Source organism: Xenopus laevis, chromosome 4S (genome assembly GCF_017654675.1).
Source record: "Xenopus laevis strain J_2021 chromosome 4S, Xenopus_laevis_v10.1, whole genome shotgun sequence".
In the NCBI taxonomy this organism is placed as follows: Eukaryota; Metazoa; Chordata; class Amphibia; order Anura; family Pipidae; genus Xenopus; species Xenopus laevis.
Genome location: NC_054378.1, coordinates 108126551 through 108198639, shown reverse-complemented (window position 1 = coordinate 108198639; position 72089 = coordinate 108126551). Strand labels below are relative to the sequence as shown.

The 72089-nt window shown below is 38.7% G+C and overlaps 1 long non-coding RNA gene across 2 annotated transcripts; it reads left to right on the top strand.

Annotated features, from left to right (window-relative positions):
* The first annotated feature begins 44298 nt into the window (after nucleotides 1–44298).
* LOC121393361 lies at nucleotides 44299–63609 on the top strand. 2 transcript variants are annotated; one of them, XR_005961020.1, is made up of 5 exons: nucleotides 44299–44740; nucleotides 53139–53302; nucleotides 58452–58510; nucleotides 62076–62153; nucleotides 63572–63609. It is a non-coding gene; the product is annotated as an uncharacterized LOC121393361 (long non-coding RNA). The 2 variants fall into 2 exon arrangements; XR_005961019.1 differs by lacking the exon at nucleotides 53139–53302.
* Nucleotides 63610–72089: the final 8480 nt, after the last annotated feature.

The window sequence follows — 72089 nt, the reverse complement described above, 5'->3', positions numbered from 1 at the left end:
ACCACTTTTAGGCTCACTCTACATCAAATGGGTTCTCCAACAGCTTATTTCATCTGGAGGAGAAAAAACTGTCACTTTCCAAGAATTTAAACAGGATTTGCGGGACATCACAATATACTGTCAGTTCTCAGTTCAAAAATGTTCTAGTATACACTTTCTGGCAGTTCTTATTGAAATCAATAGGATGTAGCAGAGGCAGTGCGAGACATTCCTCCATCACTTGAAATATACTGTCGGAGAACCTCCCTGTATGATCTAAGTCTTTGATTTATATTATTTCTCCTATTTCAATATGTCTGATCTAATTGTCACACTGATGCATAACTCTGCTGCATACATGTCTTATAAATATACATGAAATCCAGGATATAGCTGAATCTAGAAAGATTTGCTAAATTCAAACCATTAATATAAAGCTTAATACAACATTACTTTAAACCACTGGACAACAGAGAGCAGCACATCTTTATTTGGGAATGGGGCAGTTTATATAATTGTGTTCACATTAACATATACAAATGAAGGTTTGGATGCAGATGGGTAGTCAAATAAATGTGAGGGGGATTTTGGATTCAGGCTAATCCAAAATTTTGAATTTAATGCATTACAAATGCTTAATGTTATATTTGGCTCATAAAATGAAAATGCAAATGGTGTCCAAATAGTTCTTATGTGATCAGATGATGTTTGAATCATTTTCAGAAGCCTCTTAAATCATGAGCTTTTGATGATTTTGTGACAAAAAAAATGAACAAATAGTAGTTAACCCTTAACAAATAACCATTAACCCTGTTTACTCAGGGTCATCTTTGACCAGTCCCTACTCTAATCATATTAATAATACTGCCAAAACTTGTCACTTCTTGCTCCACAATATAGCCAAGATACGCCCATTTCTTTCACAAACAAAAGCCAAAACACCAATCCATGGCCTTATATTATCTCATTTGGACTATTGCAATCTCCTACTAACTGGTCTTCCTGACTCCCATCACGCCCCCCTCCAATCAATCTTAAACTCTGCTACCAGGATCCTCCTGCTCTCTCCTAAAAGGGAACCTGTCCACCCACAAATAAAATCCCTAGAATGGCTGCCTGTTAAGCACAGAATAGCATCTAAAAACCATTCAAAGCCCTTCACTCTGCTCCTCACTACATTTCTCCTCTTGTTTCGCTATACGTTCCTGCTCATCTTCTCCGCTCTTCTCAGAGCCACTTTCTCTTCTCACCATCCACATCCACTGCCACCTCTACTCTGAAACTTTTCAATATTGCTGCTCCTTACCTCTGTAATTCCATCCCTAAATTCCTCCGTAAAAATCCTCTCTCAATCTCTTCAAGAAAAAACTAAGGAGTTTATTTAAGTTCGAATGTCAAAAACTCTAAAACTTTTAGGTTTTTTACTATAAAATGTAAATTTTTACTGAAAAAAAACCTTGCATTTTTCGTGATTTATTATACCTCGAGAATGGAAAAAGTTCCCAATGTGTCTCTTACCATATAGCACTTAAACGCTTTGTTCTGATATGAGCTCTGTGAATATTCATTGTGTGATTTGTCTTCCCCTTTTATATATATTGTACTTTTATGCATTGTACAGCGCTGCGGCTCCTTAACAGCGATTTACAAATAAAGTTATACATACATATATACATATATACTGGAGCCTTCCATTCAGACTTGACTATCTGTTAACTATTTCCCCCCATAACAAACATTAGTGGTCACCTGACCTCAGTAGGGCCAACTCAACACTCCAACTCTTCTACCCCAGGGAGAAAGTATCCTGGCATGTGGGATCCATCCCATCATGTATATTACATATTACAAGAAGGGGATATACTGTATAATTATAGGATGTATATCCGCAACCTACACATCGACGTGGGCACATATTAAACACAAATGTAGCTTATTATTAACTGGCTACCACTCTGTGGCTTTTAAGCATTCAAGGAATGAAGTGAAAAAAGGTTTCTGGGAATACTTCTGAGCAAGCAGTGTATATTTAGATGAGATGTTGCTAATATATGGAATGTCAAATGATTATACAATATATTTCTTATGTTCTACAATTATGAAATAACTCAATAGAGTTTGCTCTTCTGTTCTCATCATACTCTAGAAGTACTAAAAACATAGAGTTATACCTGTAAATTGTCAAGCTAGGAACAGGTCAGTTATATTTAATCATTAACAGCTCGAGAATAAGTTCAGCGCTTTAATACATGTACTTAGAAAGTTTAAATGCTTAAAACAAGACCTTAAATAATTATCTTGCAAAGAGCATGGCCACATAGTCTTCTATCACTATGTTGTCTCTATCTATAGACACTTCTCCTTATCTCTAGATCCCAAGGTAGTCACTCAAGTCATTTGTTAATTAAGTCAAACTCCAGGCTCTGAAAACCAATTAGAAACAAGGTATGATAGTGATTACAATGATTTTTAGAATATAGAGGATAAGGAAGAGAAAGTGAAACAGAACTACCCAGAAGGCAGTAGGGAGAACTCCTTTGCAGAAGACAAATCAGTAGTGACAGCACAAATGAAAGTGTGATTTATACTAAGAAGAATGGTATGAGAAAAAGGACAGAACTTTGTGCCTGCAAACTTTTAATCTGGTTTTGATCATGAAATTGATAAGGATAGATTTGCCAGTGTGCTTTCCGTCTGATCACAGCTGTGGAAATGCCATCTCTTCTCGTTAGATATCAAAGCTTCACCCAAGGAGGCCCTTTGATCCCGAGTTTATTAATTCTGCCATGAAAGCATTCCTCCAGGTAATGTCATAAAGAGAAAGGGTTAACTAAAGAGAAAAACTAGTATGAATTAAATCAAGCTAAGAATACTTCTATGACAGGCTACAGTGGCGTAACTAGATATAGTAATGCTGCACCTCACAGCAAACATGTTTTTAAGGGTCCCCAAAACATAGGGAAGATGACCTGTTAACTGACATTAATTAGAGTACCACTTTGCCCTCTACACTCCTGCTCCAACCTGAAGCCTCGGGGTCTTCTGCTCCTTTTGCTACACTCACACAGGCTTGCAAAGAGGCTAGGATTGTACTGATAGACCATAACTAATACAACCCTGAGCTTTTCACTTAAACAACAGATGAAAATACTCAAAAATAACTGTGTTTCAAATGAAGCTGAAAGCTAAACTGGATTTGAGAGACCAAATACCTTCATAGGCACCTGTAATATATATAATTCCAACAATATAAAACCAGAACTTCACAGAAGTCCTTGGCAGAGCTATTACAGCAGCAAGTGACTCCCTGTATGGCCATACCTGTATACTGACCAGTTGTTGACCAGTTGCTACAAACCTGTGTGAATGATCACAGAGAGTTTCCACAGATTTGAACACACACTCCTTTCTCTGTAAGTGAGTTTTGCCATTTGGTAATGGGGACGAAGTTGCTTTCCAAGATAAAATATTTATTGAGGTGGTGTGAAACACACAGATGTATGCAGGGAACGGGGTACTTCACTTTGATTTCATTATTGACCATGCATAAAAAATTCCTGCTCTTTCCAAAATATTCCTAGAAAAATCGTATTTTTATGAATGTAATTTCTATGCATAGTCTCAAAAAAGATTCTGTACTAAAGTGCCATATTAGACCAACAGATGCTATATCACATTTTTCTTCCTTTTGGCTCTTGGGTACTCTTCCTATCTCAAAAATCTGTCCCGCTGAGTGTGGGTACTTATACTGAGAGTTTATTGCAGTGTGACAGCTGCCATTCATATGGATCAAAGCAAACATGCAGGGATAGGCAGGCAAGATACAGTATGTTCTGTGCAAGCAATATGTTTTTCTGTCTTACTTTACTGTCTGTTTATAAGTATGTGCAAAATAAACCCGGCTCATGCACAGTGTCAGCGTTCGAATTGTTTATTTATAAGGCTTTGTAGTTGTGAATATAGTAACAGATATGGTAAAATCTTACTGAAAATTGAACAATATCAATGACATTTTCCCATTCATTCTCTATTAAATAATAAAAATTCAAGTGTCTGAGCTGGTGAATAAATTTGATTAATATTCTGGTTGAAGTTTTTTTTTTTTTAAACCAGGCAAAGTGATTAAAAACTTTGGAAACAATGGAAATCATTTTAAAGTCTGACCATTTTTCAACAAAGTTTAATTTATAAAACAATTAAAATACTTATTGTATTTATTGCTCATTCTTATTCAATAGTTTTTGACCTTCAGTCCTTATTATAGGAGGGCTATTTATTAATATTTAAATTCAAGGTTTTTTTTTAAACACAATCAAGATTACATTTCGTTGAGTTTTTTCCCCAAAATGTCGATACTTGATGGATAGCATATTTATGAAACAACCTTAAAACTGTAATCACCTTAAATCAACAAAACAAAATTGACAGCAAAATTGTTCCATTTATGTTGAAAAAGTTTCATTAAAAATATAAAGTACAAAAAAAAAGCTTTTAATTCACCTCCAATTGACTTCTGCAGAAGCTCTTCAGGTTTTTATTTCAGATTTTTTTTTAAATTTAAATGTTAATACATTTTAGGGGGTTATTTATTAAAGTCTGATTTATGAAAGTCATGATTTATTAAATCCCGATGCTGCAAAAAGTCCAAATAAAAAAGTACTCAAACCGGCCAAGGTCATGTAGAAGTTAAAGGCAGATTTCCCATTTACAGTTGGAAGATACCCTGATCTACAATGGGTTTCGCACAATAATACGATTAATTTGAGGTTTTCAGATGATAATCCATAAAAATCTGAGTTCTCGTACATCAAAAAAAAAAAAAAAACTGTACAATTTGTATATTTTCACGATCTTAAGTCTTTTCCCACACCAGATTTTTTTGAGTTGATTTATTGATACATACGGTAAAAATGTGGATGGGAGTTGGGTCAAAGTGGTCTTAAGAAAATAGTGAAAATTTTTCGGATTTTAGTAAATAACCCCCTTAAAATAAAATTGTCCCATTTTATTATACACACACAAGCCTGGATTTGTGGGAAGGTCACAAATGCCTGGATCTAGGACAACAAGATTTTAGGGGGCAACATGCCGTGAAGCTGCATCCCAATTTTTTCTCTAATCACTTGGGACCTGAAGAAGAATTGACAGCTCCTGCATGCCAAATCCCCAGGCAGGTGCGTCCTCTTACCTGTAAGCACACCAGCTGGCTGGTCCATTTGGCTCCTCCATTTTGCACATGTGCATTACATCAGGTGAAACGTTTCGTTGTGATGTTACGTAGTGCTTGGTGACATCACCAGCGTGTGCAGTGCGTGCATTAGTGTAAATATTATACATTATTTGGTTATTTGCCCTCTATCCCGTCACACATGTCCCTTTTTGGTTGGTTCTCCATCCTTTAAACCCCCCCTCTCTCACTTTCCTTTGCCCAAGCTGGCTTCTGATCCTCAGAACCTGCTCAAGCCGGTGTCTTGGTTGCTATATCGGTTTTTGACTCCCTGCCTGGTTACTGACTCTGATCCTTGCTGCACGTCCTGACCTTGGCCTGTTCTTGTTTATGTCTCCCCCACTCCTTGTCTGTACTGCTTTTTTCCTGAAGTGTGCAGGTGCCCTGTCTGCTCCACCGCAGAAAGTTTTGGGGCCCCAAAAGGGGCATTGGTGAAGACCAGGGTCGGCAGGATTCCCCTGTTACATGGAAGGGTTTCTCCAACTGACTTCCATGGCTCTTCTCTTAACAGACCATTACAACATGTTTGTGCACAAAGAGAGGAGTGGTCTGGACTAGGGGCGCCCAAATCATAAGTCAGGGCCTGTTTATACATCTTGATTTGATTCTCAAGTTTGAAAGCCTAATTCAAAAAAAATATACATCATATTATTTATTATTTATTAATTTTATTATACAACTATGTGGAAAAACAGACCATATTCTATAATAACCCAAATTAATTGGGAGTTGAAAGTATTAAAGCATCTGCAAAACAAAGCAAAATATACTTCCCCTTGACTTAAAATTTTGCAGCATGTTAAGCTGTTACTGTGGTGTAACACCTTTTTAGCCACCCCCCTATGCCAAAGGTTGTATATCACATTTTTCTTGCCAATGCAGGTCCTGAGTCCCCTTTGCTAAGTGAAAGAGTACTTGGGATTACCTCTCATGGCAGTGCCTCCACCTAATGGGATCTGGGAATGCACCTGCAGGTGGCCCCATTTGGAAAACATTGAACAAACAAAGTACTGTGTAACAAATAACTTTATGTAAGAGAAAGGCAAAGTAAAATACATTTACATATTAATCGACCCACTACCCTGGGAATGTATGCAGTCCAAATCCTGGACCTCCGTACCGGGAAAGTCCCACAACTCCTTAAGCAGACAAAGAGTCTTATTCCCTTTTCCCAAAAGAAGCACAATTGTCCCCAGGTAGCACTTTCTGCCCCAAATACCTTTCCCAATGGACAAGATATTGGCTCCCACGTGGCAGGCACACAAAAAGCCTGTTTCACAAACAGGAGATATGCTGGATCCTTATTCTTTTTCTACCCTCCCTCAGGCACAACTCACCCAGGGATTCACTCAGATGGGTAGGCTCCTCCAGAGCTGGAACAGGCATCCACAGAGATGAAGTCCTAAGAAGCTCGAGGCTCTCCTAGCCGAGCACCCAACTTGCTTTAAACCTTCCGGGTATTGCTCCCAGCATTGTTCATAGCGCGAGCACGATAACCCCTCATAACCAGCTCCCAACACTGTCTATAGCGCAAGCACGTAGAATTCCTCCTCTGCAGAACTACAGCTCCCAGCACTCTCCATAACACCAACAGGATAGAAATCCAGATTTTGAAATCAGGAGCTTCATACCCTCCTGGTCTAGCTCCCAGGCTTGGGGCTGCCGCAGATAAGGAAGCAGAGCTGACCGGCACTCAAACGGATCCACAGGACCAGAGATATTCAGTTAAAAAATATATTTATTAGTAGAAAAATTAAAAATATATCTGCATCTCTATCCACCCCTTGGGTTAAAAAAAATATTTTTTAACTGAATATCTTTGGTCCTGTGGATACATAGTAACATAGTAACATAGTAAGTAAGGTTGAAAAAAGACACATGTCCATCGAGTTCAACCTTTCTTTTTTTTTTTTTTTTTATTAACTACCTATCTGCCAGTTGATCCAGAGGAAGGCAAAAAAACCCATCTGAAGCCTATCCAATTTGCCTTAGAGGGGGAAAAATTCCTTCCTGACTCCAAAATGGCAATCGGACTAGTCCCTGGATCAACTTGGACTATGAGCTATTTCCCATAACCCTGTATTCCCTTACTTGCTAAAAAGCCATCCAACCCCTTCTTAAAGCTATCTAATGTATCAGCCAGTACAACTGATTCAGGGAGAGAATTCCACATCTTCACAGCTCTCACTGTAAAAAACCCCTTCCGAATATTTAGGCGGAACCTCTTTTCTTCTAATCGGAATGGGTGACCTCGTGTCAGCTGGAAAGACCTACTGGTAAATAAATCATTAGAGAGATTGTTATATGATCCCTTTATATATTTATACATAGTCATCATACCACCCCTTAAGCACCTCTTCTCCAGCGTGAACATCCCCAATTTGGCCAGTCTTTCCTCATAGCTAAGATTTTCAATACCTTTTACCAGCTTAGTTGCCCTTCTCTGTACCCTCTCTAATACAATAATGTCCTGTTTGAGTGATGGAGACCAAAACTGTACGGCATATTCTAGATGGGGCCTTACAAGTGCTCTATACAGTGGAAGAATGACCCCCTCCTCCCGTGACTCTATGCCCCTTTTAATACAGCTCAAGACCTTATTTGCCCTTGATGCTGCTGACTGGCATTGCTTGCTACAGCCAAGTTTATCATCTACAAGGACTCCAAGGTCCTTTTCCATAATGGATTTGCCTAGTGCAGTCCCATTAAGGGTATAAGTGGCTTGGATATTTTTACATCCCAGGTGCATGACTTTACATTTATCAACATTGAATCTCATTTGCCACTTAGCTGCCCAGATTGCCAGTTTGTCAAGATCCTGTTGCAAGGATGCCACATCCTGGATGGAATGAATTGGGCTGGATAATTTTGTGTCATCTGCAAACACTGATACATTACTTACAACACCCTCCCCTAAGTCATTAATGAACAAGTTAAATAAAAGTGGACCCAATACTGAGCCCTGGGGGACCCCACTAAGAACCTTACTCCAAGTAGAGAATGTCCCATTAACAACCACCCTCTGTACCCGATCCTGTAGCCAGTTTCCTATCCATGTGCAAACGACTTCATTAAGCCCAACAGACCTTAGTTTAGAAAGCAGTCGTTTGTGGGGCACAGTATCAAACGCTTTGGCAAAATCCAAATAGATCACATCTACTGCCCCCCCACTATCCAGAATCTTACTTACCACATCATAAAATGCAATCAAATTCGTCTGACATGACCTATCCTTCATAAAGCCATGCTGATTGTTGCTCATAATGCCATTCATTAGGACAAAATTTTGAATGTGATCCCTTAACAAGCCTTCAAATAATTTGCCCACCACAGATGTCAAGCTTACTGGCCTATAATTGCCAGGCTGAGATCGTAATCCCTTTTTAAATATTGGAATAACATCAGCTTTTCTCCAATCCATAGGCCCCATACCAGATGACAGTGAATCTGAGAAAATCAGAAATAAGGGCTGGTCTAAAACTGAACTAAGCTCTCTTAGAACCCGGGGGTGTATGCCATCAGTCCCTGGAGCCTTGTTTACATTAATTTGTATTAAAGCTTTTTGAATCATATCCTGAGTCAGCCACTGACTAGATTGAGCTGAACCATTCGTGCAGTTATTAAGTGAGCCTGTGAACCCAGACTCCTCTATTGTATACACTGAAGAAAAGAACTGATTTAACACATTTGCCTTATCTGTATCTGCTACAACCATACTGGTACCATTATTTAATGGAGCAACACTCTCAACCTGCATCTTTTTACTATTAATATATTTAAAAAACTTTTTAGGGTTAGTTTTCACCTCCACCGCAATTAACTCTTCATTTCTTTTCTTAGCCTTCCGGATTGCTGATTTACAACATTTATTACAGTGTTTATATTCATTAAATGCAGCTTCTGTCCCTACAGATTTGTAGTTTTTAAATGCCTTTCTCTTCTTTCCCATTAACATCTTTACCTCTGTATTAAGCCACACAGGATGATTCTTAGAGCTTCTACGTTTAGTCCTTAAGGGAATAAATTGAGAACAGTAATGATTTAATATCATTTTAAAGGACAACCATTTCTGTTCTGTGTTTTTAGCTGAAAACCTAATGCCCCAATCAATGCTCTGTAGGGCAGCCCTCAAGGCACTAAAATTAGCTTTGGCAAAATTCATGGTTTTTGTTGCCCCAGTATATTTTTGTTTTTTGCACCAGACATTAAAGGATATAACATTATGGTCACTATTACCCAGGGGTTCAATGACTTGCACATTTGCTATAAGTTCTGGGTCATTTGAGATCACTAAATCAAGAATAGCATTTTTTCTGGTAGGCTCCTCAACAACCTGTGCTAAAAAATTGTCGTGCAATAAGTTTATAAACTTGTTCCCATTAACTGATCTAGCAGTACCGTTGCTCCAGTCAATATCTGGGCAATTAAAATCCCCCATTATCATTACTTTACCTAAACTAGCAGCCTTTTCTATTTGCATTAGGAGCTTTGTCTCTTCCTCCTCACTTACATTAGGGGGTCTATAGCATACTCCTACAATTAATTTGCTGGATTCTTTACAATTGGTGAAGAACTCCACCCATACGACTTCTGGCCCCTCATTTTCTAACACAACCTCCTCCTTTATATGAGCTTTTAAATCCTGCCTAACATACAGACATACCCCTCCTCCTTTTCTATTGCCTCTGTCCCTCCGAAACAAAGTATAGCCACTGATATTTACTGCCCAGTCATGCGACTCATTCAGCCATGTTTCCGCCACACCAATCACATCATATTTTCCTTCCATCACCAGCAGCTCCAGCTCTCCCATTTTACCAGTCAGACTGCTTGCATTTGTAAACATACATTTAATTCTGGCACCATATTGAACATATGACATGTGGTCCTCCCTATCCTTAACAGTATCCCTAGCCAAATCTCCTCCCCCATTTTCCCTTTCTTTGCCCACTATCTCATCTAACCTGTCTACCACTGAATCTTTTACTGAACCCTCCCCCCCCACACCTGGATCCGTTTGAGTGCCGGTCAGCTCTGCTTCCTTATCTTCTGCTGTACCGCTCCCTAAAGCTGGGGGTCTGGTGCACCCGGACCACTTTCACTGTATGGTGAGTTACTTTACATTTAATTCTGGAGCACCTTGTCCTCCTCTAAACATTGGGGCTGCCGCACCCCAGCCTCAGAGGCCTCCTGCCTCTACATCTTGGCGGCCAGATTCTTACTCCCACTCTGAAGTAAAATCAGCAAATCCACACATGAGCACATGGCATCTCCTATTTTTAGAAAAGTGGTGCAGCAGCGACACCTTGTGACACCCTCCGGTATCTGCTAGCATGCTGCACAAGGACAAGGCTCAGCCCCTCCCAAGAGACCCTGTAGCTGCACAAACAGGGGATTTCCCACCATGTGGTTCAGATTTTCAGGAACAGAGAGGAATTAACCCTCTGTATCCCTACATTTGCTATGTTGATCAGTTATGTAAGGTTATGCATCACTTTGGTGTATGATTTGACCATATTCAACCATACGACAACCATATGTAACATACTTGCATAATATAAATATAGGCAGATGCTAAACTGAAAACATATAATAAAACAATACATTGGACATAACCCTTGGTAATAAAAAATCCCTTACACAAAATTATCACATGAATCAAAATTCAACACGGTTTTCTTCTGATTCATGTAGTCTCGGAATGGAAGAAGAGCTGAATTACTGTATCTAGCTGCAAATGCTGATTTGTGTTCAACATAACATTTCATAGCTCCCTGCCAAGATTCATTTGCAATATCCCCATATATTTCATGAAATGCCCTTCAGAATTATTGTGAGCACTTTGTGGCAATAAATACAAATGACAAATCTTTTGGTATACCATAAACTAACTTGACTTGCAAAGTCACAAATGTAATCAATACATAAGTGCATTTATAAGTGACTCATTTTAGTATTTGATTTTGAAAACAAAAGCGCAAATTGAATCATGTCTAGAAACCAACTGAACTCTTTTTGATGTTTAGTTAGCTCCCAAGGATGCAGAATGTGTTTTTATGATGAAAAGGTCACCTGTAATGTACTTGTATTTCTTGTAATACTTTTGAATATGAGCTCATTTGAAACTCCAAATAATTGCAGTTTAACTTGATCACTGTTTTTTAAAAAAATCATGAAGTTAATTTATACACTAATATATTTAGGAGTAGTGGAAAAGGAGATTGTAAATGAGTGGTTCAAATGGTGTACCAGACCACTGCTAGACACCACCGTAGCTGCCTATATTTAGAACATACTATGAATGTAACATTATAATTTGAGGCTTGTTATATGTTATTATGGAAATTACACAGAAGTCAGTATTGTATATACTAGGGATGCACAGAATCCACTATTTTGGATTCGGCCAAACCTCTGAATCCTTCGCAAAAGATTCGGCTGAACACCAAACCTAATCCTAATTTGCATATGCAAATTAGGTGTGGGAATGGGAAAATATGTCACATGATTTACCTCCCTGCCCCTAATTTGCATATTCAAATTAGGATTGGATTTGGTTCGGCCGGCAGAAGGATTTGGCCGAATCCCAAACCGAATCCTGGATTCGGTGCATCCCTAGTATATATAGGGTATAGGGAATAGTACTAGTACCCAGGAAAGGTAGCTTTTTGGAAAGCTTTATATACTGTTTTTTGTCTATAACCTCTCTCAAGGAATCTCCTCTGCATGTCCAGTGCCTGCTCCCCAAAGGCTGTCTCTGTCAAGCAGTTCCTGTGAAGTCTCAGGAACTGTCCCACAGGGATCCCCTCAATTAGTCTCCTAGGGTGACAAGAAGAAGCGTATTACCTCTACACGGTTTACTATAGATTTTAGTTCATATTACATCTCCTACCACTAGAAGCTCCACATGCAGGAATTCAATCTTTTTAAACTAAACTGACTAGTAAATCTTAAATTTAAGTCATTCACAATGATATTCTGCACAAAACTTTCAAAATCCTTCTGAATGCCCTGCCAAATTCAAAGCAGGTCATCGATAAATTGCAGATAAAGTACTAAATGTGTCCTTAGTTCTACAGGGCAACAAAGTCCATATTGGAGATGGGAAGGTTATTGTTTTTATAAAAAAATACATCTGTGTGAGGTTTTAACATACTAAAGTTGACTGTATTGTACTGCACTATGCTGACTATATTGATTGTAATATTTATTGGTACAGAACATACTATGAATGTAACTCTATAATTTGAGGTTTGTTATATATCATTATGGATTACACAGAAGTCAGTATTGTATATACAGGGTATAGGGAATTATACTTATACCCTGGAAAGGCATAATTTAAATGGTAGAAAGAGGTTGGGCCAACCTCACGGATTGGTTTTAAGCAGGAGTGAGTGGGATCACTCTGGTTACAAATTCTGTGATAAATGTTATGCTGACAAAGGCACCTATGATTAAGTACCGGAATGGTACGAAACACGCAAGGTGGGTCATACGGGGTCAGTATGTACTATTTTTAATATGCTAAATTAATAAAAACGTGGACTTTATATTAATTATGAGTTATGGGATATATATGTCTTGGATCTATCGCTATTTAATGGTGCCCTGGGAACTGGGACAAGTTTCTGAAACTCTATTGCCCTGTACAGAATGGCAATATAGACCCCCCTACTATATTTATTATTTCTGTATTTTAACAATCACCTAGTCTAATCCTAATCTGATCATACCCTGATCATAATCTGAATCAGATTAATCCTAATCTGCTCATCCCCATGCTAATTTTTCTCTGCAGGGCAGTAGGCACCCAATTGGAACCACGGCAGAAAGTACCAGGGCCCCAAAATATCCTACTTCACAGGAAGGTTCAGATTTCACTGCCTATTTGATGAGTATTTGCTCAACAAATTTGCTCACCAGCTTCCTTGTGGGTAAGGAAAGGTCAAATCAAATGTATCTTTCACAGATACAGATGAGAAACTGCCCTTGACTTCTACATGAACTTGACAGGTTTTAAGTGGAGAAGTATTGAATTAAAACTGTTTCCCAGGGGCTAGGTGTGATAAATATCACATTCAAATACAAATTAGATTTGGTGGTTTTAAATTAGAAATGGAGAGTTTTGACCAAAAAGGCAATTTGAGAATACAAATGTACCTTTTGAATCATAGTAAATCTACCCACAGTACCTAAACTTGAATGTATATGTATTTTGTATTTATTGTTTATTTTATTATTATATTGACCCTTGTTTGTTTTATTATTGCATTGTCCTGCTGTTCAGAACTGATGTACAGGTAGCATTCATTCATTACAGTAGTAAATTCAATCCCGATTCATTTTGCTTATGCTGAACTAAAGGTTGTATTTCCCCCTCTAAGAAGGTAAATCTTACAAATAATATATATAGACATGCAGAAAGATGAAAAGGTTGAGAGAGCTAAGCCCATGAGAGCTGACAACTGAAAGAAAGATAGAAATAGAGAAACAAACACAAGGTGGAATGTTGGGTGCACACTTGTCAATGTGAAGTGAACTATAAAGGACTTTATAGGAAGAAAGGACAGATCTCTAAGAGGGTTTCTGTGCTGAAGTCATCGCAAAGTTCACTCTCTTAGGGATAAAAAATTATGCCATTTGGGCTGTTGGGCACAAAAATAAAAACCAGTGAGACCTTCTGTAAATAAATGCACTGAAGTGGTTTTTTAAAAAAAATGTAATCACATTGCAAATAATTGCTGTGATGATTCTTGGTGTCAGTCAACATGCACATGCTGTGAATTCATAATCCTGTGAACTTGTGACACTCTCAGAGAGAGAGGCAGCAAAATGCCTAATTCATGGAACAAACAGCTTCTTACCAGCAGCAAAAGCAAAAGGCTGCCATACACCCATAAATATTTTACACGTCTCCTGAGAGTCAAGGACAAGAAGAAAGGAGAAACATTAAGTGTTGAAGTGTAAAGTCGTGCTATGGTTATATCACACTGACCATGTACTCCTGTAGACCTCTATAAATAAAAATCTCATAATATAAAGGGAGGCTGGTTTAAGTGTAGGGAAAACAAAATATTTGCCTTGTCCCCAGCATCAGAAGGACCACTAGAGCAAAATGCGGATGATAATGCATGCATGTTTTTAGTATAAACATTATGGATGGCCTTGAATCCCTTCAGAGGTCCTGAATCCCTGCAAATCCCTACAACTCCCCGCATTCCCCAGACAGAAAAAAAGCTGTATTTTCCTCCAGCCGTAGTTTGTGGGAAGGTCATATAAGGCGAAACACCTATAAAAAATTCTATGTTTATGTAGGGAATAATGGACTCCCCTTTGTAAACTATAAGGATATTATAAGTCACAGAGGCGTTCTGTGATCCTAAAAAAGGCTCCAGGACAAAGGCCAAGTGCTTTTACAGGTCATGGTGACGTCTTATATCTTCATATTTTACAACAGGGGGTATATAATTTTTAATAATACACAAATGAGCCATGTGACAGAATTACATCATTAAGAACCAATTGCATCAATAAGAACCAATAGCATCAATAAGCTCTGTTTGTAAGCATATCATTTATAGGATATTTGTTGTTGTGTGTTATACGTACTGTATATAATCTACAGTTTGGTCATTTTCCTATGGGACCAAACTGTGAATTATATCCTTATAATACACAAAAGCCATGAATATCCTGTAAATTATATCCTTATAAACGGTGAGTAGTGATGTCATCAGTTATAAACGGTGAGTAGTGATGTCATTTCTGTCACATGACTCACTAAAATTTGTGTATTATAATAAATAAAGTACCCCCAGTTGTAAAATATGAGGATATTAGAAGTTACCTCGGAGTTCCATGACCTGTATAAAAACACTCGGCCTTCGGCCTCGTGTTTTTATATGGTCATGAAACTCCTCGGTAACTAATAATATCCTTATATTTTACAAGAGGGGGTACTTTATTCACTATATAAATGTTGCATTCCTACGTCAATACGTGTCATTTTTTAGCTAGAGAGAGCACTTGGCGCTGCTGCTCTCTTCCTCCACTGTGACCCCAATCTGTATGATTCCCTGGCCCCGCTCTTCCTCAACATGGCGCGCTCCTCCTGTCTCACTGTCTATCAGCTATGGCCTCTTTACATCAGTGTCAGGTCCCACTCTACTGACAACCCCCCCCCCCCCCCGGTGTTTGCTCAGTCTGGCTCCCCTAGCATGATGCTTCTTTGGTCTCCCTCCCCTTCGCATAGTGGCTCTCCGTCTCACTCCCCCTCCCTTCCACCCACCGATTTAACTTTCACTTCCTGCTCCTCCCTGTCTGCTCCTTTAGCTCCCCCACTCAACAATGTCATTCCGGTCTCCCTCACACAGTCAATCTCCGGTTTTGTTCTGCCTTCAACCATCACTCTCTGTTACTGTCACCTTCCTTTCTTCACCTTCCCCCCATCTCAGCTTTCTTTAACCTGCAACTGATGATGTCACGCAAGCAGACCCGGATTTGTGGAAAGGCCACCTAGGCCCGGGCCTAGGGCGGCAGGATTTTAGGGGGGTGGCATGCTGCCCAACCTCACACACATTAGTTCAAAAACACCGGGGATGCGCTGGAGATACAATCATTTTTTTAATTTTTGATGCGCCAATCAACATTGCTCCAGTCCAGATGATGAAAATTTGCTCAAATAAAGGGGAGGGGACAGGGGCGACGAACGGCAATGGGCCTAGAGGCAACCACTATGTAAATCTGGCCCTGCACGCAAGGCAGGCAACAAGGCAAAATGAAAATAGCACATGGAATTCAAAAACAGGTATTTTTATCCCCAAAAAAGTAACTACAGGGAAAAAATTTAATTGGAGGGGGGATATTAGTAGTCACAGAGGAGTTATGTGACCTGTATATGGTCACATAACTCCTCAATGACTAATAATATCTTTATAAATTACAGTAGGGGTAAATAATCCACTAAATAATATACAACAGCCATGAATGTCCTGTAAATGATATGGGGTTCTTTATTCACTATATAAACTAAAGGCCAAAACTATGTAGATATCCCTTCTAATTATTGGACTTTATGCAATTTATGCAACACCCATTATTGCCCTTACCTTACATTACATCATACATTGACACTCTTGAAAATACTTTTGAGGATACCCTTTCCTGTTTCAGCAGGGTAATGCCCCCTGCACATATTACTATTTTTGTTTTAAGAATAAGATGTTGATAAGGCAGGTGTCCACATATTTTTGGCTATGTATATAAAAATAGGCAATGTTTTGCAAATGGGCTTCTCACTTTCTCTGACTTAGTGCTATTTAGTTTAAGAACATCTGTTCCTCTGTTACTAACAGGTAGATGTTCCATCTGTCAACCTCTTCATCTAGGAAACACCAGCAACTGGTCTCTGTGATATATAGAGTTCTACATGGCACTTAATGGAGGCGCTTGACTTGCAACTTTCACAAAACTAAAGGATTCATCTGAAATATTTAACATGGCATTATAAAAGGACAGCTACAGTGAGTGATTTTTTTCATTAGTGTTTTTCTCTTTACAAACATAATTACATACAGTAAACATTCCATAATTATTTGCTAGTATACTTGTGGGGGATTATTTTAAGAGCGGTTAGCAGGATAAAAAGATACTGACAATTCTCAAGTTAGAGCTTACATATTATTTGTTTTGTGGCAATGCTTAAGAATTCATAGGACTCATAGGCCTCTAGAAAATGAGAATGAATATCTTTTAAGTTTGCACCTAGATGCGAGGAATGTATGTATTTGACTGTAATGTTTTGATAAACCTAAGTTTAATTCCATTTGTGCATGAAATTCATAAGACACCTTATAGCTCTGTAATAAAGTAATACTTTTTCCCAAACACCTATTTGTGGAGTACCTGCTTTATTTAATTTGAGAATTTTTAGGGGGTTATTTCTTAAAGTCCGATTATTCTGGTTTGACTTTTAAAGGAGAAAAACACAATTTCCTTCATAGAAAAAGAAACTCTCATTTTTTGAGATTTAATAAACTCCGATGGTGTTAAAAGTTTGAATAAAAAAGTACTCCAACTCAGACCTGTCGAGTTCATGTAGAAATCAATGGCAGATGTCTCGTTGATATACTGATCTGTGCTGGGTGTCATTCTATAATCTGAATATTTTGTGGTTTTCGGGCATCAAATCTGAAAAATTTCAGGCGTCAAATCCGAAAGTTGCAGTTTTCGTCAGCAAATCTGAAAAAATTGAACAATTCTGATATTTTTCACATTTTTTTCAAGTTTTTTCACACACAAGAAATTTTGGGAAACATTTATTGATAAATGGGGGGAAAATCAGTGCAGATTTGTTCGGAATAGTTTTCAGGAAATAGTGAGAACTTTTCGGATTTTTATAAATAACCCCCTAAATGTTGTAATGACCCTAATGTATTCCAAAAATTGCATACAATGTACGGTTTCATGCCACCCAGTATGTCATTGGAAGTTAAGGGTCCAACATTAAAATCATTATTGAGGAACCACCCCATGCCCAAAACTGTTTTACACAAACATATATCAATCACAGGGTCTCATTATTACCTGATGCCAAGTTATTTTCTCTCTCAGCTCAAGCAAATTCCATGTTACCAGCCAGCTGAAAGAAGAACAGCCAAGGATCAAATAAAAAGAGTAAACATATAACAAGTTTACGTTCAATAAACGACAAGTAAAGCAGGCATTAAATACAATTCATAAACATAAAAACCCACACCTGAAAAATATATGCTCTCCCAATAAATAATGATGCTATGTTCCCGTTCAAAAATCATTATAAAAGACAATGGACAGGGCAGTTGTCAGGTGAAGGCAATATTACATTCTCTAAGTACCGTGTCGCTGTCATAGCTCACTGGGAAAACTGTATTAGCTCAATAAATAAGAAAGCCCCACTATTACGATGCACATTAATAAAAGACTTTAGTGTTGCACAGTATATTAAGAGATCAATATCCAAAACACAATGGAATAAACCCCATACACACTACTGTTTAGGCTTCTCAACAGATAGATGAAAAATAAATGGAGCACTATAAATACAGATATATTACATCTGGTCACAAATGATAAAAAGATATGGCTCTATATTGAACAAATTGAGGCAACCAAACCATCAAGTATAACAATTCTACAACAAATTTAAGGAATTCTTAATGGCCTTTAGCTTTGACTTTAATGCATTAAAATCCATCAGAATGCATAAGCCCTAAAATGCTTAGTTGTACAAGTTTAGGATCTGTAATCCGAAAACCCATTATCCAGAAAGCTCTGAATTACGGAAAGGCCGTCTCCCATAGACTCCATTTTATCCAAATAATCAACATTTTTCAAAGTGATTTCATTTTTCTTTGTAATAATAAAACAGTACCTTGTACTTGATCCCAACTAAAATATAATTAATCGTTATTGGAAGCAGAACCAGCCTATTGGGTTTATTTAATTATTACATGATTTTCAGGTATACTAAAAGTATATAGAATTTATAGAAAGATCTGTTATCCGGAAAACCCCAGCTCCCAATCATTCTGGATAAAAGTTCCCATACCTGTACCATGAAGCAATTCAGTTCCTTGATTATATTTATGGGTTTTTGTCTTTTAAACACATATCCCAATTACATTATTATAAGTTGATCTTATATTATAAGTAAGCAAGATAGCAGGAGAAGAACAATAAGCACAAAGGTTCACTAAAAGCAAAGGGATCGACAATCGAGACAACAGGCCCAGTGGCTGCTCTGGGGCCAGTAATTATGGTAAGAATTCACTTTAGAGAAAGGCTTCTGGCCAGAAGATGCCCTTAAAGTTCAGGTTAAATATTTTACGTTTTCAATGATGGTTAGATAGTTTTTATATTAGTGATTCCTTATTAAGTGCTACCAGGTTCTATAGACCTGCAAAACAAGGCTTGTATAGGACGTGATTGTAATTGCAAAAACTGTAGCAATGCAGGTTGGATATTCTGGATCAATGCAAGTTTAGAGACCTCAACTACCTACATTGCCCTAAGTCTCAGACTTCAGCTCAACCATGAGTTGAGTATTTGGTTTCCAGTAATAGCCAGACACAAGACAGACAGGAAAAAAAGTAATGTATTCACATATTAGTAAGGTACATACAGCCTGTGTACTCTAATAAAATGTGCCTAAATTACTACACCTGTCCATGTGCTTTCTCTATTTCCAAATGAAATTGACCCTAGTGTAAATGCAATTGGGACTTTAAACTATAGGTCCTCTTGGGGCAGGGACAGATGTAAATTATAATATTCTTTTTAATGAATGCAATAAAGTTGTAATAATTTTAGTCATTCCAGTTCCTTCTGTGCAAGCCTAAAGTTTGGAGCAGCATTAAACACAGAGGACATACTCTGCAATGTGACCTTAAATGATGGGTTCCCGGTGGCTGCACCCTAACCAAAGTATACCTTAAATCAATGGCATCTCCACACTGAGGTGTCTGTTGAGTGCAGGGTAAGGGGCATTGGCATATGGATAACTGATTCCTTTGTTGATCAGCCTTACATTGATATTATTGATTGGTTTACCTTGGTCTGGGGCTTCAGTACATGGGCCTCTTACCCTGCAGGGTGAGTTTATTGTGGACAAACTATAGATTTATATAAATGAAGTCTGAGTTGTCAATCACCCGTATGATTATATGAGCTTTTGAATGGGTACTGTCACTAAATAGAGTATTTAGACAGATATATATATTTATAATTAGAGCCTCTTATATTGTCTTTCTATATTTGCTGGCAGTTTACAGAAGCATAATTTTAAAACATGAATATAATTTTAAATTTACAACCAAAATGATCCTTCTCCAGTGGTTGAACTTGGAGGAGATGCAGCAAAATGCCCTTAACCTACTGATTTGTACATTATTCTAACATAGTTATAGTGTAATTATATCATTATTTCATTTATGATGATGAAATACAATTATTTCCTTTTTTTATTGGTCACTCTCTTGTGCTCTTGTAATGATTTCTTCCGGGAGAGCACTTTTTGCCTTGGTTATTGAAAAGAGGTCTTTTGCATTTTTAAATATCTTTCCTTAATGGATGAGTATTTTCTATTATATGTAATGGCTGTTTTACAAGCCTTACGGAAAATGCATTTATTTTACATGGACCCTTTCCTGGGATTGCTCAAGTCATTGGTCCACAAAGCAACTTTTCCATTCCATATAAATGAATAACTTATGGTAGGATATTGGAGCAGGGGCTTTTAAACGATATTTCCTGAAATACTGGAGCCACTTCTAGTAAACATTGCTTCTGGTTGTTATTTAACCACCCCTTTTTCCAGAGCCCCGGACCATTGAGTTTTGTGCCAGTTCTTAGCCATAACTCATACAGTTAGTAACAGCAAATGCGGAACATGTGTAGAATTAAAACTTTTCCATTCTTAATTTAACATGAATTGCTGTAATGTACAAGGAAACTGAACAGCTGTATAAAGGACAAGGAAACACCAGTTGGGATGGGGTGTCAATATGTTAAGTACCACCCACTAAATTTAAAGGATTTGTTCCTCAGGTTAGTGCTCATTTTAGGAAGGAATCGCTGAGAAAATATTACTCTATTGGACATACATGAGTATTTGAACATTTTAAATCTCTATTTTTCTCACAAATGTTTAAAAACTATGTTTTTAATTTCTTTAAAACACTAAAGACTCCATATTTATTAAGTGTAAACACCATAGAAATGTGTAATACAAATAATCTCCAAGTAAAAGCTGGCAAGGTCCTATGAAAATCAATGGGAGCTGCAATGATCCTATTAGACCAATCAATTTGGACTTTTAGAGGTTTTCTAATTTTTTTTCAGCAGTAATTGTTTGAAAAAATCAAATTTTTAGAGGTTTCGGTGCATCTTTAAGTATTTCTTCTCCCTTGATATTCTAATAACATTTGTGACATTTGTGGTTTTTGAGAAAATGAGTTTAATTGTGTTCAAAATGCTCAATTCAATTAAAATTCAACCTCTAATGAATGGCCTTCCCTTTGTCACGGTCGGCACCCAACACCAGAACAAATGCCAAGCACCCTGGTCTCAGCTCGTGCTTCACCTGTAGTGTGACCACCTTTGGCCTCGGGAGGAGCCCTCAGCTACTTGGATGCCACCAGGACTTAAACGAGAGGTTCAAGGCTAGAGGTTCTGGATAGGCAGAGTGGCACGACTGTTAGCTAGAGTCTTTAGGCCGAAGGTCGCGGTACAAGACGTTAGACAAAAGAGTGGTCAGATCAGGCCGGATCGGGGCAGGCAGAGAACAAACGTAGTCAGGCAGGCAAGGGTCAAACCAGGAAGTCAATCAGAGGGTTAAGGCAGAATCGGCGTTGGATAACAGGCAAGGGGTCAGGATACAGAAAGTAGAATCATCAAGAACAGGCAGGGGTCACAACAGGTAATCAAAACAGGTTTTCTGGAACAGAAATAGCAACAGCTAAGCACCAGGAGCAAATCCTATCACGGGCACTGAAAATTACAAACTGTGAGTGCGCCTACAACCCGGAAGGAGCGCGCCGCGCATGCCCTAGGAGAGGACAGACACGGAGGATCGCTGACACGGCGGGCGTTCCCGCTGACCCCCTTGACCCACTGCACCACCAGGGAGGTGAGCCCTCACACCCCATCTGAAGAGACACACCTGGGAAAGGTAAGTATGATGGTTCTGGGTCAAAGTATTGACCAGCTAGAAGAAAAACAAATTCTCATGGGCTGTTTTTGATGAAAACTGCCTCCCCAAATCAACACCAATGAATTTCCCTACAAATGTACATGAATTTGACACTGGATTTTTCTTGCCATGTGTTCTGGCCTTATTATACATGAAACTACCATTCTGGGATGTACAGTATGAAATTGGTGCTACGTATATGTAAATTACAATGTCTGGTATTTTTACATTAAATTGCCACTGCATTTCTCCTGCCATTTGTCCTGGGGAATTATACATGAAGCTGACCCTGGATAGTATGAAGGAATCCGTGTAGAAAATGTATTTCAATAACCTTCCAAAGAAAAAAAATTAATTTTCTGTTATATTAAAGCAGTATCCTCTTACTTAGTTTGCCAACCATCCTTTATTAGATTTAGACTCACGCATGCATGGTGGAGTAACATTTTCTTTAAGTTTATTGATTTTCAATAAAGTCAGACTGCCTACTGTATATACCTATGCAAACTCTGTCAAAGGGAATGGCATTAAGTAAAGTTTATGTTCAGTTTGCTCTCAATGATTGCAAATCCAGCGCACCAGTCATTGAGCATTCAGAATCCCTTTTTTCTCACCAAAACAGAATTGAGAGTTCTTCAAATTATAATCCCACAGTCACTTTATGGTATCTGCTATTATTGATTTTTTACTGAACGCATGCAAAGGCTTTCCAGCCCTCCTACTGACATCATTACACTACAATATGTAAGAATATGTTATTGTTTCCGCTCATATATCATTGTTACTTAATTAACAGACATGCTTTTCTGCATAAATCGGCATCCTTTGGTTTTGAGATGGAGCTCGAATTCTTTGTTGCTGTCAGGTTATTTGTGAGAATCCCAAATGGCATTGGGACCAGTGGCGGAACTACCGAGGGAGCAGGGGGTGCGAGCGGGCCAGGGCCCGCACCCCCTCAGGGCCCCCTGGCGGCCCATGCACCACTGAAAATGCGGCCGTATGGAGGGGGCGGGGCCCGGCTGTGGGTCACGCACCAGGGCCCGCCCCCCTCTAGTTACGCTACTGATTGGGACAGGGGCGTAACTACACAGGAAGCAGCCCTTACGGATGCATGGAGGTCCAGGAGTTTAGAGATCCCAGTAAGGGCCTAATTAGTGAACAATTTCAATATATCTTGGTAGAACTGGTTAACTTATCAATGTTTTGGGGCCCTATATTGAATTTGCTCTGTCGTCCAGTAAAATCTAGTTATGCCACTCTGTAAGGACTATGTTTTTTGTCTAAAATGCACCTTTCCCTCTTCTCATTTGCTCCAACAGGTGTCACACACACACACATCTATAGTAGATTGAATCCTATGTATTTCAAATCTATATTCCTCATCTCTATCAGCTGCGGGAGAGACCATGGAATGAAATAAACTGATACAGACATGGGAGAGAGAGAAAGAGTTAATGCAGATTTTGTTGGTAGGCAAGAATTCTTACAATGCTCTCTATTAGAAATCCAAGGACACATGTTTGCAGTAGGCAGGGGGTTACAATCCCTCCTTAGCTTTCTAAAATGAACAGAACACATGAAAATATGCAGCGGCCACTGTGAAGGTTTAAAAAAAAATGTGATTATTCTGAATTTGGTCACACTGGAGAAAACAAAAGGTTGAACTCGTTAATTAATTGATTTTGTGTTCTATATATTACACCATGGCTTTATTTGTCTCCACAAACTCAGTGGTAGGTGTAAAGCCTGCTTGTAAAGCGAGAGAGAGAGAGAGAGAGAGAGAGAGAGAGAGAGAGAGAGAGAGGCTCTGGGAAACTTGCAGCTAATGGGGAAAATAAATAATGTCCTCTATTAAAGGCCAAATAAAATAATTTTTGATGTCATTTTTACATATTTAATCATTTTCCATTATGTTGGTGGTGCTTCCTTAGAAAGCACAACTGTTAGGAATGAAAGGCTTACACTTATGAACATCGTTGTTGCTCATAAAGACCATAAAGCAATGATTGCAGGCTCTGTCTGCCTGCCAGGTATTCCCATAATGCATAAGATGTACAGCACCAGTTAGAAGCACTTCACAACTATAGGCCAAAAGAGAAGATCAATTTGCCTGCAAGTCTTCTAAAGAGGTAACTCTTAATGCTTTGACTTCTGATATGCAGCAATTAGTATAATTGTACCTTTCATATTCTATTCTAGTCGCCTTAGTGATGAATCCATGATAGAAATATTTCTCATAAATCCATTGAATAGTGCAAGCACATAAAATCAATTTAAGGAACCGCTGTAAGTGCCTGCTCTAAATGCCATTGTCGCATTGGCTTCATTTGCATTTTTCATGGGCTGAACCATTGAGGGAATGGTATGAAACATTCTTATAAAGGAAATACTTAACCTGTGCTGAAATACACAAATGAGTTTTCTATATCCTAAAGTGCATCCGAACAACTAAAGTGCATACATACCACAGCACAAAATGGAATTCTAACACATCTGAGGCCCTGCATCTTTCCCATGGCTTACAACAGAAGATGGACCTTCAGAGACATGTGCCATAGCAACTATGTAAATAAGGACTATCTGCTTTGTATGTGATGAACCCACAGGGAAATGATCCCTGATTGTCAGTTAAATGAAAGAATGTTCTGATTACTGCATGGGGCCTGTGGAAGGACAGAAGGTAATGGTGCTACTAACGAGACACAGTGTTATGATATTGTAGGAGTTTTAGCCCTGCAAACACAATCAGCACTATATAAGTAATTGTACGCAACCAATCAGCATTTGGTTTTCAATAGGCAGATTATAAATCACATACTGGGATCAATGATGCTGTATAATATTGAACACCCGTAGTAGTGAATAGAATGGCTACTTCCATAGAAAGAGAAAACAGTCTGCCTGTTCTTATATATTTCAGGCACAAATATTACTGTCTGTGCATCTAAATTTACTCATATAGTGCATATTCATCAATAATTGTAAGGCAGAGTAAGGCAGGTGGGCATTCACAGACCTTTAAAAGTGTAGGAATCTATGACTGTATGGGGTCTTTCTGATGGCCTAAAGAATAATTCAGCATCAAAATGTATTGAAATAGGTGCATGTCTCATGGTGGCCAACGTGTAGACACCATCGGAGCAGGATGTTCCAAACAAAATTCCAATTCCAGCAGTATTGTGGCGTGTCCTCTCTCTCAGCTGCACTCGTGATAACCAAACAAATTTGCAAGTCTCGTAATGCCGTAGATCCACTGATAGTTCCCAATGGTACGCTCTTCCGCGGGAACTTACAGAGTCCGCTTGCCTTTGTGTGCCTACGCATTTCATGCCCACAGACAAATGGAACGTCTGAGGAAGTGCAGGTTTGTGTGTGGGCATGAAGCGCGTAAACGTAAATGCACTGTTGAAGCCACTGTATCACTGAGAATGCTTGAATAAAGCCAAAATGGATAAAGGCAAGCAGTCTCTGTAAGTTCCTTTAGCAGAGCGCACCATTGGGAACCTTTAGAGCAGGAACTCATATTTTATGGACCTATTCCAATACTTGGTCCTCATTTGGTGTATAAACATGGCTAGCCCCAAGTCAAACTGAAAAATGTAATATTAAAAAACCTGCTTGCCCTTTTCAAAAATCGATTTCAATGCAGGATTTTGCTGGAGCAGTGCTTTTAATTGATGCATTTTTAAAAATGCATTTTTAAGGCAGGATGACACTTGACTGCTCAAATCTGTCATATTCCGCAGAACTAACACAATTTCCAGGAATCTGCATTTCATTACAAATCTTCACCCCCCTATGCTTCTGCCTGGTGAATTTACAGTTGTAGAGACATGCAGGAACTGAGCCGTGACATTGCCCATATGCCATTACTAGATGCTTAACCTGGCACAGGTCTTAGTAGTCTAAGAGACTGCTATTTTATTGGACTAAACCACCTCAAGCAAGAAAAACAAAATAAAAATATAAAATCTTGAGGTACAGATGAAAGCACAGAGCTTTGGGAAATTACTTCATCTAATCCCATAGATAAAACCTTTAAAAAAAACTGTTCTACACAGAAACAACAAATAGACTACATTGAAGACTGTTTCCTTGTTATTAAAATGAAAAGAGATGAAATGAGGAAACTGTAAACATATTTGTGTAAGTCACCTGCTAGAGGACAGAACTGAGAGAACTGTCAGGCACTCATTTTGACTGTTTGTTATAAGCTGTCAGGGGCCTATCGGCTCCCAGCTGGGGGAGTCAGGACCAAAGAGGAAGCCCTTAGGGTGAAAGTTCTGGCACAAAATACAGGCAAGGGTTAATGCAGGTTCAAGGTCAAAGTCCAAGTAAAGGTTCAATGGCAGGCAGAAAGGCACGGAATCATAAGTCCAGGCAGAGGTCAGAAAGGCAGGCAGCATCTAACAATGTCAAAAGTCCAGGCAGGGTCAAGTTCAAGAATAAACAGTAATAAATAACACCCAGTTACTCACAGAAAATAAGTAGCGATGGGCGAATTTGCGTGTTTAGCTTCGCCAAAAAATTAGTGAATTTCATGCGAAATTCGCAAAACTGTGAAAAATTCGCAAAACGGCGCCGGCTCCCGTTTTTTGACACTGGCATCCGTTTATTTCCGACGCTGGCGAAATTTTTTTTTGACGTCAGCAAATTTTTTCGGCCAAATTTTCGTGGGCGTTTCGCGAATTTATTCGCTGACGGCGAATCGCGCAAATTTGCGCCTCGCGAATAAATTCACCCATCACTAAAGGTAAGACCTATCATCGGGCATTGAACTGGCATCTCTGGCATCCCTTTATTTTGCATTTGGCGCCCACGTGGGGATCCTGGGCGCCGCCATCTTGGATGCGATGCTGGAAGGATAAGAGTCCTGACATAAGCCAAATTAGTAATGATTTTTAAAGTCCCCTCAGTATTGGAGGGATCTGTGATATTTTAGAGGCCCCCTCCCTCAAGATCCCAATTCTACTACATCATTAGTATTTTTGCTGCTGATTTACACACTGCCCTGTTATTATAAGTTTGGCATCACTCATCCGGAAACGCATTATTCAGAAAGCATGAAATCACAGAAAGGCAATCTCCCTTATTAATCCTAAATGTAATCAAATAATTCTATTTGATTTCCTTTTTCCTCTGTAATAATAAAACAATATCTTGTACTTGAGGGTACCTCGTTTGCATGAAACAATCCGATTGGGTTTATTTCATGTTTAAATCACTTTTAGTAGACAACGGGGGTTATTTACTAAAGTTCGAAACCAAAAAACTCAAAAAAGTTTGATTTTTAGTGGAAAAAAAACCTCGAGTTTTTGGAGAAGTATTACATGGATGTAAAAAGTCCAAATCTGAAAATACTCCATCTCAGACCTGCCGAGGTTGTATATAAGTCAATGGGAGAGGTTCCTATCCTATTTGGAAGTTTCTGTGGTCTGCACTGGATTTAGCCCAAAAATCCAACTATTTTGGGCCTTTCAGGCAAAAATCCCCAAAAAAATTCGGTAACAAAGTCTGAAAAAATAATACGATTCGGATTCTCGCATGATTTTATCAGGTTTTTAAAATTAAATCATGCTTTTTCAATAATAAATAAGGTCCAATCATGGATTCCAGTTTGGTCTGACTTTTTTATTGAAATACTCAAAAAAAATTGGATTTTGATAAACAAGGCCCCCCATGCATGGGAATCAAAAGTATGGAAAGATCCATTATCTGGAAAACCCCAGGTCACAAGAATTCCAGGTAATAGATCCTATACTTGCACTAAATTGCCCTATTTCTAAGAATGACTCTGAGATAACAATGAGAACTTGGGCCATTATTTCCCTATTGTATTCCCAATTAGGTGCCAAAGAAATAGTGCTCCAAAAATAAATGTGAATTGAAATGTTGAACATTTCCAGTATAGGTACTGTATATGCAATGGTACCTAGGAACCTAGTTCCATGTAAGGTTAAATAGAAGGCATTTTTGCAATCAGCATAAATTTGAAAATATGCCCATTCTTAGAGGAAAAGTAGGAGAGAGGTCTCACTGCCTAAAACCTCAGCCAGCTCTTTAGCAGAGGATGTGTTGATAAGGCGTCTCAGGGGAGCATTAATACTGACAAAAATGAGGCTGTTTCTTGTATCAGCACATTGACTCATATCACTTTGAGACTATGGCGCTGTAACAAGAACCTTGAAGTGCAGATCAAACTCTGATATGGAGCAAGGAAAGACCTCAGAGTGGGTTTGATTCCTGTAAATCAGCATCTGCTCACTCGGTAAGAGGTGTCTTCATCCTAAAAGCTAAAAAAAAAAGGTTAATCCAAAGTAGAATGATAGGTGTTTAACTGGTGTAATTGTATCCCAGTGGTATATAAAACCCTTGATTAGAGAACAAAGACTTACTTCATACTGTAGGGAGATACTGAAACATTTGTCCTTTATGACTCAGGTTATTCTCTTCTCTATCAACACCAAGAACCAAACAAAAACCAAGGGAAATTAGATTATGGCTGAATTACATTATTACATAGTAGGTAAGGCTGTAAAAAAGACACGTCTATAGACTTCAACCTTTCAACCTTGACATTTTGATCCAGAAGAAAACATCTTTCCATCTCAATGAATGCAGTGACATATTATCAGAGCTCAGGTATGTGGTTGCAGTCTCCACAATTTACCCACAGTCAGTTGGGTGTAAAAGCTTGCGTCAAAATGCACTTCTCGCACTTCCATATAGTAGTACTCAATACCACTCAATCCTTTATGCCTTCCATTCCAAATTGAGTACTGCTGTATTTAAGAACTTCCAGGACTATGAATAAGGGGAATATAAATTGTTGAATGGAAATGAAGATTCAGATTAAGCTACAGTGACCAATGGTACAGTCGATGAATACAGTTACCCTTCGCAGTCCAAGCAAGTAGACAATTTAAACTATTTCATAATAAAATAGAGTGTTAACACTATTTTTCATCTCTACTAATTGTATTACCTTATACATCCTACAGTTATACAGTATGACTGTATGCGTATCTCCTTTTACAATGTGGAATCACTGTAACTTGTATCATTATGTAACAAAGGTGTTAGAAAAGAGAAAGAGTAGAAATGGAGAAGAAAGGAAAGCTCACGCCAGGTTAGGGTAGGGTGCAGGTTCTCGGGATCGGATTAGGGTCAGGTGCAGGTTGAGTTTTTCTCATTTACACTACTCAGAGATTCTCCTTTCCCAAAATGAAACTATATTCCATATATTAGTACAATTATGGAATCTGTTATCCGGAAACCCCTTATCCAAGATGCTTTAAATTATTGGAAGACCATCTCCCATAGATACCATACCAACAAATCACATTTTTAAAAAATATTTCCTTTTTTCTGAAATAATGAAACAGTACATTGTATTTAACTAAAATAATTAATCCTTATTGGATACAAAACAACCATATTTAAATGCTTTGTTAGTAGATAAAGTAATCCAAATTACAGAAAGATACCATATACAGTAAACCCCAGGTCCAGAGCATTCTGGATAACAGGTCCCATATCTGTATTCAATTTAAAACTGTGGGGAATCCCATGGGTACCTCTTAAAACCAAAGCTTCACCATCCTCTTGAATTACTGAGCAGCCCCATCCCACTTGTGATTATATATGTTAAGTGTAGTTGAGTGAATACTGCAGGAATGAGCATATTTATATCAAACTTATGGAGTAATCCATACATGCTTTATAAAGGCTACCTTTATTTATATCCAGATGGCTACAGTGTTGCTTATGAAGCCACAGCATTCTATTTTAATAAGAAAGGCAACGTCAAATAAGTGTAAAAATTAAAAAAAATGAATCCTTTTATGTTCCATGAGTTGATTTATCTTTTTGTTGCCTCCCAGTGAAAATAGAAGTTTCATGATAAAAGCACAAGCTGTATCCATGTTGTCACGGTCATATCACAATTGCAGATGTCATTTGTCCTTTCTTATGTGGAGTAACACACAAGAGATATGAGAATATTGCTTTGGATATTAAGGCGGCTCTGTGTCTGAGAATACATACCAAAGATTAAAGGGAATGAAAATGGAAAATAATTGTTCTGCTGGGGGTGGTAAAACTCTAGAGTATGATTCAACATTACACCAGATAATTTTACATCTGAATGACATGTCTACAAGCTAATTGCAAAAATTAGCTCCCTGGTTATTTGCTGAGCAAGATCTGCCGGAGACTAGAGTTTTATATAAAATGATCCATTTCGGCATTAAATCAGTATTCTGATCCCCGAGGTGGATGGAACTTCTATGTTATGGACGACTGGGAGGAACAGAAATAGCTTGGAACAGGCAGCAAAGATAGACTAAAACCTCGGGCTGCTTTTCTACTGTGAAATTACACTCTTCATGAATATCCTTAAAATGATGAAACTTTTGACAAGCCGCATTATGAAGCAGATTGTAATTGGAAGTCTGCTGTTAACTGATTAGAAGTTAATTTGAGCAGTCATGGAGCATAAGGAAAGACAAGCATAAATGTTTGCATGGCATCGAAACAGCAGGATAGGGTATAGAAAGGGCACAGTTTATTCTACAGGCACCGAGCAGCAGAATAGAAACAGGGCAAAAGGGCTCTTTTAAGTTTCTCACCTGCTAATTTTGCCCGAGTGATTGTAGACTTAAATTACTGTTCTTGATGTGCCTATTGAATGTGGCACAGAAGGGCAGAAGTGTCAATGGAAATTGAAAGGATGAGTTATACATTTTTATCGAGCAAGAAAAAAAATGATTATAACCCTAAAGTGAAGCAATTTAGAATACCTTGTTGGAATACAAGATCAAAAAGAACCCAAGCGTAAAGAAATCTGTACAGAAAGCTCCACATATTATACCTATTATTGGTGTTTCAATTACAAACTACAATATTGACAATAAGGTTATTCGCTCTTTAATTCTTGCTTTATTCACTGGCAAAAGGATATGAGGTTAAACTGGATTTTGAAGGGGATTTAAGCAAAGCAAAACACCAACCAAAAGGTGAAGAATTGAGGTTTCCTCAGGACACAAAACTTACGGTTGAAGACCCTATCACACAAACTGTATGCTGGTATGCTGGTACTTTGAATGGATTTTGAATTTGCTATGGACCCTCTACAAGGACCTCTTCTTGAAGATTAAGATTTAATCACGTATTTTCAATGTTGAAAATCACTGAATTATTTCTCTTTGCTAGTGATGAGTAAATTTCTCCTGTTTTCTCGTGGCAAAAAATTCTTGAAAAATTTGTGAAACGTGAAAATTGATCGCATCAATTTTGATGCCAGCATAAAGTCAATTGGCATCCGAATAGTGTTAACACATGGCGATTTTGATGCAAGCGACTTTTCAGACGCGCTTCCAAAATTTCTTTTGATGTTGGTGAATTTTCGTGGGAGTTTCACGAATTTATTAGCCAGCGGCAAAATGCAGAAATTTAACGCAAATTCATGCCAGGCGAATTTATACGCCCATTACTACTCTTTGCATGTGATTTACATTGAGTTCAGTTGCCTGTTGGCACAGGGGCTCTGGGAACTACCACTTCAAAGAACTGACTCTTAACTGGTAAAAGAACTGGCACTTAATTGGTAAAAGCAGTCCAACACATTCTGATTAATCAGTGATGTTGATAGATTGAAGCAATGGTTTCCAACCAGTGTCTCTAACCCACTGGGTTTTGCTTCCAGTGGCCTCAAAGCTGGTGCTTATTTTTGAATTCTTGGCTTGTAGGTAAATTTTAGTTAGATAAAAATCATATCTACTGCCAAACAGAGCCTGCCATAGGCTACCAGTCCCCATAGGGCTGCTAAATAGCCAATAATATTTGGCATCCCCTGGAACATTTTTGATACATATGTTGCTTTCCTATCTCAGTCTGTGCCCTTCACAATTGTGTCCTACACACTTTGGGTCAGCACCTGCTAGAACCTTAAATTTCAATTGCAGGTGATTTGTGTTGAATTGGAGAAGATCATCATTTTGACTGGGTTTTTCTGAATTATTACCGGAGATAGGGCACTTTCCCTTACCCTTGCTCTTTTGTATTATTTTTTTTATTTAACACCAACCAAAAAGGTGAACTGCTGTACTTTCCTCAGAACCCAAAAACTTAAGGTGACCCTATCACACAAACTGTGCTTCTTACTCCTTTCTACATGAGCTTTCTCTCCTGAAAACAGCCCTATGGACCACTGTTGAACACACAGAAAAATAACTGTATTGCAATATTAGCATCTACAAGAAAAGAAAAAGCTCAGGTCATTCACCGGAGAACAGGTAGTAGGAACAAAAGGGCCAATAAAGTGCCTTTTTTTAAAAAAAAAAAAAGTGTTTTTTTTTTGTTGTGTGACTTCTGACAGGAACAATCTTGAAGCCAAGTGATATAATAATTGTGGTTGCAGCATTTGTGTCTTGTTTTCCACACTAGTTGTGGCTGTGGCCTTCTTTTCTAGTTGACCAGAGAAGTAGGTGTACCCAGTGTAAGCAACAACATTAATACTGGATGCAAGGTATCAGATATAATTGGTATATGGGAAAGGGAGATAATTAGTAGAGGTGAAAAGGTCCTTAATGGTGGCAGGATTGTAAGATGGACACAGACACATGCAAATGGGATCATACTAGGACTTTATGGGAGGAAATGGTTGAAGAAGAAAACAAAATAAATTCATGCATGAAGGGCAGGTTAATAGTGAATAATAAATACAAACATGTTTATTTGGGTCAAACAACTTGTAATCCTTCCAGTGATTGATTTACTCATAGCATGCATTATACATACATGTAGATGATTTTGCAAGGTACACAGGGAATTTATAGCTTTTTCATTTTACTGCACCCAAATAATATTATTAAGCAGAAATTACATATTTCAGCTTATTGGAAATTACTGTGTTTTATAATTTATTTTTCTATTTTAAGTTTTGTTCTTCATAGCTCCCCTGTTTTTCCCCACCGGCTGTTTCTTCACTGCATAAATCATTCAGATATTTTAGATTGAATGTTTCCTATTTTCATATTTAATTTTGGCACTGTGAAATATTTATCAACTTTCACTTCCTCTATATTATCCTGATACAAGGAATAAATGGGCTCATTTGTTATCTTTCAGTGAGCAAGACGATTGTCTCACCTTGAAGCTCTGCATAATTTCACTGGGAAGCTGGGAATGTTGCTTTGAGCCATTCGTGTGACTTGAGCCCTTAGACACTGGTGTGTAGTAATATGCAACAGAGCCAATATGTAGATATGGGTTTAATGTTATTATTTATCTTGTCATCTTGTTATTTATAAAGAGGCAACATGTTCAAATGTAATTTTTGAGCATTTTTATGAGGCTACAGTATGTGCACTGATGTAAAGCTATGGACAATAGTGTTTGACGAGTATCTTTTGCCAGGGGTTGGTATGAGCATTAGTATGAGACAGTTGACATTCATTTGAATGCAATAAGACCCTTTTGATGAGGGTCTGGTGATAGGCACACAACCTTGTGAAAAATTTTTACGGCTTCATGTTTTGAGTCAATATGTATTAAAACTCCACTTGCACCTGGAGCTCTTAGTTTAACTTATAGAATGCTTAATCAACCACCACCAAATAAAAGGAAACACCCATCTATGGTTAAATGGGAAAAAGATTTCAATGTATCACTTACAATGCAACAGTGGTCTTATTGTAACCTGGTAGCGAATCAGGGTAACGCATGTGTAGTGGTCAAAGAAACTTTGATTAAAATTTTACATAGAACATATTTGGTACCGGCCAGATTACATAAAATATACCCTACCTGTGAATCTTGCTGTTTTAAAATATACCCTACCTGTGAATCTTGCTGTTTTAAAATATACCCTACCTGTGAATCTTGCTGTTTTAAAATATACCCTACCTGTGAATCTTGCTGTTTTAGGGGTTGTAAAGAGAAGGGGACTATGGTCCATATATGGTGGGAATGTGGAATTGCATCGCGATACTGGGACTCGGTGGTCAAACTCCTCTCAAATATACTACACACAAAATTTAGGAAAGATCCTACGGTTATGCTATTAGGAAATAAACCAAAATATCTGACAAAGCCAGCTCACAAGCTTAGCCAGTATATACTTATAGCAGCCAGAATGATTATAGCCAGTAATTGGAAAAAGAGAACGATCCCTTTAAGATCCTTGAAAGCAAAGATAATCTATATAGCGACCAATGAAAAGCTTAACTATAGGTTGCAGAATGACATGGGACCATATGATAAAATCTGGATGCCCTGGCTGATTTACGAAAAGGATCCCCTATTGTCACTAGCGTTACATGTCTAAAGGGAAAAGAGGAAATAAGGGATAAGGGAGAGAGTTTGAGATCGAGAAGGGAAGAGGGAAGCCCAACCGCCAATTAGGGGGAATAAATGTTTTTGGTTTTTTTTTGTTTGGTTTTTTTTGTGTGTTTGTTTTTGTTTGTAATAAATGAACCTAAATGTTAAGCTTAAGAATAAGTGTAGTATTAAGCATTGTCTGGAAATAGGTATGCATATTTTGGACATGATATATCAAGCTGTTAATCTTCTTTTTTTGTTTTTAAAAATAAAAAGTGAAATTAAAAAAAAAAAAATATATATACTTCACCATTACCCCTATAATAATGTCTCTTCTGTAGTTTAAACCATTTACCTCTAAGAAAACAATGTAAGCCTGTGTCCAATCTATAATTTATAACTATGCATGCTATATAGAAGCTAATCTTTACAGTATTAATGTGCAGCTTAGCCATTCTTTTTATGTAATTTGTGCCCCACTGCCTAGAATAAACATGCATGTATACAGTGAACCTCATTTCAGACCAAAGGATGCCTTACAGCCAATTGGTGTTCAGGGATGCAGTGAAAAAAGGAATCTTCAAGCACCAAAGATTTATTATCTGTGCTCCTTTAGGAGTAAATAAATGGTGTCACATAAGTTTAATTGAAAACTACAAGGAACATTTGAATCTCTGCCAGAAGATAGTGACTCTGAAAAGACATATCATGAAATCCCAAATGCAGGCAAAAGCACAAAAGAAATCTTCAAGGTGAAACTGAAAGGGGGTTAGGAGAGGTAAGATAGAGGTAGATAAGAAATAAATGTTGGACTGAAGTGGTAAAATTCTGAGATAATGGCAGAAATCAAAGTTATCTTAAGTGTTCAGAGCCAAAGTCTTGGCGTTGGAGAGATTTCAATTTAATTTTGTTGCAAAGTGAGGGCGAGAGCAGATATATGTACACTGGTCCAGCATATGTGATTGATGGAACACAACCTGGTTGAAGCAACATTTGGAGTGAAATTAAGAGGAGATAGATTGGATGTAAAGAAGCAGTTATTCCATCACAATATGATGACAGTTTCTGAGATTTGGTCAGTGCTTAAATAGGGTGCAATGGTGAGAGTTTCTAAATCAGTTGGATGTCAGAGTTATAGGTCAACATATAAACTTCAACCACAAACAGAAGTTATGGAGTATTAGGGGGTTATTTATCAAAGTCGGAATTTATCTCAATATCTTCTGCTACAAACTCTGATCAAAATTTGCTTTAAAAATAAGATTTTCACGATTTTTTGTGATGTTTTATCCAATTTTCATGTTTTTTCCGGATTTTCCACCCGTAAACTCAGAAAACCTTGGGGAATTGCAGGAAACCCAGCACACATCAAAAAAAAATTGGGACTTCTCACATTGACCTATATGCAACCTCGACAGGTCTGAGATGCCGGATTTTCTGATTCAGACTTTTTCATCCTCTGGGTTTAATAAATTCTGAAAAATTAATGATTTTTTTAAAAGTCCGATTTTATAAAAAAAAATCACGAATTTTTCGTGATTTTTGCATTTGGAGTTTAGTAAATAACCCCCTTACAGTGGGCAGAAAAATTATTGCAATTGAAGAAATATTTTGATCTTCATTTTCATCAGGATTACTTTTATAGATATCAGTGATGGAATAGAAGTGAGACTAGGGAGCCTGGGACCTGGGATATGACAGTAGGGCTAAAGAGAAGATGATGTTATTGATTTAATGTCAACAGCTCTCAACTGTCATTAATAAAAAAAATAATTTCTAACATACTTAGGGGCAGATTCACTAACTTCGAGTGAAGGATTCGAATGAAAAAAATTCGAATTTCGAAGTATTTTTTGGGTACTTCGACCATCGAATTGGTTAAATTCGTTCGAATTCGAACGAAATCGAACGGTTCGAAGTAAAAATCGTTCGACTATTCGACCATTCGATAGTCGAAGTACTTTCCCTTTAAAAAAAACTTCGACCCCCTACTTCGGCAGATAAAACCTACCGAAGTCAATGTTAGCCTATGGGGAAGGTCCCCATAGGCTTGCTAAACTTTTTTTGATCGAAGGATATTCATTCGATCGTTTGATTAAAATCCTTCGAATCGTTCGATTCGAAGGATTTAATCGTTCGATCGAACGAAAAATCCTTCGATCGTTCGATCGAACGTTTAGCGCTAAATCCTTCGACTTCGATATTCGAAGTCAAAGGATTTCAATTCGAGGGTCGAATTTCGAAGTATTTTTAACTTCGAAATTCGACCCTTAGTGAATCTGCCCCTTAGACTGGTGTCTAATAATGGCCCTGATTCAGTTCAATTAGAGAAATGAATTTCAGTGTTATCTAATTAAAAATCCTCATAGTCTCTGAAGAAAATTGGGAATGAATGCATTTATAATTTAAACTGGTTGAATTTAATTTGTCCCAATATCCAGTTTGCTGTGTTTGCTGTACATAGCAAGTAGGGTTGCCACATTTTCTGGAAAAAAATACCGGCCTTCCTATATATTTATCTTTTTTCCCTATTAATAACATTGGGATCAGCCATAATTTTTACGGACCAGGCCGGTAAAATACTGGCCAGGTGGCAACCCTAATAGCAAGTACAGAAGAAATAAGCTCAGAAATAAGCTCAGCTCAGCTCAGCTTCTTCTCTGACATTGGACTTCCTAAAGGCCAGCCCTTGGTGCCACCCTACATAACAGTGATAATTTAGTGCAGGGGTCCCCAACCTTTTTTATCCGTGAGCCACTTTCAAAAATAAAAAGAGTTGGAGAGCAACACAAGCATGCAAAAAGTTCTTGTTGTGTCAAAAGAGGAATGTGATTGGCTATTTGGTAGCCCCTATGAGGACTGACAGCCTACAGGAGGATCTGTTTGGCAGCGCATCTGGTTTTTATGCAACCAAAACTTGCCTCCAAACCAGGAATTCAAAAATAAGCATCTGCTTTGAGGCCAATGAGAGCAAGAGGTTGGTGAGCAACATGTTGCTCGCAAGCTACTGGTTGGAGATCACTGATTTAGTGTCTGCTACCTAACTTTGTTATTTTTATGTTGTATTTATCCAGGGACTAGTCCGATTGCCATTTTGGTGTTAGGAAGAAAATAATTCCCCTTCTGAGGCAATTTGGAGAGGCTTCAGATGGGGTTTTTTGCCTTGCTCTGGATCAACTGACAGTTTAAAACAAGTTAAAAGGTTGAACTTGATGGATATGTGTCTTTTTTCAACCTTACCATGTTACTATGCTGAAAAACATTGTTATTCTGAAAGCAGAGTCAAATGTTGATGTTGTACCCAGGCTGCTCGTAGGGGTAGTGTGTAAATGCCCTAGATCTTGTTAATATAATTATCTAATATAATTATCAGTACTGTAGCATTAACCTTACAGATGGCTTACCTGCTCCATGAAATTTCCTGTAAATTGAATTAAACCAACAAAAAGTTAAATCTCCAAGGTTTACAAAACATGTTTCTTTTCAATGTTTAACTTTCTATTACCTCCAATTAGCATTTACAGAAATCAAATATTTAACGTTTCACACGTTTAATTGGTTGCTGTTGGTTACCAAACCTGAGAAATGTTTATTTTTTACATAAACTGGCACTGATACCACTGTACATCAGGTGACCAACAATCCATCTCCAGCATCTTCAGCTCCCACCAAAATCTCAAGGGTTTGTAGGATATGGGTAGTTGTACATCAACTGTGAGTAACTCGCCTCAGGGGGCAGTAGCCTGCACTAGGAGTGGTAAAAACACAGATCCTGGTAACTTTAAGAGCCCCACATGGCATACAAAATTATATGCACCAGATGCAATGGGGGGTGGCATCAGAAAGGCCACCTCTGAATGGCAAGGAGCCCTAAAACACCCCTGATCATATGGAAATGTGGTGCTACTGCACTACCTGCATAAGCAAAGTCCTGATCTACTCAATAAATATATTTTACAGGTATGGGACCTGTTATCCAGAATTGCTTGGGACCTGGGGTTTTCTGGATAACTCATCTTTCCATAATTTGGCCCTTCATAAGTTACATCTTATAAAAATGAAGGGGAAAAAAGGCTGGCTTTGCTTCCAGTAACGATTAATTATATCTTAATTTGGATCAAGTACAATGTACTATTTTATTATTACAGAGAAAAGGGAAATTCTTTTTTAAATTTGAATTATTTGGATAAAATGGAGTCTGCGGGAGATGGCTTACCATGATTCGAAGAGTGCTGGATAATGGGTTTCCAAATAACTGATCCCATACTTGTACCACCAGTTCTTCTACATTCAAATTAAATACAAACAGATATCTTTAACTTCCGTGTCTAGAGAGGGATATAGCCTTGCTGCACAGCCTTCTCTATTAGGGAAAACCTTACAAAATCGTACTCATCCTTGCTCCCTATCTATGACTCCCCCACATTTCAGGGTTGATGCGGTAACTTTTAAAAGCAGTGGCTCAGAATAACCCTTGCTTAGAATGATTATTTCCCCTCATATACATTTTATTTCTTTGATAAACGCACATTTCCAACAGCCCCGGATGTCATATGCTGATTAATAGCCGCTATTTCTGTTTTTCTGTTCGTAAGTTGCAAAGGACATTTAATATTAGCAATTTTTCAATAACATAATTACTATTTTTCCCGAAGCCCTGTGTCATCATAATATGTTTTATGTGGAAAGAAATAGAACATGCATGTGTATATCAGGGTTTGAATATGATTATATAATGTTTCATTGTGTGAGACTGTGTTGTTGCAGATATAACATTCGGATAAGGTCAGTAGAGATTTATTAAGCCAGAAAAATTGTCAAAAAAACAATTGCATATTTAATCATGGAAACACAGGTTTTATATAGGTGGTCAAGGTCTATTTTATTAAGCTGCAGAATTTTATCATTGGTGTAGGTCAGTGGTTCCCACACCATAGGACTTGGCCTTTATGGGATGTTTTGGAGCAGCAGCAATGGAGATATGCTTGAAGGCCAGTTATGGGATATGGGAAGAATGTCTATTTGGTGCCCTAGATACACCTAAAAGACCAGCTTGATGGGACATTAGGATTAGATTTGGATGGAAATATCAGATGCTGTATTTGTTTCTGGGACTATCTCTAACTTTTTTATGGGCTCAGGATGGCTCTGACCAAAAGGATTACCTTCATGAGGTCTACTTGGAGTGACTAAAACCTCATTGGGGTCATCTTCCTTGCAAGATACAATGAGCAAGTTAGGATTGGCAGAGGGCACAGGCCTGCTCTATGTCAAGGGTTAATGATAGGGCTGGTCCTCTGGAACTGCTCTTTGCACTCAGTGCTCTCGTAGCCCTTTACGCTCTAGCATATACTAGAACAAGGAGTATTTAAATTACCCCTTGTGAATATTCGACATATAAAATCAACATCCATTATTTGTACACATAAAACTTACTGCCCCCTTAAAGCGGTGATTTACCTTTAAGTTAATCTTTGGTATATTATTAAATGTCTAGTTCAAAGCAACTTTTCAATTAGTCTTTATTTTTTATAGTTTTTGGATAATTTGCCTTCCTATTCTGACTCTGTCCAACTTTGAAACGTGGGTCACTGACCCCATCTAACAAAACAAATGCTCTGTAAGGCTACAAATGTATTGTTATTGCTACTTTTATTACTCATCATTCAATTCAGGCACTCTCTTGTTTATATTCCAGCTTTTTATTCAAATGACTACATGGCTGTTAGGGTAATTTGGACCCTAGCAACCATATTGCTAAAATTGCACACTGGAGAGCTGCTGAATAAAAAGCGCCACAAATAATAACAAATAAAACCCAACTCATTTAAAGGTGAACAACCTTTAAAAAATAAAAACATACATTTTCTAAAAATCATTAGAATGCATTTTTTCCATGTTTCAATAAAATTGAATTCGTGTAGCTGAGAAATTCGCATCAAGAGATACTTGGGGTTTGTCCAGACATCGTTGCTACAATACCTGTCCTCTCATTTAAAGTTTGCTAATTAATCACATTAAAAGTGCTTGTTTAAAAGGACAAGTTAATGACAGCTTATGTTTTGCATACAAATATGTGAGATTATGCAACTGAGAAAAAGTGTTACATTAAATAGACACAAATTGGCAATTTTAAAACATGCCACCCTTGTTATAAGCTTCTCCACATTTTTCCGTATCATGCAGCCGCTGAAAGCTAATTCCCTGGTGATCGTTAATTTAATTCTCTGCAAGTGATACACTTTCAAAAATAAACACTTCTAAGCTGCAATACCCATAACAGATAGACCCTATATGCAGTCCTAGCTATTTAGCAATGGCAAAAAAATTACACAAAACAAAACATGCCGGGGTTATTCACAAATGCAAGTGATCACTGATGTAAAATTAATTCATGTATTCATTTAGGTTGGTGTTCAAACACACTCCTGCCCTTCCACATGGCGAGAAGGCTTAGTTATGACCTCAAGTGCAGTGTGCAAAGATAAATTCAATTTACCATGTTTTTCCTCAAAAGTCAAGTGTAATTATAGTCAGGGTCAGACTGGGGCTGCTGTTCCAGGGCTCCCCCTCAAGCCTCCCTTGCTGAGCCGGTGCTGCGCCGCTTGTGTGCACACGCAATGTTTTTGCCGCAACCACATGACAAAGGAAGGTTGCAGCGCAAATTTGTTCTGGGTTTTTCCCCCGGTGTCCCGCCGGCCAAGTCCGACCCTGATTATAGAGGTGGGAAGGAGCTGTGCTTGGCGCCAGTGTCCAAATGGCTGCTTTGACATGAATTGGCTGCACTGTAAATTTACACCATTTCAAGTGCTCTGTGTTAAAATGACATCTGCACCAGATAGTGTGAACCCTGGAGCTACTGCCACTTTTGAGTTGCCAATAACTTCAGGGTTCCCCTACATCAGCTGGTGCACCTTTAGAGCATCTGTCCAGCCTCTTTACATGAATGCAACGGTACCTACTGGGGAACCCATCCCACTGGACTTGTATAAAGTGCATGAGCACTAAGGAGCACATGTGAGTGCCAAATGAAGGCCCGCAGACTATATGTGGCCTTGCAAGAGATATTTATGGCCCACAGCATGCCCAAGATCTTCACAGATTTTAATTCTTATGATATCCAGCCCCCAAACAGCACTGCTACATGCCATTTGAGGGACAGGCTACAGCAGGGGTCCCCAACCTTTTTTACCCGTGAGCCACATTCAAATGTAAAAACAGTTGGGGAGCAACACAAGCATGAAAAAGTCCCTTGGGGTGCCAAATAAGGGCTGTGATTGGCCATTTGGTAGCCCCGATGTGGACTGACAGCCTACAAGAGGCTCTACCTGGCAGTATACTTAGTTATAATGCAAATAAAACTTGCTTTCAAGCCTGGAATCCGAAAATAAGCACCTGCTTTGAAGACCCTGAGAGCAACATCCAAGCGGTTGGAGAGCAACATGTTGCTCACGAGCTACTGGTTGGGGATCACTGGGCTACAGCATTCAGATGATGCTGGAAGTTATACAAAAAGAGCTGACGGGTTATTTGTAGAGGCACCTTCTACAATGTGAACTTATGGTGGCTTGCATAAAGGAAAAACAGAAGCAAGAAGCAAGTTCCTGAATCAATGAGGCCTGAAGTTGACAGGTGGGCTTGCTGCTAAAAGAAGTAAAGTAAAACATTGAATGGCTAGAAACAATATGGAAGGGAGTATTGCAGTGGTATTATAGTTGAGACAAGGAGATGTTCAGAACATAAATAGGGAAATGCAATATAATGGGCCCAGCTCATGTAATTATAAAAGTAGGAGTTGGATGGGTGCTCCTCTTTACCGCTCTTGGAAGACGATAGATGATACATAGATAGATGATAGATAGATAGATAGATAGATAGATAGATAGATAGATAGATAGATAGATAGATAGATGATACATGATAGATAGATAGATAGATAGATAGATAGATAGATAGATAGATAGATAGATAGATAGATAGATAATAGATAGATAGATAGATAGATAATAGATAGATAGATAGATAGATAGATAGATGATAAATAGATAGATAGATAGATAGATAGATAGATAGATAGATAGATAGATGATACATAGATAGATAGATAGATAGATAAATAGATAGATAGATAGATAGATAGATAGATAGATAGATAGATAGATAGATAGATAGATGATAGATAGATAGATGGATAATAGATAGATAGATGATAGATAGATAGATAGATAGATAGATAGATAGATAGATAGATGATAAATAGATAGATAGATAGATAGATAGATAGATAGATAGATAGATAGATAGATAGATAGATAGATAGATAAATAGATAGATAGATAGATAGATAGATAGATAGATGATAGATAGATAGATGGATAATAGATAGATAGATGATAGATAGATAGATAGATAGATAGATAGATAGATAGATAGATAGATAGATAGATAGATGGATAATAGATAGATAGATAGATAGATAGATAGATAGATAGATAGATGATAGATAGATAGATAGATAGATAGATAGATAGATAGATAGATAGATAGATGGATAATAGATAGATAGATAGATAGATAGATAGATAGATAGATAGATGATAGATAGATAGATAGATAGATAGATAGATAATAGATAGATAGATAGATAGATAGATAGATAGATAGATAGATAGGAGAGATAGATGATACATAGATAGATACCAGGTTGTTTTGAATCATTGCATTCGATTTGTGAACAAAAGGTCAGCTTTAGCTCTCGGACTGGAAACAGAGCACAAGAATAGAACTTCATATCAGAGAACATTGCAAAGTTTTTTTTCACAAATAGGCTGATACAGTAAACACATAATATGTAATATTTCTTCATTCGCTATAAGAAAAGACTTGACATGTCTGGTGAGAAGGCTATGTTCTCCTCCTGCTAAAATGGATAATGATTTTGTTTATCTTCATCTAAGTCAACAAAAATCTGGCAGAAAGGGGAAATCCCGTGGACATGTAACTTGTTCACTCACCTTCACCAACCAGGCAGCAATATAACAGTAATAATAATTAGCTTCCAACCAGTTCAGGAATTGGAAAAACAATGCCAGTCTGAGAATGCTTTAATGGCCTGTTGGTTGGTGGGTGAGATGAAGATAAGCTTGGGGGTCTTTTAGCAGTTCACTTCTATTCTGTAGTTTAGCTTCATATCTGCAGATGTATCTCAGTGCTCATTTATTAAAGAAAAAAAGGTTTCACAGAGCTAAGAACATGCTCTGTTTGACTGCTGGCTTTATTTAATAGAACAGTGTCCCTGTTTGGCTTGTTGCATTGGAAAAGCTAATCTATTCCTTTCTTCGGAATGCATTTAGCTGCTGGAATAGGGCAGTTTTATTTAAAGACCTGTCAGAAATTTTATCCAACCCAAACCTCGTGCTAGAGGAGAAATTGGCTGTGTGATTTGTTTATCAGCAATCTGTTCAGCTGCTGTTTTCTGGCGACACTTGATTAATCATCACGGGAATGTAAGATGTAATATTGATCTCTAGAATTAACTGCATTTAACAGGCTCTTTATCAGACAGGCTGTGCAGTTTATGGTCCAGCTGGGTGGCAAGGGCTGAAACACTCAATGTGAATTCTTGCAGGGATTTAATGGATGACCTGAATACCTCACACCGGTGGTAATTTAACCACACGCCAAGAATGGACTGGCCAGAAAAAAAGAAAATTGCCTACATAATGTTGCTAAATAGGAGATCCCAGGTCTCAACTACGGAGTGTAAATGATAAAATGGTGAACTATTTTTCACATGTTTAAACCCCATTTACAAAGATTCATGCTCCTTTTATAATTGCCAGTTAATTGTTTTTTGTTTTTCTAATTAAAGTTTAAGGTGCAATGTTCAGAACACACTGCTGCAATGGAGTCAAAAGGTAAGACTTGCCTTGTAGACTTGACACTTCTAGGCTTCGCTTTGCCAGCCCCTAGTCAGCACTTCTAGAGAGTATTTGAGGGACAGCCTTCAGTATTCAGACTTTCAGTGGATGCTGGAAGTTCTGCAGTAAGGAAGGTTGCATATTTAATATATGAAACAAAAATGGATTTAAGTGGCATTTAGGGGGTTATTTATCAAAATCCGAAAAGTTCTCACAATTTTAGGAAAACAACTCTGACCAAATCTGCACAGATTTTTCCCCTTATTTATCAATACAATTTCCCGAAAATTTCTTGTGCTGGAAAAAATCAGAATACCGTAAATTTTTAGGATTTGACGCCCAAGTACTGCGGTTTTTTTCGGAGACCTGCCACAAATCAGGATATTTTTGAGACATCTGCCATTGACTTCTACATGAACTCAGCTGGTCTGAGTTGGGGTACTTTTTTATTCAGACTTTTAACACCAGGAAACCTCTGACTTTAATAAATAACCCCCTAAATGTCACTGACCTAAACAATGTTGTCCACAATGTGGAAGTGGAAAGACATCAAGTTCACAAGTAAGTTTAAACTCTTTATTTTCTTGGTACCTCCCAGTTTTCCTAAATATATTGTTTGTCTTCTGTGAATGTTATTTTACTAACCATGTGCACCAAATGATTTCTCAGGATTTTCCAAATAGTTTGGTGATTGCTAAGTTTGATTCCTTGAACCCTTTTTGCTGTGAACCCCTTTAATAAGCTCTGGTGCAATCAATATTAATCAGAAGTTACATACAAGCAATTAGTTAACGGGATCCTGTCATCGGAAAACATGTTTTTTTTCCAAACACATCAGTTAATAGTGCTACTCCAGCAGAATTCTGCACTGAAATCCATTTCTCCAAAGAACGAACAGATTTTTTAATATTCAGTTTTGAAATCTGACATGGGACTAGACATTTTGTCAATTTCCCAGCTGCCCCTGGTCATGTGACTTGTGCCTGCACTTTAGGAGAGAAATGCTTTCTGGCAGGCTGCTGTTTTTCCTTCTCAATGTAACTGAATGTGTCTCAGTGGGACATGGGTTTTTACTATTGAGTGTTGTTCTTAGATCTACCAGGCAGCTCTTATCTTGTGTTAGGGAGCTGTTATCTGGTTACCTTCCCCAAAAATAATTTTCCCGTGACAGTATCCCTTTAATGGAATCTAGTTATATACACTTAGGGGCATATTTATTAAGGGTCAGATTGAAAATTAGAATTCAAATTTTCAATTTAGGTCAAAACTCTGAAATTGTAAATTATACAAACTCGATTTGAGTTTTAATTCGAATTTCGAGATTTATCATACCCTGGGCCTTTAAGAACTCGAATTTTTAAATGGTATTTCGTTTTTAATAATTCTATGCCATTGTATCGATTATAACTTGTCTTTCATCTGCATAAAATTTGCTGTCATACTGTTATCATTTGTTTAAGATGAAAATCAAATAAAATATTTTCAAAAAAAAAAAAAGAAAAAAAAGAACTCGAATTTGACTATTCTCCACCTAAAACCTGCCGAGTTCATGTATAAGTCAATGGGAGTGGTCCAGGGATCAACTTGGACATATTAGTAGCCTTCCTGACATTCAATTTTTTTTTCGGAAAAAAGTCTTAGTCTAATTTGATTCAAATTCAATTTGAGTTTTGGAGTTGGCTAAATTCGTCCGAGTTCTAGATATTTGATTTTTTTTTTTTTTAGCAATCAATGCAGCCCAACAAATTACATTTCATAAAAGGATGAATACAGTAATTCATAATTCAAACATAGGACCTCCTACAGGCTGCATTTCAGGTCCTGTACTTACCTCCTGTTTAGAGCTTAATGTAGGCCTTAAGTAAAGGGCTCCCTTGTAGGGATGTAGCGAACAGTTCGCCTGCGAACTTGTTCGCGCGAACTTCGACCGTTCGCGTCCGCCTAATGTTCGCGAACGTTTGGGAACGTTCGCAATTTGAGTTCGCGACAATTCGACCGCTAAAATCGAACGATTTCCATTCGTTCGAACGATTTCCATTCGTTCGAACGATTTCCATTCGTTCGAACGATTTCCATTCGTTCGAACGATTTCCATTCGTTCGAACGATTTCCATTCGTTCGAACGATTAAAATCCCTCGACCGTTCGATTCGAATGAAAATCCTTCGATGGAACGATGAAAATCCTTCAAACGTTCGAATCGAACGAAAAATCCTTCGAACGTTCGAATCGAACGATTTTGCGGGTGTTCGAAGCTCGCGAACGGTTCGCGAACCGTTCGTATTTTTTGCCGGTGTTCGCGAACGGCATTCGCGAACACCAAAACGGCGGTTCGCTACATCCCTACTCCCTTGCCAGTGATCTCTGCGCTGATGCAGTATCCCTAGTTTAAATAATTAATATCCCTTCCTTTCCCAGTTCTCCTTGTTAGCTAAATTGATTATGGGAAACATCTGGGGACATCAACACTCTTCCTTTTACTGAAAACAACTAGTTGCCCTCATGTAAGAGGTGTACCCATAGAGCCCATCAAAGGTTTCTTTTGATTGGTCTACCTTAAGTTAGATATTAAATCAAAATGTCTGGTTGGGTGGGTTACTGCACTGGATTAGATTTGCACCAATTTTAGCAAATGCCCCTTATTTTATCTAACTGCACCTGATTAAAATGGGAATGGTCCACATAATTGCCATTAGGCAGAAGCATGACTGTCATTACCAAGCTGATAGAGCCCATTACCTTTAATGGACCAGTGTGAAGTGTTACTATGGATGGTTTTAGGGTTTTAGGGTAATGTCCATTTGATGAGCACCCAGAACCAGTGGGATGACTTGCCCCAACTGATAGGGCATACTGGGAGTTGTTTGCCATCTAGAGCTCTAGGTTATGCATCCTTTAGGTAATATTTAACTTGGATTTGGTACATACTTACCCTTAAATAAACTGTGCTGTTCACTCTTTTCCCATAGCCATTGTTGAAATCTCTATTATGACTCACAAATGCTGTAATTATTTATCCTCTGGTCTCCCGCTACTACGTTCCCCTTCACATTGTAATGTCCCCTCATGCTCCGGCAGTTCTGATGCAATTAACTACAAGCAAAGTGACAACACAATGCAGTCTCCGTTTATGAAATATAGAACACCCAAGGGTGGTATTTGTGAGCTTATGAGAAAAGACAACATTGGATTTGCTTAAGAATGCAAAATATTTATTCTTCCATTTAACATTGCATGTAACCCTCCCATCATTTGGCAGTGTGTGCTGCAGACATTGTATTGCACAGTGAGGAATATAAAGTGCGACTGTATATCTCTGCATATTAGTTTATTCGGTGGGAAACATGTGGATTAAAATAAGCCGATCTGGCAAAGACAATCCAGCTTCCAGCAGGACAGACTCTCTGTATTATCTTCAATGGCTCATCAGCAGCTAATGCCTGCAATTAGATCCCAGAGAGAGGAAACCTACCGCCTCAATCCGAGGATTATTCCCTTTCTCAAACCTCGTTGTTATAAGAACAGCAGGAACATGCAGAAGCGGCAGATATCGAGGAAAACATCAGGACATTATCATTCCCCTTTTTCTCACATTTTAAGGATTTTGTACCTCCCCCACCCCAGATGACCAGAACTTTAGAAATAACCTTCATAGGTCTTTGTGAAAAATGCATTTTTGCTCACAAGCTAAACATGATTTGTTTTATTTGAATTAAAGGCAATGCCTGAGTTTAAAAACAGGGAGTCCAGACTAGGGCAGAGGGATGTTGGTATTTATAGTTCGATCAAAGCTGAAGAGATGCAAGTTTACAATGGATCTATGGGGCCATTTTGCTCGGATTGACTTGATGTGCCTGATTTTGATTTAATTTTGATTTTGATTTAAGAAGGCATATATTCATAATTTTTATTAAAAAATATTTCTCCCATACATGGCCATTGTTTATATTATTTCCTGTATGTATTAATAATTAAAGGAGAAGGAAAGGTTAAAACTAAGTAAGCCTTATCAGAAAGGTCCATCTAAATAAACCAGTAAACCCCCCAAGTAATGTTGCTCTGAGTCCCTTGTCAAAAGAAACACTGCATTTCTTTCCTTCTATTGTGTACACATGGGCTTCTGTATCAGACTTCCTGCCTTCAGCTTAAACCTCATTGCCCTGGGCAAGAGCATGCTCAGTTTGCTCCTCTTCCCCACCCCCCTCCCTTCTCTACTGTAATCTGAGCCCAGAGCAGGGAGAGACTCAGGCAGGAAGTGATGTCACACCATGTTAATACTGCAGCTCCTATCCTAAACAAACAGTTTCTAGAGCTTTTTACTCAGGTATGGTAAAACATTATACAGAATAAATATAGCATTTTAGCTTGCACTATTGCAGCTAATCTATTGGCAATAAGATGCCTCCGTAGCTTTCCTTCTCCTTTAATATATATAATGTTCACCTAAACAATTTGATATTACAGTTTGCCATTATTCCAATATTTTTTTTTTATTTATATTCTACATTATATACACTTTGGTCCATTATTCCCCTACATACATTACATACATTATGTTGTACCGGTACAAAGCTAACCGTTGCTTTTATTGATAATGAAAAACATGTATTACCCTTCTCCCATTTCCCCTCTCCAATCTCATGTTTCTAGTCTGTACCAAAATTATTACCCTGTTCCTTCTTTCTGTTCTCTATTCGCTTCCTGTCCCCATGAGTTGAATAGGTCTCTAGTTATAGATCAAGTAGGTCCCAATTTTACCATATTTTATCAAATTGATCTACTGTATCATGCTTCAATGCTGTCAAATAATCCATCCTCCGTACAAATCTCATTCTATCTAGAAATTCCTGTTGAGTGGGGGGGCATTATTCCAATATTATATTGAGATATCAACTTACAAAAAATATTTTCATGTAGAAATTGGTTTCTAGTATAGTAGGGCGATGCCTGTTTAGAACCGAAAACAATGTGCAATAAAAGCTGCAGCGTTCGCGCGTCTAGTAACCTATAGCAACCAATCCCTGTTGGAATACTATGCTTGTTCATTATCTGTGCCTACTGCTCATCCTGCTCCTAGTCTAGGTATTTTACAGCAGTGCTTGAATATATGTAGTGGCTATCACAATCCTTATATTTATAGCAACCATAAATACTCTTTAATAGGGGTCACGGCCCTAAGAGTATGTGGGCTCCTACTGTAAGTCAAATCATTCACATTTTTCTCATACAAAATCCAGTTTGGAAGATATAAGGCTGTTGGGTTGTACTAAAATTCTCTCCTGTTTTCAGGCACATTTAAGTCTGTGTTATCCCCTTAAAGATTTGATTAAGATGCATTTATGGCGGCAGCTTCCAGAGAGCATCAATTACTAATTTCCAAACAACTGAGCATTAAGCTAAGTCTCTGCATTTACTGTGTTCTGTGGGTTGCTAATTAAAAACAGCTTTTAGCAGTCTTGGCATACATTCTGCTTTCGCAATGCTTTTACATAGTCAAACAATTTTGTCTGTCTTCGCAAATAACTGAAGAGCTTATTTTTACTAGGGCTTTAATTTCAGCATCTCTACCAGCATTGTCGGGTAAACGGGTGTAATTATAGGCAATCATTGGGCTGCAGATACACTACCAGCTATACAAAAGACCAAACTTCCATTTTTTTGGTCGACAAAAGCAACAAACTAGACATGCACTTGTTTTATGGCTCCGACTGAGACAGAATGACCAGGATTTGCAAGGGTGATTTGCTATACAAAAGAGGTAAAGAATGTGGTTCAGCAAAGCAGAACAAGAGAAAATGATGAGTAGAGTCAACATCCCACGTGTGAACTTTCCCAGCTCAGTTAATAATGATCTTCAAATAGGGTCCCCAATGTAAGGAAAGAGTGAGAGGCAAAGAGAACCCACTTGATCTATGGTGGGGGTGGCCAAAGCAATTATTAAAATACATGTAGTTTGTTTGAGTACCCAGAAAATAAAATAAATAAAAGAAATAATAAGAAAGAACTTTAGGGATTGCATGTATTGCAACTGTGTTGATCCCTACTAACTAAAGAGATTCAACAAGGAGGTATCCCCAGTGAAGTTGGAACATTTTCACTGTGTGAGTACAATTTATTGCTCTTATTTTTTACATTCCAAGTTAAGTAATAGTATTTAACTTCCCACTAATAAGCCCCCTTGCCAGCACCACTGTGTTGCCCTGTTGTTGGTGCAGCGAATGGATGTATGCCTTTTGACTTTGTCAGAAAGTTTTGTGAGAAGATGGATCTTCCCAGTATTTACATCATTACAGAATTCCACTGTAAATAGCATTACTTATAATTAGTGCAAAAATACAATAATTCGCTACATGTCCCTAATAAAAAGCCAACTGTTTTAAGGACCCCAAAACAGGCACAATCTTCCATCGTTTGCACTTTGCACACTGCCTTTCACTCTCTTTGAATTGCCACAGGTCCCTGTCCTCTGTTTTGGATCCAAGGCATTGTAACTCCCCATTTTCATTTGGGCATTTAGTTCTTCTGTAGAATTTCTAGGCTCTATCATGGAGACCCTCGGTTTATCCCTATGAAGGGCACAGATTCATAATTGTATTCTAGAAGTGAAATCTGTAGCAAATGAATCATCATTTTGGTTGTCTGGACAACTGAAGACTAATGAAAGCAAACTTATGATTGATTGCAGTGGGTTGCTACACTTAGGTAAACTAAATGCTGAGATTGTGAACTGTCCCCAAAGCTGTGTGTGGCCACACCCCAAAATACCATGCCCATTTTTACAGCAATACACCGTTTTTACATGTTTGGAATGGCAACATCAGAAGAACAAATGCACCAGAAGACAGACACAGAGGCCCCCAACATTTCATGACAAATTGTGGTCCAAAGCATTCCGCGAAACACTCTGTAACACCTGCATTTCATGACAGTAAGATCCCTGCAGAAATAGTCAATGAGCACTTGATTAATCTCAGACTTGCCAGTAGGATCACTGCAGAAATTGCCAGTGAGTACTCCATTAAAGAAGAACCAAACCCTTTTTATTAAAATCCTTCAGTAATCTTCGGGAAGAGAGCTGCGCATCGTCACATGCGCAGTTGGCACAATCTGCTGGTCCCGAACAACTGTGCATGCTCCGAAGGCCACGGAAATTGCTGAAGCACAGGAAGAAGACCCAAAGATTACCGAAGAGAAGAAGATGGCGCCCGTGAACTCCAATGCCCTGAATCGGCAACGAGGGGTAAGCAAAGATTTAGCGGCATTTACCCAGGTTAACACCTAGGCTGGGGGGGAGCAGGGAGGGGGGGCCTATGTAGGGTAGTGGGGTAGGGGATTTTAATAAAAAAGGGTTTGGTTCTCCTATAACCCCAGACTTGCCAGTAAAATCACTGCAGATGACTAGAGAGCAGTGGAGACAATTTTGCTCAGCTCAGCTGTAGCTTTGGTCCTGCAGTCTGTCCTCATTCACTCCCAGACCCAGTCAGACAGTAGTGGACCCATATAACTATCTGCCACCAGATAAATTAATTGAAATTTTGTGAAACACATTGAAGTCAATGGGCGTCAAAATAATTTTGACGCACAACAATTTTGACACAACAATTTTTTTGTTGCAGTGAATTTTACTGAAATGAAATAGACTAGTAGAGACCGTTCAGCTCAGCTGTAGCCTTGGTCCTGCAGCCTGCCCTTACTCCCTTCTAGACCCAGTCAGATAGTCGCTGACCCTTTACAATTATTTTGCAGCCATATGACAATCATCAAATACAGAGGGTTTTTTGTGTTTTATTTGCTTAGTTCAGCTATAGCAGCTTAGCAAGATGAGGCAGATTCAGACGGGTGATAGCATGATCCAGGGCTGGGCACCTTAGGCAAGTGCCTAGGGCACATAATGGTAACCCTGGTTCCTGCATACTAATTGTACAGTAGACGGACAGGAAAGGGTTAACATATTTTCTTCCAAGTGGAACCGGCATGAATAAAAGACACCAGCGTATTAAGTGTTAAATATTACACTGAAACCTTTCCAGTTCATAATAAGATACGATATTAAGAAGGCTAAAAAAAAAAAAAAGTACACTTTCTCTTCATTTACCGTTAATCAGAATATTTTAGAGAAAGATGGGAAAACATTAAGTGCTTGTTCTCAAAGGTTAATGCAATTGGTTACAGATTATTATACAGTAAAAGGAATTTGCAGAAAAGGGAGCTCCAGAAAGTCCTAGAACATTGCAGGAAATATAAAGGAACATCAAGTTTTACTACATGAGACACAATAAATGAAAGTTTCCACTCTAAAGTTTCCAGAGATTCATCTGCTACACCGTCTCCCTCATGTAAATGCATAATGCATCACTATCTATTATGTTTCCTTTTCCCTTTCTGATTTGTTATTTTTCACTCAATGATTTATGTGATGTATTGGTATCACACAGAGGTCATGATGTAAGTATAAAATTAAAAATCTATTTTGTTTTGTTGCTCACTGGATTATAAACCAATGGCCAGGGATATATTTACTTATAAAATAGTTTGTTGGATTCCATGAGAAACATTAGACTTGTAAAGCTCTTCAGGTTTTGCTGCTGGGTTACTATGAGATCGGACACAGCCATTGTATATATGAGGTAAAGGTGAAGGTTCTGTGGGTGGAGAGGGGGTAACAGGACCCTATTTAATATCTCGCTGATGCAAGTAGAGCAGAAAGACTTTGCCTTTATACAGACAAGTTGGATCTTAAGAAGGCCATGTCAGTATCAGATATCTGATCTCAAAAGGTTATCCCGATGGACATATTACTTTTTTTTTAAGCTCATCTAGTGGGTAAATAGTTAATGCTTTCTGAAAAAGATAGGTCACTGAAAGTGTGAAAGCATGGCATTAAATAACATAAGATAGCAAGAATCTAGGACAGATCCAGCACATTTGTGTCCTACATGGGCTTGTGTCAATTTTTACAGGATTATTAAATGAACAAGGAAGATCCCTATGCCCCCAAAGGAACAGCGCTGTTTACAGAGGAGATTCTGAAGAGGACTCTAGGGGTTAATTCCCCTACTGGCTCAGGAAGTCCTGGTAGCTGTAACCTATGACTTGGGGAGGGATGTGTTCCCATTGACCCAAGGTAATGTTACTAATTGATTTTAAGGGAAACTCCACACTAACATAACTTAAGCTTTTTGAAAAGTAAACATAATTTCAAGCAACTTTGCAATAGACATCAATTAAAAAATCTGCAGACTTTTCATGATTTTTAATGGTTTGGAATAGTTCCCTAAGCCTATCCCCCTGCTTTCCTGCTGATCTGTCTGACTACTTTGCTGAGCTGTCTGACTACTGTTACTTTATATCAACAGCCATCTGTCCTCAGCCTGTATCCTCCAAACCCCACAATTCCCTGCACATGTGATTTCAAGAAGGAACGGAACATCACAGTGCAATGCATTGTGGGTTATGTAGTTCCTGCATGCTGTCTGTAAGCTGTGGAGAAGTTGTTACAATTTGTAACATCAGTGTTTAGTCCCTCCTTCCCTGCCTAGATTTCAAATGATGCAGAAAGAGAAGAACTGTTAAGCAGCTGGATTTCAGCATAGTTTTGAAGAAACTGGGTAACTGGGATGGGTATATGAGGGGTTTCTGTGTTATGTGGGCCTCTTTATCAGATTTTGGTTTGAAAGCCGGAGTTCCCCTTTAAAGGGAAATACCACATGACTCTTTGGACTCAACTTTAGTAGGAGGTTGATGTCCTGGGGAGCCTGTTGCATAAGGCCACAGAAAAAAAAGATCTGTACCTTAGCACAACCCTTAGTGAAGCCAGTAAAAGAGATCCTGTGAATGAGGTGCACAGCAGATCCTGTAATATAACACTCCAGCAGTGTTTTATAGACAGGGTAGCTAGAAAGAGGACCCAGTGCTCCACCAAAGTGATTTAGCTGGCTATTTATTAACCTCCGAATTTTTCTGGTTGGACTTTTAAAGGGGAGAATAAAAACATTTCGGAGGGGAAAAAAAGCTAAATTTTTTTGGGCTTTATTAAAAGTCAGCTGAAAAACGTAATCCAGCTCAGACCTGCCGAGAACATGTAAAAGTCAATGGCAGATGTCCCGTTACCAATTGGAAGATTTTGTGAGTTGCTTTGGGTTTCTGGCAAAATCTTAGCTTTCGTGAAATTTTAGGAGAAAAATAAAATACATTTTAGGATTCAGATTTTCTACTATTTTATTGTGGCTTTTTCCACACAAGAAAAATCTGTGAACATTTTTTGATAAATTGGGGGGTAAAGTCCATGCAGATTTGGCCGGAGTGCTTTTCAGAAAATAGTGAGAACTTTTTGGATTTTGATAAATAACCTTCTAAGTGTGGAGTAGTTCCCCAGTGGTACTCACCAGTTGTAGGGATTACAGTGGGTAGGGCATTCTGTGTGTAATTCCTTGGAGCATCCATGAGACAACCTGCAACATTTTGGGAAACACCGCAAGAGAACTCGGTGTGTGTTGTGCCACTGTAACTGACATATTAAAGGAAAACTATACCCCCAAAACGAATATTTAAGCAACAGATAGTTTATATCACATTAAGTGGCATATTAAAGAATCTTACCAAACTGATAGATATATTTAAGTAAATTGCTCCCTTTTACATCTCTTGCCTTGAACCACCATTGAAGGGCGCCAAACGAGCGGATCTTAACCCGATATGCCCACTAACGGCTGGCCGATATCGGATGAATCCGAACGTTTGGCCCTGGGGCCGAATGATCGAATTTCAATTGTACGAATGGGCTCTGACTCATCGCAGGACCGCATCAACTAGCCATGTGGTCCTAGATCGTACTAAAAATCAAACTTGACTGATTTTTGGCCTGATATCGATCGGGAGGACGCGTCGGGAGCCCCCACACATGGGCAGTTAAACTGCTGAATTGGTCTAAAGGACCGATATCGGCATCTTTAATCTGCCCGTGTATGGCCACCTTTAGTCTGTGTGCTGCCTCAGAGATCACATGACCAGAAATACTACAACTCTAAGGGGCCGATTCACTAAATTCGAGTGAAGGATTCGAAGTAAAAAAACTTCAAATTTCAATTTCAAAGTATTTTTTGGGCTACTTCGACTATCGAATGGGCTACTTCGACCTTCGACTACGACTTCGAATCAAAGGATTCAAAGTAAAAATCGTTCGACTATTCGACCATTCGATAGTCGAAGTACTGTCTCTTTAAAAAAAACTTCGACCCCCCTACTTCGGCAGCTAAAAGCTACCAAAGTCAATGTTAGCCTATGGGGAAGGTCCCCATAGGCTTTCCTAAATTTAGGAAGGATATTCCTTCGATCGTTGGATTAAAATCCTTCGAATCGTTCGATTCGAAGGATTTAATCGTTCGATCGAAGGAATAATCCTTCGATCGTACGATCGCAGTATTTGCGCTAAATCCTTCGACTTCGATATTCGAAGTCGAAGGATTTCAATTCCTAGTCGAATATCGAGGGTTAATTAACCCTCGATATTCGACCCTTAGTGAATCAGCCCCTAACTGTAACTGGAAAAGTGTTGAAGCAAAAGACACAACTCTGTCTGTTAATTGGCTCATGTGACCTAACAAGTATGGTTTGTTTTGTATGTTTGTGTGCATCATGAATCCTATGATCCCAGGGGACGGCCCTTATTTTTTAAATTTTCTATTTATGATTAACGAATGGAACATACTACTAGAAAAGTATAATATTATGAAAATGGTTTATTTACACGAAGCAGGGTTTTACATATGAGCTGTTTTATGCAATATCTTTTTATAGAGACCTACATTGTTTGGGGGGTATAGTTTTCCTTTCAGCATACTGAGAATTATTTGCTACTACATGTTAATTAATTGTTTATTTGGTTCAAGAACCACATAGGGGGTGATTCACTATGGGTCGAATATCGAGGGTTAATTAACCCTCGATATTCGACTAGGAATTAAAATCCTTCGACTTCGAATATCGAAGTCGAAGGATTTAGCGCAGATAGTACGATCGCACGATCAAAGGATTATTCCTTCGATCGAACGATTAAATCCTTCGAATCAAACGATTCGAAGGATTTAAATCCAATGATCGAAGGAATATCCTTCGATCAAAAAAATTTAGCCAAGCCTATGGGGACCTTCCCCATAGGCTAACATTGACTTCGGTAGGTTTTAGGTGGCGAAGTAGGGGGTCGAAGTTTTTTTTAAAGAGACAGTACTTCGACTATCGAATGGTCGAATAGTCAAACGATTTTTACTTCGAATCCTTTGATTCAAAGTCGTAGTCATAGTCGAAGGTCGAAGTAGCCCATTCGATGGTCGAAGTAGCCCAAAAAAAACTTCGAAATTCGAAGTTTTTTTACTTCGAATCCTTCACTCGAAGTTAGTGAATCGGCCCCTTGGTGTTTCAAACACTGTGGGGTATATTTATCAAAGAGTTAATAGTGAAGTTCTGCCACTAGAGTGAAATGCCGCCACTCCCCATTCATTTCTATGGGATTTTTAAAGGCTTATTCATCAAAGGGTGAACTTTCACTTTCACCCATTGATAAATACACCTTTCAAAATCCCATAGAAATGAATTGAGAGCTGCGGAATTTCACTCTAGTGGCGGAACTTCACTCTTTGATAAATTTACCCCTGTGTGTGTTTCAAGTTACAGTTCAGTTCTTGACCATTTCCTCCACCAAATAAATGCGGTAACGGTAATTCCAGGCTCCCCACAGTGAGCTGCGTCACTTTACTGCATCCAGTTAGCCATAGTGACTTCACATTCCTTATCTTACTTGTAGGTGACTGATCTAAATCAATTTGGTTACTCTCTCTAACTGCATTTTTCTAATTTAGCCCCTATGTTGTTAAATCAGCTCCACTATGCTTTAATGAAAGCTTCCGATATAATTAACCAATGTCAAATGTCACTTTAGTTTCAATAATTGCTGCTGTCAAGTCATTGCCTATAAAAGATCAAAAGAAAAATATAAAGTTCCGCATTCATATGAAAACAACGTTTGGTGAAAGAGCTATCTATCAACACAATTACATTATTTCAGAAAACAATTTGTCACTTATTCTCAGAGCGAGTTTGATATGTTGCCACTTTTACTTTGAAGCTGAACCTCACTCATGTTCAACCACTTTATTTTTATTGAATTTGCTGAAATATTCCTCTAATGCTGTGTAAAGTCTGCTGCAAATTCTTCTCAAGAAAGAGACTCTCTGCCTTTATGGCCTATGTCAGACAAGGAGATTAATGACTGCTATTGTGGCTGGAAAGAAGTAGGTTACAGTGTTTGTTATGAGGCCCAAACAGCTTAAATGCTGCAGACAAACCTATTTTTTAGACAATATGCTCCAACTTCAACCAAAGGAACCGCTTCAAGCTCTTTATCCCATAGGGCTGCTCCTAAACTTACTTGCAGGTGCTCTGTCCACAGCGTCCCCACTGTACATATATCATCAAACCAAAAAGGAGACAACACTCTGGTAAAAAAAGAGGCCGATTTATTGCCCAATCCTGCAAGGATGATACACTTTATGCATTTCGGGACACAATCCCTTAATCATAAGCACATGCTGCAGTATCTACTCCTTTGTATGTAGTCTGCCTAAGGTTACTTTCAACAGTTTCTTAATTTCTCTTTGTAATTCTGTAGCTATCTCTAGCTACTATCTTTCGAATCACCTCCCATAGTCCTCCTATTGTGTTCGAATCTCCTCATTAGAATGGTAGAAGGGGGTTTAGTTTAGCAGTCCATGGGCAGGGTAAATCATCATTGGGGTATGGCCAACTGAAGGCTGTAGGACACTACAATGTAGGGACAGACCACTAGGTCTTCCCAAAACCTTTATACAGGCATATACCATAAATCTAGACCTAGATCTAAAATGTGATGTAATAGAGACATGTGAATATTAGTGTGCTCTTGTAGGTATTTCAAACAAAGGGTAAGCTTGATTTTTGGACACGCGTATATGACATATTGAAGATGATGGTGCTAGAGATTCTTAATAAAAATGAACCTCTATTCTCTCAGTCACCACATGGAACCACCAAAGGGCCTATATGACACCACAATATATATATATTCTATGTACATTGGGTAATTGAATAAAGATCTTTTCCTCTATACTAATTCAACTCAATCATTGCGCATCTCCATAGCTTACAGAGATATTCTCTTCAATGAAGATTTTTCCTTTTTAAATTCATCCTTTTGTTGGCCTGTGTGGACCTTGAGTCATCAACTTTTTGTAAATTTACAGGTTTCCATTCCCTCGGCTGAGGATCTGGGGTTAATGCACCTGGACCATACTGTGTTTTGGTGAGTTTCAACTTTGTGGCTGTATTTATGTGTTTGATACATGTTTACAATTTAGAATTCCTTCAAAAGGGGTCTATAACTGTTTGAATGTAAATAATCAAGGGGACTTGTTATGATATTATCCAAAAATGTCCTTAAACAGCTAAAATAATGCTTTAGAACCCCTGTTACAGGACCTAGACAATGGAAGATCTCTAAAGCAGCATTTTTTAGACTTTCTCAGTTCAACCCCATTTTTGAAGTCAACCATCTGGTCATGGCCCCTCTTAGCTCATAACAAAGTAACAGATATAGAAAATGTTTGCTATATCAATCATTTAGCAATTATTCCATTATTAGATATGTATGATTACAATTTCTATGGTAGAAAATATGGTTTCACCTCAAATCTGACCCTAATCGTGACTAAAAAATAGGCATGACTGTGCAGCGTCAAACTGGCAGGCTTCTCACTCACCACCTGCCACCTATTTTGCTTCCCTTTCAATTCCCCTCCCATTAGAGATAATAATGATGCCCAGGATGGGATATAAACAGGCCATAGCTTTTATTAAACAGACAATAGATAAATATAAATACAAACAGTAATTTAAATGACACATGTTTAACTAATATCATGGAACCTACATGTTATACCCAGAATATTGGAATGCTTGCCAACAAAAAAAACTACCAACCACGGCTGTCTGCCATGCCGGCCACCTTCCACAGCAGTGTTGATGCACAAGTGAGAGGAGGGAACAGTAATCCACCAGCCTCCTGGGACCCTTGTCCAAGTAGGTTACCATCCACCATTTTGAAACCCATGTGCCAAACACTGGGGTCTAGCCCCCCCCACCTGGCAATTCCACCACAAGCTGTGACAATACTGCAGTACTCCTTCATCCCGCCACAAAGTCTACTCAAAGGGTGGGTGCCGGGTGGGTGAGACTTTGCTCCTTTCTTCCAACAGGTAAAAAGGGCATCCACTTCCTTTCTCTCAATAATATCCTACCCTACCCTGAAGTCACTTCCTGATCAACTCTCTCCCTTACCTACAAATCTTAAACTACTTCTGTTAACCCCCCCCCACCACCACCACCACCACCTTGTCATGCATGCCCTTCCTATCTCTGTCAGGGCTCCTTTTCTTAAAGGTACAGAGCACCTTTCTTCTCAAATCTCCCCCTACCTGGGCTTTAGCCACTACATTTTAGAGTACCCCAGTGCAAGACACTGGAGTACCCCTCCTCCTTCTCATCCGTCCATGAAGAACATAATATTCACTCCACAATCAGGTCAATGAACTCCTATAGCTTTCAGTTAGATCGTTTTACCTGCCAGGAAAGTTTTCTTGGGATGGAGTAAGATTGTGACCTCTTTCCAGCTTAGGTAACCCACACAATAGATCAGAATGAGGAAAACACTATTTTTGAATACTTACAATGACAGTGTACATTTAAAATAAAAGAACTATGTGGACATTCTGAATAACGGCATTAAACAACTGATGAGAATGGCACGTGACTGTGTATAATGTCTGTGCTGTGAGTAAATGCTTGTGTCACCGTGTTGATCTCTGTGTGGGAGTACATATGTGATGTGAGTCAGTTTACTTAGGCAAATAAATCTCAAATAAAAAATAAAGGACTATTAAAGAAAAATGTGTGTATGTGCTACAGAGTGTGTGCCATGACTTGAATTCCATAAACAATATACAATGAACAATTCTTAGCAAGAGAGAGCCATAGAAAGCCAACCCTGCAATAAAGCTTATATATTGGTCTTTCAAACTACTGAGCATCTACCCAACCTGCATATTAGTAGTAGTAGTTTTGTAGTAATGAGCTGAATTTTTCATCGGGTTTGCTGGTGCTGGATAAAAAAACACCCATTGCTGTTAATGGATAGTGCAAAAAAGTTTGGTCATTGCGAAAAAAACACCCATTGACTTCAACGTTTCAAACAAATTTTGGCGAAGCGAAAACAGATTTGCTCATCCCTACACATGAGTAGTGTTCAAGTAAATAATTGGCTGCCTTGTGTAAATGTATAGGTGCCAAGCAGCCCATTGTTAGTAAATTTGGCCAAGGTGTCAATAATTTGAATATTATCTTCTAAATTCCATCAGTAAAAAAGGGTTAACTTTCAATATTTTTTTTTTTGGAGTTTGAAATCAAGTTGTTGAATGCTGGTGGCTTGAATGGCAGACTATTGACCACAAGGACAGATAGCAGACCTGGCATGATTGCTGTGACAATGAAAACGCCAAAGTACAGCTTTTGGTTTCACAGTGATGATACATCTTTCCTTTTTCCAGCACTAAATTACTGGGTGGACTTGAATATAGATGCCATATTAAGACAGATATATACTTATTCTAAAGTGGTACATGCCTTAAACATCAGCAGCCCAGCCATTAACGCACATTGAGAAACATTAAAGGCCAAGGCTAAAATTAGAGAGAATATAATTTAAATACTCACATGCATACCAAATGATGGAAATGTACCCACAGAATGAAATAGAAATATGTATGTACCATATGCTTAGATTTCTCTTCCCATCAATATTAACAGAATAATGCAAACTTATTTTGATTGGATGAATAGTGTCTGCAAATATCCCCAGATTTGCATGTAAAAACAAGCAATGCAAAAAAATGATAAGAACAATTTAAAATGGGATATAAACAAAGTGGTATATGGGCAACATATGAAATATTTCAACAAATGAACATATAGTATAACAATGTCATGTCCCATTGCTGAGACCTGCATGAAAGCATTTGGTATACTGCATCTTGCTTGTACAGTATATAATACAGAATCCGTCAATTTCCATTGTAGAAAATATACGTATCACATGAGTAACATGTGCTACTGATCTGTGCCTCACTGGACCCACAAATCCTACTCAAAACCTCAATCCAGAGCACCACCTCTTATCAGCCATGTTCTCCTCTTTCAAGCCTTTGGATTGGTGCAAGCACAGTGATAATTTTAAAATAGTGGGTGCATAAAGTTTGGGAAGCTTGAGAAGATGAATTTTGACATTCTTATTATGGCTTAGAAGACAGGCTGGGGAAATTCAAAGGGTAGATTTTAATGAAGGCTTGTGGAGGCCCAGCCTTGCTATTCGGTCATGTTTTCTGGAGTTATCAAACACAAAATCGACATTGTATTTATGTGTCTTTGTATTCTGGAGGCATATGGAGATAGCACTGCATTTTTCCTGAAATATAATGGGGTTATGATACATGGCAATGACACTGTATGTACTGTATATTACCATGTAGGGTTTCCACCGTTCTTTATGAATAACTCCAAGCATAGGACAGGGTGATGATGTCAGGGGGATGGGTAACATCAGGGGGCAGGATGGGTGATGTCAGGGGCAGGACTATGACACAGTAAACAGCAATTGGCTGATCACTGCTGTGGTGTTTATAAAAATGGCCTGTAGATGTCACTGTGCCCAGACTTATAATGTGCATACTTCATACATCTTAAAAGTGAAAGTTACTGTTGTGTAATGCCTGCATGACTCTGCTAATAAAGCACTGTTATACTCTACTGATCCTCAGCTACCAAAACATAACAATTGGCTACAAGGATGGCTCCTCTACCTCTGCAGCAGACTGCACCTTTTCTGCCAAACCCTGGTGAGCCTATCATAGTGTTTACTGCTTGGATTTGTATGTTTGAAAATTACATTATTCCTGCTGACCAAGGGGAGATTTCTGCTGCTAGAGAGTATGCTTTACTTATTCACTGCCTGGGAGCAGAGGGACAGCGTATATTCTATACATTACCATTACCTGATGATACTTATGAAACTGCTCTTACTGCTATAAAGAACTTTTTCGTGCCAAGAGTAAATGTGGCTGCTGAAAGATATAAATTCCGCCAATGTGGACAACGTAATGGTGAATCCACAGAACCATTTGTAGCAACTTTGAGAGAGCTGGTTGTTACCTGTGAGTTTGGGACCAAATAGTGGAAAAAACAAACTCATCTCGCATAAGAGAGAGACTGCTCCTAGAGCAGGATTTAACCCTTGCAAAGGCTATTACAGTTTCTAGCCAAATTGAAACAGCAGTGGCAGAGGCTAAAACTCTCAGTCAGGGAACTGCTGGGAATGTATAGATTGTGAATTCAGCTCTGTGGCCTAATAATGCACAGTCACAGGCAAAATACAGTGCTAAGGAAAGGGATTCACCTACATTGCAAAACCATATAGCAAATTCAAATAGAAAATACTGCTTTCGATGTGGTACAACACAATACACTACAAATCATGTTACATGTCCTGCAAAAGCTAAATGGTGCCGCAACTGCAGAAAAGTAGGACATTTTTCTGCCGTAGTTCTGCTAAAGATGTTCAGGAAGTCACTACTACAAATGTTACAGTATTCAGTGTGGATAAAGCTGGTACATTTATTCCAGACAAGTTTATATGCACTGTCAGTGTCAGTACTGCTTCTGCTGACAAGGGGCACTCCATTAACCTGATGCTTGATACAGGTTTAGCTGTTTCTGTACTACCAAAGGATATTTTCTTGAAATATTTTGCAAAAGATCCGCTTGTTGCACCTGCCCTGAGACTGGTCAGTTACTTAAAGGATCCAATCCCTGTGCTTGGTTGCTTGCCAGTGACTGTACAGTTTGAATCAAATACTGCAAAATGTGAATTTTACATTGTGAATAAAGGTACTGCTATACTTGGAAGGGATCTCTTTGCTGCATTAAACCTACAATTAGTTGATGGTCTCATTACTACAGCACCAGTGCCTGCCACACAGCCTGTGTCTAAAATGCCACCACAAAGCAACACTTCACTGGGCTGTGCAAAGAACTTTGTACACAAAGTTAAGTTGAGACCAGATGTAAAACCAGTACCATTCCCTGATTCAGCATGGGAAAAACTTGCTATCTATATTGTCTGTCCTTTTACAGATGTTCCTATAGACTGTAGATTTGCTATAACCTTGATAGACTATTACAGTAAATGGCCTGAAATTGCATTTGTTTCTCATATAACATCAGCTACAGTAATAACATTTCTGTCTACACTCTTCAGCAGAGAAGGTAATCCAAAGGAGTTAATATCAGACAATGGACCACAGTTTGACTCATATGAGTTTGAATCCTTTCTGAGAGAGAAGAATATTGTGCATCAGAAATCTTCAGTGTATTCCCACAAGCAAATGGAGAAATCGAGCGATTCAACAGAAGTCTGAAAGAAACACTACAGACAGCAAATCTTACAGGGAAAGTATTTACAACAGAGTTCCTACATAACTACAGAGCAACGCGCCATGCAACAACCCAATCATCTCCAGCTGGCAGACAGATGCGCACTAAGTTACATGCTGCAGACATCAAACTTCCACAAAATACTGTGCCTACAAAATCATCTACTGCTGACATTGTGAAACATCAACAAGCCAAAAAGCAAGGCTTATACTGACAGAAAACATGGTGCAAGAGAAGTACACTTTCAGCCTGGATCTTTAGTCAGAATTAGAAAAACAAGGACTACTGAAACAAGGACAATCTAAATTTACTACACCAAATGAAGTGAGACGCCAGCGAGGACCATACACATATGAACTGTCTGATGGACACATATGGAATGCAAGTTGTCTTGCTCCTGTTAGATATGACTTTGGAGAAGCTCCATTTGATGAAGGACATTTTCCTACTCCTGATGCCAACTGCAATGGGCCTGAAGAAAGTGAACCTATAAGGCATACTGAGAGAATCAGAAAACTACCTGCATGGACCCAGGACTATGTGATGTGAATAATGTATATTATTGCTTTAAGATGCATTGTTGTTGTTTATTACATTTGCCCAAATGCTTTCCTACTATAGGGGGAATATGTGGTGTTTATACAAATGACCTGTAGATGTCACTGTGCTCATACTTTACACACTTTAGTGGGCAGGCCAATCCATTGATTATGGTTGTAATATATTTTTAACACACCAACATGTGAGTGGGCCATACACAACAATGCATATACGTTTAAAGGGGTTGCTCACCTTTGAGTTAACTTTTAGTATGGAATAGATGGTAATATTCTAAAACAATTTGCAATTGGTTTTGGTTATTTGTGGTTTTTGAATTATTTTGCTTTTTATTTGGCAGCTCTTCAGTTTGCAATTCCAGCAATTTGGTTGCAAGGGTCCAGGGGCTGCAAGACTGGTATGGGGTGCTAGGGGTATAACTGGAGTCTCAGGAAGCAGTCACTGCTCACAATGCATGTCCCTATGGTAGCAGTGAATTTCATATATTTGGCAAACACCTTTTTACAAAACAAAAAAAGAGGTGCAAAGTGATCGGAGGCATGCATGAAGTTTCTAGGAGGGCCATATTTGACCTGGGGCTACTGTCATTCACAATTGCAAATACTGCCTGCATATAGCAGTTACACAGTTCAGGCAATGATACTTTATGCCTGGTTGGGCACAGTATTAAGTAATATGTGGTCAGTGGTCACTCATGACTTAGCACACTACAACATTTGGGTTTGGCAAAAGTGCCATTTCATAGTGCACAATGCAAGTGGAATCTCATCTACGCTACAGACTATGCCAAATAAGCCCATAAATCAATTGATTACATAATGTACAGATTAGAGACTAAAGGCACACACTGTACAAGCAGCACTCAAGTCCCACGAATTATGTTTGTGTTCTTATCACCATGACTTGAGCAGTACACTCACTTGTCACAAAGGAGTATGCAGGTTTCTGTTTTTTGCATTAGTGAGTGAGTTGGAGCCAGATCCGGTTCCTTTGAAAATATTAGTACTGAGGAATTGAGGAACTGGTATTAAACTTAGACTTGACTGGTACTATGTGCATAATGACCCAGTACATTTAGTAGAAAACATTCAGGGATACACTTCCAGTTCTAGCTACCCTCTATGGAACCCAACCATGCCTGCAGCTGCAGCAAACAATACTTACCCACCATATCACTTGATATTTACGTCCAAAACAGGTACTGTTTACTCTTCAAAATAGGTAATGTTTAACAGGGCCTCCCCCTTATTAACATCTTCTATTTTTCTTCCTAGAGAACTCCTTCCCAAAATACAGTCCCCACAATTTCCTATTCCAGTTTCCAATTACACCCCAAAGACATAACGCTGATATTCTGGGCTTTCCAGGGGTCACTTTATTCTTATTTTACTAAAAAATATCACATATTATAAACAGTTTTTGATATTTGCAATTCAAAATGATCATTCATAAACTGTGCATAAAGTGGTACAGTTTACGGTTCATATAGGTGGTTTTCACATGGGACTACATGGTGTAAGAGTAGTCATAGAAATAAAGTTGCATAGTGACTTTTAAGATCTCTATAACAATAATGATTTTGAATTGTCACATGAGCTCCCCATTTTGGATTTTGTTAGGAGTGTTAATGTTCTCTGGGCAGCTGTTGAGAAGCTACGTTTAGGAGTCATGACAAATCATCACGCAGAAAAAGAGGTGTGCCTGTCATACAAGCTGATGCTACAGGACTGACAATTACATTTTGATGATTATTGCACTAGTTTCTGAGCTGCCATGCAACAACGATCTTTATATTCTCTCTGTATACTGTATGGTGAGTTGGTCTCTAAGCTTAGTAAATGATAGCAGCCCAGAGCATGTACTGTGAATCCGCAGAAAAGTAGATGGGGGTTACTGAGGACATCTTGAAAGGCACGGATCTTCACTGCTACACATAAGTGGGCTGGTACAGAACCACAAAACATAATATTCAGCATTTATACCCTACTTCTCTGTTAAGCTTTAGTGATGTATATGTTCCATGGTGATCACCTTGAACATCTTGTGATGTTGATGGAACAAAAGAGAGCAATTTAATGGTTTGGAACCTACAGTACTAAATACTATTACAGAGAGAATATTCCATGGGATGTTTTGTAACTGTGCCTTTATGAAGTCACATGAGGAAAAAGAGAAATGAGAACAATTTAGTACCTCTATAGACCCTATGCTTCAAATAGAGCTTTATTTGATTTCTGCTGTGCAGAGCGGATACCATCAGCGTGTTTTTTTAGACCTGTCTAATGATATAATTTGTGGATCAACAAACCTGATAATATTTATGTAATTTTTCACAAGCGTTCCAGCCTGGAAGGGATGATAACCCTGTGTTAAGTAAAAATGCATTACATCTATTTTGGACTGCATATAGATTAGTGGGAGTAGCCGACTGCATTGAGGTTTCTGCCAGATAAATTCCTGTGTATGAAAGAAATGTTGCTTTATTTGTTTTGATTGTAATTGGTTAAAGGAGACCTGTCACCCTAAGCAATAATCCCAATTTATTTTCTATCATGTTAGTTGAGTAAAATTACTTACACTATATTAATTATTTAAATTGTATCTCCTTCAGTCTTTGATTTGTACAATCACAGCAAGCAGGCAGGAGGCATTTTGTGGACACTTATTAAGACCAATTGTGTATCACCCCAAAATCTTGTGTATGCACCAGAATGGGGAACCTAATGCCCATGCAAAGTGCCCTACATAATTATAGAGCCTGAGGAGGGAAGGGGAAATGTGAGGAGAGCAGTGACATGTAGGAAGTGCTGAATGGAAAGTGAAAGTAATTGACTGCCCCACCTCAGGCATAGAGGTAGGGCAAATAACATTTAATTGACAGCTCAGATATTTAAACACCTTTATAACAGGTATGGATGTTTTAATGATAAAAATAATTTGTGTTTCATGTATAATTTGCAAAGGGCTTTCAATATGCAGCTTTTTATGTGTAGGTGACAGGTCTACTTTAAGATATTGGAGTTTGCAGCTTCTGGTTTTGGCCTTAGAAGACTAACATGGATCTGGATACTTCTAAATCATTTCTGAAGCTCTGATTCTTTCTCGTCAAATGTAGCGTGTCAAATAACAAAAACGGTATAATTGTTATGATGAATGTGACTCATTGACTTGTACAGAAGCCTATTAACATTAATTCCATTAATGTTTCTTTGTAAAGTGGAACATTTCTGCTGCAGTGCTTTCTAGCCTTCTCCTCTGCTCAGCTTCGATTCTGTTGGTTTCATAACACTAAAGGGCTTGGTAAGGGAGAATCCCATCCAGGAGAACCATCTTAGTGCCAGAGAAGGCAAAGCCACACCTCTGCACACTCTCTGACTTCATTTCTAAGTATAAAGCAACTCGAATTTTTGAATTTTCTTGAAATCATTTTATGACACATCCAAGTGGCTTCTTCAATTCAACTGAGTGGTAGGGAAATTCTCCAGCATTTAAACCCTCAATGGTAGTACAGTCACAGACACCCAATCATAATGGTTCCATTGACCTTATTCAGTTAATGTATTAGCTGAAAGTCACATACTGTAGGTGTAAAAAGGATGATCCGGTCAAAATGGTTCGATGATTCTAAGGTGTTCAGTTTTGAATTTACATGATTGTATGTGTTAACTGTTGTGAAACCAGCAGGTGTATAAATGTTAAAGGAGGTATGTAAGATGTGGCATTGCAGGCACCCTCCTTTATTCACAATTTTTCCAGTTTTGCATAAATGGCCTACTTTATATTTTCAAACCATCTGTCTTCTCAGTCCAAAATTTGCATATTGTTGTCAACAAAGGAGTCATCATTTTCCTTTAGATGTAGATAGACTTGTGAGTCTTGTGCTGAGGAGTTATTTCTCCTATGTTGGGCCATTCCCTTACTAAGCAGTTGTTTAGTCTCCCCAATGACTCAATGTCTGTGACTTAACTGCCGTTAAAGGAGAACCAAACCCTTTATATTAAAATCCCCTACCCCCATACCCTACATAGACCCCCTTCTGCTCCCCCAGCCTAGTTGTTACCGTTAGTGAATGCACCTAACTCTTTCCTTACCCCTCATTGAAGATTCAGCACCATGGAGTTCATGGGCGCCATCTTCTGCTCTTCGTCTTCTTCCACCTCTTTGGCAATTTCTGTAACTTTCGGCACATGTGCAGTTGTTAAAAAACCGTCAGACAGCTCCAACTGCGCATGCGCCGATACGCCGCTTACTTCCCAAAGATTACCGAAGAGAAGAAGATGGCACCCGTGAACTCCAATATGCTGAATCAGGTCATTTACCAAGGTAACACCTAGGCTGGGGGGAGCAAGGAGGGTTCTATATAGGACAGGGGGTAGGGGATTTTAATATAAGGTTTTGGTTCTCCTTTAAGGGTTTAAATGCTGGGGAATTTCCTACATTTCAGTTAAAAGAAGAAGAAGCCAGTTGGATGAGTGGTGAAACATCTATGGGGTATTTTTATCAAGAAGAGTGAGGTCACCACAGTCCCCTAGAGTAAAATTCCACCACTCTCCATTCATTTCTATGGTATTTTTAGAACAGTATTTATCAATGGATAAAAGTTCATCCTTAAATATGCCTTTCAAAATGCCATTAAAATAAATAGAGAGTGGCAGCATTTCACTATAGCAGACTATGGCAATTGTTAACTAGGGATGTAGCGAACGTCGGAAAAAATGTTCGCGAACATATTCGCGAACTTGCGTCAAAAATGCGAACGGTTCGCGAACGTCGCGAACCCCATAGACTTCAATGGGAAGGCGAATTTTAAAAGCTAGAAAAGACATTTCTGGCCAGAAAAATGATTTTAAAGTTGTTTAAAGGGTGCAACGACCTGGACAGTGCCATGCCAGAGGGGGATCAAGGGCAAAAATGTTTCTAAAAAATCCATTGTTGACACAGCGCTGCGTTTTGTGCTGTAAAGGGCAGAAATCACACTACATTTCTAAACCTGTGTAATAAAATGCTTTAAAACGTCCGGCGTCTACATGCCAATCAAGTCGTGTAAAGGTTACAGCCTGTTCACACGCAAAGACGAAACGCGGTGCTTACTGCAACGCAAAAAGACGCAAAGAGCTTTAATGAATGATACCGTCAAGTGAGCAAATAATAGTTTTTAATTACTAGTTGCTTGTCACCTCCAGGATGTTCGTCCTGTTGGTGGCAATATTTCTGTAGTGGTGTGTTTAGCAGTCACCGTGCTTGTGCGCACGTGCACGGTCAGGCAGAGGTAATTCAATGTACAGTGAAGTGAACCAAAAAACACTGATTCTGCAGTGTGGGCCCAGTTTTGGTCTACTTTATTGATCACCTGCGGTGACCATAAAAGATGCGATTTTGCCACTGTTGCAGAACCCTGAAAAATTAGGCATGTGTACTTTCCTGAAAAATTATGTTTTTTTTGTCGCAGCCACTGAACCAGAAGTCCAGAAACAATATGCCATATAAATGCTGAAAATATTAATTTTTTTTTGTGGCAGCCACTGCAGCACAGAGGCCAGAAAAAATATGCCATATAAATGCAAACAATATTAATTTTTTTTTGTCGCAGCCACTGCAGCACAGAGGCCAGAAAAAATATGCCATATAAATGCAAACAATATTAATTTTTTTTTGTCGCAGCCACTGCAGCACAGAGGCCAGGAAAAATATGCCATATAAATGCTAACAATATAAATTTTTTTTGTCGCAGACACTGAAGCACAGAGGCCAGAAAAAATATGCCATATAAATGCTGAAAATATTCTGTTTTTTTTGGCCGCAGCCACTGAAGCACAGAGGCCAGAAAAAATATGCCATATAAATGCTGAAAATATTCATTTATTTTTGTCGCAGCCACTGAAGCACAGAGGCCGAAACAATATGCCATATAAATGCTGAAAATATTCATTTTTTTGTCACAGCCACTGAAGCACAGAGGCCAGAAAAAATATGCCATATAAATGCTGAAAATATTCTGTTTTTTTTGGTCGCAGCCACTGAAGCACAGAGGCCAGAAAAAATATGCCATATAAATGCTGAAAATATTCATTTATTTTTGTCGCAGCCAATGAAGCACAGAGGCCGAAACAATATGCCATATAAATGCTGAAAATATTCATTTTTTTGTCACAGCCACTGAAGCACAGAGGCCAGAAAAAATATGCCATATAAATGCTGAAAATATTCTGTTTTTTTTGGTCGCAGCCACTGAAGCACAGAGGCCAGAAAAAATATGCCATATAAATGCTGAAAATATTCATTTATTTTTGTCGCAGCCACTGAAGCACAGAGGCCGAAACAATATGCCATATAAATGCTGAAAATATTCATTTTTTTGTCACAGCCACTGAAGCACAGAGGCCAGAAAAAATATGCCATATAAATGCTGAAAATATTCTGTTTTTTTTGGTCGCAGCCACTGCAGCACAGAGGCCAGAAAAAATATGCCATATAAATGCAAACAATATTAATTTTTTTTTGTCGCAGCCACTGCAGCACAGAGGCCAGAAAAAATATGCCATATAAATGCTGAAAATATTCATTTTTTTTGTCACAGCCACTGAAGCACAGAGGCCAGAAAAAATATGCCATATAAATGCTGAAAATATTCTGTTTTTTTTGGTCGCAGCCACTGAAGCACAGAGGCCAGAAAAACTCAGGATTTACCTGGATTCAAATTAAACCAGTAGGGTTTGCACCCTAGTTTGTAACGGTGGTGGAGGGAGGAGGACGCTAAAGGACAGCTGTATGTGGAGTCATGAGGCGTGCAGAGAAGGACAGCTGCATGGGGAGTCAGAATCAGAAACTCAGAACAAGTCTTCCGGCGTGCAGTAACCCTCCGAGATCCACCCCTCATTCATTTTAATAAAGGTCAGGTAATCCACACTTTTGTGACCTAGGCGAGTTCTCTTCTCAGTTACAATCCCTCCTGCTGCACTGAAGGTCCTTTCTGAGAGGACACTTGAGGCGGGGCAAGACAAGAGGTTCATGGCAAATTGTGACAGCTCTGGCCACAGATCAAGCCTGCGCACCCAGTAGTCCAGGGGTTCATCGCTCCTCAGAGTGTCGATATCTGCAGTTAATGCCAGGTAGTCCGCTACCTGCCGGTCGAGGCGTTCTTTGAGGGTGGATCCCGAAGGGTTCTGCCGCTGCCTTGGACTGAAAAACATTTGCATGTCTGACGTTACAGAGTGGCCAAAGTGCTTTGTCCTTGCAGGTGCGCTCGTGGCAGGATTACTGGCACCTCTGCCCCTGGAATGTTGATGAGTTCCTGAAGTGACATCACCCTTAAAAGCATTGTACAACATGTTTTGCAGGCTGGTTTGTAAATGCAGCATCCTTTCAGACTTGTGGTATGTTGGTAACATTTCTGCCACTTTATGCTTGTACCGAGGGTCTAGTAGAGTCGCGACCCAGTACAGGTCCTTCTCCTTAAGCCTCTTGATACGGGGGTCCTTCAACAGGCATGACAGCATGAAAGACCCCATTCTCACAAGGTTGGATGCAGAGGTATCCATCTCCGCTTCCTCGTTATCAAGGACTGCATCATCCACGGTCTCCTCCCCCCAGCCACGTACAAGACCAGGGGTCCCCAAAAGGTCACCACTAGCCCCCTGGGAAGCCTGCTCCTGTTGGTCCTCCTCCTCCACAAAGCCACCTTCCTCCTCTGACTCCACTTCTGACACCTCTCCCTGCGTTGCAGCAGGTGCCTGGGTTCGTTCTGGTGATTCCGACCAGAAATCGTGCGCTTCCTGCTCCTCGTC